At 32.3% G+C, this 72,089-nt stretch overlaps 3 protein-coding genes across 10 annotated transcripts in view; 1 reads left to right on the forward strand and 2 right to left on the reverse strand.

Moving 5' to 3' along the window:
* The window catches only part of LOC148597598 (uncharacterized), a 16,584-nt gene extending 6,112 nt beyond the window's left edge, over nucleotides 1-10,472 (reverse strand). Inside the window, exons 1-4 of the mRNA XM_088563227.1 lie at nucleotides 10,417-10,472; nucleotides 5,070-5,212; nucleotides 3,463-3,532; nucleotides 1,554-1,589 (exon numbers count right to left, since the gene is read on the reverse strand). Coding sequence (XP_088419353.1) covers nucleotides 1,554-1,589; nucleotides 3,463-3,508 — 82 coding nt within the window. The 5' untranslated portion in view covers nucleotides 3,509-3,532; nucleotides 5,070-5,212; nucleotides 10,417-10,472. The remainder of the gene's footprint in view (nucleotides 1-1,553; nucleotides 1,590-3,462; nucleotides 3,533-5,069; nucleotides 5,213-10,416) is intronic.
* Nucleotides 10,473-17,731: 7,259 nt separating this feature from the next.
* Nucleotides 17,732-57,352, reverse strand: LOC148597599 (uncharacterized). 8 transcript variants are annotated; one of them, XM_088563230.1, is made up of 10 exons: nucleotides 52,388-52,461; nucleotides 35,127-35,297; nucleotides 31,910-31,981; nucleotides 30,105-30,221; nucleotides 29,507-29,830; nucleotides 25,285-25,605; nucleotides 22,783-22,825; nucleotides 21,798-21,928; nucleotides 18,572-18,628; nucleotides 17,732-18,024 (listed from the first exon to the last, which is right to left on the reverse strand). In XM_088563230.1, exons 4-10 carry the CDS (start codon nucleotides 30,160-30,162, stop codon nucleotides 17,960-17,962), a joined length of 999 nt encoding a protein of 332 aa, XP_088419356.1. In that variant the 5' UTR covers nucleotides 30,163-30,221; nucleotides 31,910-31,981; nucleotides 35,127-35,297; nucleotides 52,388-52,461; the 3' UTR covers nucleotides 17,732-17,959. The 8 variants fall into 8 exon arrangements, 5 of the variants coding, with proteins under 5 accessions (XP_088419356.1, XP_088419355.1, XP_088419354.1 ...); XM_088563229.1 differs by lacking the exons at nucleotides 31,910-31,981; nucleotides 52,388-52,461 and adding an exon at nucleotides 57,200-57,352; XM_088563228.1 differs by lacking the exon at nucleotides 31,910-31,981.
* Nucleotides 57,353-64,932: 7,580 nt separating this feature from the next.
* LOC148597600 (uncharacterized) lies at nucleotides 64,933-70,501 on the forward strand. Its single transcript, XM_088563052.1, has 8 exons — nucleotides 64,933-64,997; nucleotides 65,949-66,070; nucleotides 66,653-66,770; nucleotides 67,658-67,682; nucleotides 68,785-69,027; nucleotides 69,229-69,306; nucleotides 69,772-69,848; nucleotides 70,376-70,501. Exons 1-7 carry the CDS (start codon nucleotides 64,933-64,935, stop codon nucleotides 69,778-69,780), a joined length of 660 nt encoding a protein of 219 aa, XP_088419178.1. The 3' UTR covers nucleotides 69,781-69,848; nucleotides 70,376-70,501.
* The last annotated feature ends 1,588 nt before the right edge of the window (nucleotides 70,502-72,089 follow it).

Raw genomic sequence — 72,089 nt, forward strand, 5'->3', positions numbered from 1 at the left:
TTGGTGTTAGTTGTCTGTCATAATTACTGTTGTTGGTGAAAGTTTTTGTCCGTCTTTAATACTGTTTTTGGTGTAAGTTGTTGTCCATCTTCAATAGTGCTGTTGGTGTTAGTTGTTGTCTGTCATAATTTACGTTGTTGGAAATTGCTGTCCGTCAAAGTAACTGTTGGTGATTTAATGTTTGTCTGTCATAATTACTGTTGCTGGCATTAGTTGTTGTCTGTCATAATAACTGTTGTTGGTGAAAGTTGTTGACTGTCAAAATTATTGATGTTGACTGTCAGAAAAAGAGTTGATGGTGTTGGTTGTTGCCTTTCATTATTACAGTTGCTGTCTGTCACAATTACAATTGTTGGTGTCAGTTGTTGTCTGTCATAACAACTACTGTTGTAAGTTTATGTCACAAAATCTGTTGATAGTGTTAGTTGTTGTCTGACATACATGTAATTACTTTTGAAAGTATTAGCTGTTATCTTTCCTTAATGTTGACAGTCATAATAGCTGTTGTTGGTGCAAGTCGTTTTCATTTATTTTTACTGTTGGAAGTGTTACTTGTTGTCAATTAAAATTACTTTTGACATGGTTAGTTGTTGTTTGGCATATTACTGTTGATGGTGCAAGTTGTTGTCTGCCATATTACTGTTGATGGTGTTAGTTGATGTCAGTCATTATTAGTTGTTGAACTTGGTTGATGTCAGTCATAATTACTGTGGATAGTTTAATTGTGTAAGTTGTTGACTGTCATATTTAATGTTAGTAACATTTGTCTTTAATGCTGTTGTTGGTGGTATTTGTCTGTCATAATTACTGTTGTCAGTGTAAGGTATTACATGTCATAAAAGTTGGCAGTGTTAGCTGTAGTATGCCATAATTACTGATGTTGTTAGTTTCTGTCACAATTACTGTTGATAGTGTTAGTTGTTGTCTGTCACAATTACTGTTGGTAGTGTATGTTGTCTGTCATAATGCCTGCTGTTGTAAGTTGTTGTCTGTCATAATATCTGTTGATAGAGCAAGTTGTTGTCTGTCATAATTACTGTTGTTGGTGGAAGTAGTTGTCTGTCATAATTGTTATCTTAAATATGTCTGTCATCTTTACTGTTGTTGATCTTTGGCACCAGCACTGTCTTTGTTATTTCTATTTTTATATTTGTCTTAATTATGTTGAATGAATTGTCTGATGTAGTTTTCTTTTTTGTATCTTTATTTTGTTGTTTTTGGTGTTTATCTTTTACAGTCCTTTTTTGTCAGTCATTTCCTCCGTTGTGAGTCCTGTTGTTTTTTTTTTATTTTGTTGTTTTTTCAGTTTATTCATGATTCTCCTTTTTTGTCATTTCCTCTGTTGTCTGTCAGTCTGTCATTATTTATGTTGTTTTCTTAGATATTTATCTATTCATATTTATTCTTTTTTGTCTGTCATTTCTTCTATTGTATGTCAGTCTGTGGTTGTTTATTTGGTTGTCTTTTGATTTTTAAATATGATTCTCCTTTGGTTTTGTCTGTCATTTCTTCTGTTGTATTATTGGATCGATAAAGCAATATTATTTACCTACCTCTCATATTCCAGTGTAAAATTTGTTCTTGTTCGTCTGGAAAGTAAATGATTCATTTAAGTAATAACATGTACATCTTCCCTATATCTTAGTAAAATTCATATACAAATATCATGTTTATCTGGAATTTTAAATTTCAAAAAGGTTTGCAATGTGTTTTTGTTTTTTTTTTAATTCCTTAAGCTCATACTTAAGGAACAATCATATCAACTTTCACTGACTTCCATTAAGTAATTTCGGAGGAGAAAATACTAGACAGGAATAGCATTAAGAAAAGTGAAAAATGTCGAAAAAGGTCAATAACTCCAAAAATGGCTAAACAGAATAACATAAATATTTGACCACAGATAGATCTCATCCTGCTGAACACTTTTGTCCTATGTCAGAATTTGGATAAACCTAACAGTATTGTAGATATATGGAAACAACTTTAGTCAAGGTGAGTCAATAATACAGTTTTTTTGTTTTTTTTTGCTATTCCCCTTTTTTCCTTTTGTATTGTTTGTTGGTTTGGAAAACGAGTCTAGTGAATATTTGAACAAAGATAACTGAAAACTTTACAAAATATTTTACTAGGATTTGTCATAGATTACATTTTGAACAGTTGGGCCAAGTACGACGGACACACCATTCAAATTTAACAGAGTGCAATCAAATGTTTACAAGGTTTTCATTAGAATGAAAGTGGTCATAGAACTTTAAAATGTACGGACCATACAGACATACGAAATAAGCAATTTATATTGAGCTGATAAGAATGTTGGATGTGCTATCAGGCCATAAAAAAAGCTAAACAGCTTTGGACTAGTAGTTAAAGGAAAGCACTGTAATAGTTAGAACACATTGAAATGGTCAACTGTAATTACAAATTAGCTTACAGATCACTTTAGTCCTAATATTTCAAATTTTCATTTTGACAGTTGGCAGAAATTTTAATAATACTTCATCATCAATTAAAAGAATGAATCGATTGACATGTACATTCTTAATATCACCAGATACAGATATCTATATCATTCCTCTTTCACTGGACCATCAACAATCAGCACAATGGGTGCCTTACAAGAAGCAGATCACCTAGGATTAATGCAATTCATGCTGTTTGTTTTGTCTGTATGTACTGTTTCAGTCACTCTGTATAGTACTATTAATTCTACATATTTTACCATTGTAGTGTTCTAGACAATGTGTTACCCTTATTTATACCGTGGGCATTGCTAATCTTCCTAAATATCTTTATTTATTAAAGTAAAACAATTTGGCCCCATGATACATGTATTACAGCCAATTATCTTACCTTGTCTTTTATATAATATCTCAATAGATTCTTCTGAACAAGTTAGTCCTATGATACATGTATTACAGCCTATTATCTTACCATATCTTTTATATAATATCTCAATAGATTCTTTTCAACAAGTTGGACCTATCATGCATGTATTACATCCTATTACAACAGGGTTATGTTGCTACAAGATTGAAGTCATCACTACAGAAGTTTTATGGTCGTCATCATGAACTCGTGGATCGTTATGGTGTATCCATCTGCACCATGAAAACTGATTTATTCAACGGGTCATAGTTTTCCTTTCCTCGTTTGTCTACCCCAGACTTGACTTTTTATGAACAACTCGGCTGGTGTTTCTAGAAAAGCAGAGGACGCTTACCCTAACGGTGCACCTGGTCCATGCTCCCAGTTTTTAGTGGAGTCGGAGTTGCTCATTTACTTTTGTTACTTTGTATGTATGATTTGAGTTACTTTATGTTCTTTATTGTGTATGTCTGTTTTCCATGTCTGGTCTTTGTCCCTGGATTACATTCTTTTGATTACTGCTATAACCTTGGTTCCCTTGATTACTCTTTGAACAAGTTGGTCCTATGATACATGTATTACAGCCTATCATCTTACCTTGTCTTTTATATAATATCTCAATAGATTCTTTTGCGTCTTTCATTTCTGCATTTACTTTTTGACAGAACTAAAAATACGAAATAAAGATCAAATAATTATGTTAATTTACTGACATTGTTCTGTCTACATACTACAGTCAAACTTTCATACCTAACATCCAGTCTATATTCTCAGTAAATCTTTTAACAAGTGTGTTATTGAGACTTCTGTAACAAAACCTTCCCACAACTTTATATGAAACGATCCTGAACCTTTCAAACAAATATGGACACGCCTTTCAAGCTTTAATGCAGCATTGAATTTTGACTGTAATAAGACACTCCGTTTTTGGATCTTCAAAATACTTGTTTTTAACAAGTATTTCTGAATTGGCTCAATTCAGTATTTGGCTGATTTTGGCCCATACTTCTTAATTGCAGCCAAAAAATCAATATCAGTGTTCTTTTTGTGGGAAGGCAAGGAGTCTCATTTAATTTCCCTCACGTTAGTTTTTGTTTAAACATCAGGAAAATAAAATGTTTTTTTCTAGCCCATAATTCCTAATAGTTTCAAGTCACAACCCTCGTGATTATTCACTGCCTTCTTTTGACGGTATGGCACCTTGTGATACAATTTCAGAGAGATCTAGTTATTGATAGTAAAATTACTGTCCAAAAATCTGGAAAATGACAGCTACTTGTCCCTTTTTCACCCCACATTCATGAACAGTTCAAATTCAAACTAAATAAAAGAACAGCGTTCCAATGTCCCCCGCGAAAAAAAAAGAGGACAACTTTAAATTCACTGAAATTTTTCAAGTCCAAGGGCCATAACTTCCATAAAAATTAATCAACCATAACCACAGTCGACTTAATCTGTCACTTTTCTTAGTAAAACTACATGCAAAATATGAAACCAATTGGTAAAAACATTACAAAAAAAGTGCGGAAAACTGTAAATTCACTGAAATTTTCTAAATCCAAGGGTCATAACTTCCATAAAAATCATTCAACCGTAACCAAAGTACAACAGTATCTGTAACTCTTCATAATAAGGCCATATACCAAAAATAAACTTATAAACTTTATTAAATAAAGCATAACAAAAAAAGTGCGGAAAACGCAGACGGACAGATGCCCGACATTTCCATGTCCGGTGCGACACGTCGTGGGGGACAAAAATGTTCCCAAGTATCCTTTTGCCATAAAGAATATTGTGAAAAAGTATTATAGAGATATATATGCATACACTGAAGTTATATTTTAAAAATCAATGGACCCCTAATTAAAATAAAAAGTTGGACCAAAATAAAACACCACATTTTGTTTTATGGTCTTGAACCTTATAACGATCAAGAAAACAAAGAGTCCACTGATAACACATACTATTGAATAAGACAAAACTTGATACAATAAAATCCTCATCTGTTGATTCCATTACTTTTGTGCAGGGACTAAGCTTTGACCCGTACAACCCTAATCTGTAGCCTCAGCTACATTTGTACAAGGATTGAGCTTGCATCAAAATCCTACTTGTTTTAACTAAACATGAATTAATTTGTAATGTGTTCTTATATTTTCCAACAGTACAATTCTCTCTGAATAATCTGTTAGTATCTTGTCTACCTCAGATAGTTCCTTTTGTATCTTTATAATAAATTCAGAAATCTCTGCCAGCAGTTTAGAATGATTATTAAGATCTTGTACTTGTTTCCTTCTTTCTGCTAAACATACAAATTCAGGAGCAGTTCCTTCGATAAACTTTTTACCTAGAAAAATACAAATTAATATGGTGAGTATCATGTAAATCTTGGTCTCCTTGGTTTCTCTTTTAAAAACATGAATATAATAACAACACTTGAAAAATCTGCAACATCATACAAACAAAATACATGAGTTATTACATGTAATTATTTCTATATGTAATTAGAACTGTGTGTAAGCCTACTGAGAAATACTCAAGCTGGTGTAAAACATTCAGTTTTATTATCTCCCTTTAAAATTGTCTTGCACATCTTCATTTGTTACCCAAACATTGTATAAAGATGGACACACAGACAAGGTGATTCCTATATATTCCATAAAACTTTGATTGCTTTATACTTAACACAAACCATGGCAACCAAATGCCTTGACATTGACCTGTTATCTTTAACAGCAGTACTGTATTTCATATTTAACGTGTGATTACAATATATCGAAGGCCAAAAATAAAATATTCTTTGTTTCGCAAATCCTGTCCGACCCGAAAAAATTGTCGCAACCCAATTAATTTTATTGCCGATTTTGAGTAGAAATTATTTTTGTAGTTGTTAAAATATCCATGCTGTGGTGCTCCTATGAAATGGAGGAGTCAAATACAATAGAAGGGGATGCTGCTCTTTAAAGCGTCTTTGTTATCGATATAGATGATACACTTTTTCAGGTCTTTACCATATCCCCTAGATTGTTAGTAAATTTAAATAAACGTATAGATACCATTCTGATTCTGTCGTTTTTTTGTTGTCGTTTATTCGGCTGGAAACTTTAAGAAACACTTGTTAACAATGGCGGAGATTTTCGAAGATGGAAATATTTGAACAAGACCATCCCATACTAGTCTCGTAAAGGCAGACAGCTCATACTTCTCCCCTGGTAGTGAGTGGTAAGGGTTTATTTTGTGTACTGTCCCGGGCATTTATTATCTCTCATGCATGATGAGTAGGACTGTTTAATTTTTCAAATCTTGATAAACTTGTATGGTTAGGGTCTAAAATGTGTAACCCGTACCCGTATCCGTACCAACTTAATTCCCGTACCCAAATATTGTTTCGCTAAAATATTCATTCTTACGCCACAGTATGTTTATAATTGAAAATGCCATGAGATGTGGAAAGTCTGTTTCAATGCATTTCTAATCAAGAACCTGATGTATATTTTTTTTATATTTCTTGTTTGATCGTTTTTGTTATGTCAAAAAGTGTAAAATGTGTAACTGGAAGTTACTGTAAGTTAACTGTACCCAACTATTTATTGACTATTACTCACTTTCCTATCCCAATTTTACGTTTTTTTCTAATAATATTAAAGTGGTTAAAACTGGTTTACACATTTTAGACCTTTTGAAAACAGAAAATCTATTTTTTTTCGAAAATATTTTAAAACTCATTAATTCAAGCCTATCCATCATGTCATTTTGTAAATGTGTACCAACTTTCAGCTAGAAATATCAAATAATAATGAAGAAATTGAAAGAAATTGGCAAAACAGTATTTGGTACATTGAAAAGTTGGTACGGGTAGGGGTTACACATTTTAGACCATACCATCGGTATGATAATTTTTTTTACAACATACTGATAAAACATGTTTCAGATCGCTTGACACTGAGGGCATGCTATGTCATTTGTACTAGGTTTATCATAGTCCATTTTTACACATACATTTTTTAATCATGCATGTGACTTTCAACTTCCCACAAACTAAGGAATTTTATTTGCTTTTATTTTCCATGAACCATGGAATGAATTATCATTCACTGTCCTTTAGTGCATGATACCCTCTTTAACAATCACTTGGTAGCATTTCAAAATAACTGCCATTTTTGGGCAGTATTTGAAAAATTATTTGGATTCCAATTAAATTTGGTACATGTAGGAAAACATATTATCCTGAGTTGAAAGGAGATTTTGAAAAATTGATTGGAGCAGCCATTTTCTGCTGTTATTTTTCTGCTATTTTTTATTTACATTTTGCTCGATTTTCAACAATATTTAGTTTTTGTAATAAACATGGTATCCTGAGTTGAATGATAATGGTGGATAGGTTAATTATAAACATGGTATCATGAGTTGAATGATAATGGTGGATAGGTTAATTATAAACATGGTATCCTGAGTTGAATGATAATGGTGGATAGGTTAATTATAAACATGGTATCCTGAGTTGAATGATAATGGTGGTGGATAGGTTAATTATAAACATGGTATCCTGAGTTGAATGATAATGGTGGTGGATAGGTTAATTATAAACATGGTATCCTGAGTTGAATGATAATGGTGGTGGATAGGTTAATTATAAACATGGTATCATGAGTTGAATGATAATGGTGGATAGGTTAATTATAAATATGGTATCATGAGTTGAATGATAATGGTGGATAGGTTAATTATAAACATGGTATCCTGAGTTGAATGATAATGGTGGTGGATAGGTTAATTATAAACATGGTATCCTGAGTTGAATGATAATGGTGGATAGGTTAATTATAAACATGGTATCCTGAGTTGAATGATAATGGTGGATAGGTTAATTATAAACATGGTGTCCTGAGTTGAATGATAATGGTGGTGGATAGGTTAATTATAAACATGGTATCCTGAGTTGAATGATAATGGTGGTGGATAGGTTAATTATAAACATGGTATCATGAGTTGAATGATAATGGTGGATAGGTTAATTATAAACATGGTATCCTGAGTTGAATGATAATGGCGGTGGATAGGTTAATTATAAACATGGTATCCTGAGTTGAATGATAATGGTGGATAGGTTAATTATAAACATGGTATCCTGAGTTGAATGATAATGGTGGATAGGTTAATTATAAACATGGTATCCTGAGTTGAATGATAATGGTGGTGGATAGGTTAATTATAAACATGGTATCCTGAGTTGAATGATAATGGTGGATAGGTTAATTATAAACAATGATAATGGTGGATAGGTTAATTATAAACAATGATAATGGTGGATAGGTTAATTATAAACAATGATAATGGTGGATAGGTTAATTATAAACAATGATAATGGTGGATAGGTTAATTATAAACAATGATAATGGTGGATAGGTTAATTATAAACAATGATAATGGTGGATAGGTTAATAATAAACAATGATAATGGTGGATAGGTTAATTATAAACAATGATAATGGTGGTGGTGGGTTAATAATAAACAATGATAATGGTGGTGGTGGGTTAATTATAAACAATGATAATGGTGGTGGATAGGTTAATTATAAACAATGATAATGGTGGTGGTGGGTTAATTATAAACAATGATAATGGTGGTGGATAGGTTAATTATAAACAATGATAATGGTGGTGGATAGGTTAATTATAAACAATGATAATGGTGGTGGATAGGTTAATTATAAACAATGATAATGGTGATAGGTTAATTATAAACAATGATAATGGTGGTGGTGGGTTAATAATAAACAATGATAATGGTGGTGGTGGGTTAATTATAAACAATGATAATGGTGGTGGATAGGTTAATTATAAACAATGATAATGGTGGTGGATAGGTTAATTATAAACAATGATAATGGTGGTGGTGGGTTAATTATAAACAATGATAATGGTGGTGGATAGGTTAATTATAAACAATGATAATGGTGGTGGATAGGTTAATTATAAACAATGATAATGGTGGTGGATAGGTTAATTATAAACAATGATAATGGTGGTGGATAGGTTAATTATAAACAATGATAATGGTGGTGGATAGGTTAATTATAAACAATGATAATGGTGGATAGGTTAATTATAAACAATGATAATGGTGGATAGGTTAATTATAAACAATGATAATGGTGGATAGGTTAATTATAAACAATGATAATGGTGGATAGGTTAATTATAAACAATGATAATGGTGGATAGGTTAATTATAAACAATGATAATGGTGGATAGGTTAATTATAAACAATGATAATGGTGGATAGGTTAATTATAAACAATGATAATGGTGGATAGGTTAATAATAAACAATGATAATGGTGGATAGGTTAATTATAAACAATGATAATGGTGGTGGTGGGTTAATAATAAACAATGATAATGGTGGTGGTGGGTTAATTATAAACAATGATAATGGTGGTGGATAGGTTAATTATAAACAATGATAATGGTGGTGGTGGGTTAATTATAAACAATGATAATGGTGGTGGATAGGTTAATTATAAACAATGATAATGGTGGTGGATAGGTTAATTATAAACAATGATAATGGTGGTGGATAGGTTAATTATAAACAATGATAATGGTGGTGGTGGGTTAATTATAAACAATGATAATGGTGGTGGATAGGTTAATTATAAACAATGATAATGGTGGTGGATAGGTTAATTATAAACAATGATAATGGTGGTGGATAGGTTAATTATAAACAATGATAATGGTGGTGGATAGGTTAATTATAAACAATGATAATGGTGGATAGGTTAATTATAAACAATGATAATGGTGGTGGTGGGTTAATTATAAACAATGATAATGGTGGTGGGTGGGTTAATTATAAACAATGATAATGGTGGTGGATAGGTTAATTATAAACAATGATAATGGTGGTGGTGGGTTAATTATAAACAATGATAATGGTGGTGGGTGGGTTAATTATAAACAATGATAATGGTGGTGGATAGGTTAATTATAAACAATGATAATGGTGGTGGATGGGTTAATAATAAACCTTGTTTTACTTCAGTAACTGGTTTTTTTTTAATATTTGTGTAATGCAAGGGGGCCCTTAAAACACATTGTATTGTGTTACCAGTGTGCAGAGACTGCATTATTATTGGAAAAATATCACCGTAGAGAAATCCAATAATATAAATGATTTCAAAATATACATAGAGTTTTATTTGGTAAATCTGACATGAGGAAAATGATAAATTGATACACCATAAAACTTAAAATACTGGCCTATAATACTGGTTTGTAATTTCCTATTTACAAGTACCAAGAAAAAAAAATTTCCAAAAAAATAAAATATTTTACCTACCTACCTACCTATACCTGACCTGTAATGGTCGGGTTTGGGGAAACAAACAATTATTTATTTTTGGCCTAAGTAACTTTTAGTTTTCTAAGTTTTTGGTTTCTCTGTGTCTCCATTGATTTTATTTTACCACTTCAACCTGACCTTGTTTTTTTTTATATATATCCTGTTTAAAGCAAAGGGAAGTAAGTCATACTGTAAAGTCTAACCATTGTGATTCCATTCATTCAGCTCGGAAATGACTCGGTTTTCCTCTAGTCTCGTGAGACCCAAACTCTTGATAAGTTCCTCAATAAGTTTAACACAGTCTTGGTATTTAGTGTCATCCCATTTTGAAAAATCACAGTGTGCCCAGGAGTTCCTTACCTCTGATCTGACCTACAATGTGTAAAATGAGGTTCCCTGTCAAATGCAGTTTAGAATTGACAATTTAACTATACATACAACATTTACAAAGTTCTCTGATGACAACTGAATCGATTGGTGCCAGTCACATCGCAAGTTGAAAAAATCTAGAAAGCATCATATTGAGGCTGCTGTCAATCAAGTTACAAATATTGATGATCACCATAGAACAGTGACAATATTAACAAAGGAATAATATACACTTATCTTTGTATCTTAATATATCCTTGTACTAACAAAAGTTGGTTTACAAATCTCAGTCTCAACATTAACAGATCATCAGTCTTTTAACTTCTATAAAATTTGTTGATTTCAAAATAAGTAGTTTATTTCCTGACTTTCTAAAACTTTTCTTATAAACATTTAAGTAATAATGAAGGCACAAACCTTTTCCGCATATAATTTTCCATTTGTAGGACATACACCAGATTTGATGAGTATTCCTAAAAGAGCTGATGTATCACACCTATCATCAAACGCAGTATATTGAGATGTGTGAGAATCAAGGAACAATTTAGACAAGTCAATAACATTCTTTACACGATAGTCATATCGATCCTGTTGTCTCCCACATTGTATTTTATTGTCATTTATTGTTTCATAATTTAGCCAAATACCATTATGACTTGTTAATTGACTTCCATAAACCTGGTTTTCAATGTTTTTGGTACTTTTCAGTGTCTGCCAGAGCTTATTAAGTGTCGATTCTACATACTTCCTCAAGGCAGGGGAGATAATCATGTGTAAACTTATTCCTATAAGAAGCCACCTTTTCTTATTTTCATCTAAATCACACAGACTTCCTGCAATGACAATATATCAAATATTATTTTCAATACTCCATTGATTACAGCTGAATAAAACTAAAAGGTTTACAGAGAACAGTTAAGCGAAACTTATTTTTTTATGACAAAACATACTAAAGATTTCCAGAGCTGAAGCTCAAAACTAAATTGCAATTCAAACAAAAAATGATAAAATTGCAACCAAAGACAGACAAAAAATCACAAAACAAATGTTCAAATGAAGATATAATGTTAGAGTTAGAGAGGATGTGTGCCACAAAATTATCAAAATGATAATTCCTACGAATATGTTTACTTAATAATCAATGTTTTCAGTTTTTCAAGCACCTTCTTAATCTTGGCTTGTAATTTATAATCAGTTCAAATAGTAAATTAATTCCTGCTTCTTCGAATAATAATAACTAGACATCATTGAGATGGAAGCCATCTCTATGGGCCCTGCTGAGTTAAAACTCCTGTACATCAGACAATCTTAACACATTCAATTAATCATATAAAACTCATTACAATCGAGACACAAACAGTGGTGCAAAAATCAATAGTTAATGTGAAAATCACCAACAATTTTACATGATACATTGTCTTAAGGTTATCTTCCCACCACATGCCATTAATAAGGGTGGGGCCCTTATAAGTTATTATCAAGACATACGAAAGATACACGTTTCTGGCCCCTATTTTTTTCTTGATTTAGTTAAAAAAAATTCAAAAATAATTCCAAGCTTTGGTAATTTGTGTATTGACACCTTGAGGTACGATTTCAAAGGGATCCATTCACATTTACTCAAGTTATTATCTGGAAATTATTGCTTCTGGCCTGCCCCCCAATCGTAAATGGTACAAATTGCTCCAAATTCAATCCCTTCCTTTTGTGGTATGGCATATTGAGGTATAATTTAATAAGAAATAGAGGCAGACAACAATGACTACAACAATAACAGCATACATGTATATTTGTACATGTAATAACATAATACGACCATAATACAATAATTTTTTCAAGCTAACCAAGTTCAATTATCTCCAATTTCATTATGGTTTTCGTCTGTTGGGTAGGAAATGGCTGTAATAGGCCGTTGTTGGTTCCGATACGGAAAAGATGAACGCCATACACGCGTTGATAATATATGACTTGTGAAAAGGAACGGGAAATAACAAGTGTAGATCGTGCGATTTGCTTGACAAATTTGTAAAACGAGGATTTCTTTGGATGGATAAGTTTTCAAAACAATTCTTAATTACCATTGGTGGAAAATGTGGTGCTCTGATGCTATTTTGTGGTTTATAATTGGATCATGCATACTAATTTGATGGTACCTGTTTCTAGTTTCTTAGAAAGTAAAAATCATTATTGTAAGGTAGAACGTACATGTACTGTCCTATAGTTTCATTCTTGTTTTCAATCGTTGTTTGGCAATCTTATCTTAAATTCTTTCAGGATTAGAGTACAAACATGACAATAACTAATGAAGGATTCTTGCATACACACAAGATGACAAGCTACGATTTTGGAATAGGTTCTAAGCAAATTTTATGCTTATACGTATATGTTATATTTCAAAGCACATGACAATCAGAAAGCTAATTAAAATTTTTCGTCAGGTTTAGTTATAGGCACCATGTTTATAGGTAAGGAGGGGCAATATTGTAGGGTCTTTTTGAAAAAAAGGTGTTCCAAAATCTGTGATTTTTAACTCGTCCATTCATTGAATAAAACAATCATAATCTGACATCAAATCCAAGCCCCCACCCCCTATCCACAGGATAAAAACGGTTGTACTTTGTGTTCTGTAATAGAATTTTCATATCTATTATCTTGGTAGCAGTTATATGTGGTTATACTTGTACAAGTATGTATTCATGACAGGATTATACAGGCAAACTTAGGTAAATGTATGTCATGTGTACATTGGCAAGCCTTCGATGTCCGAATTTTACAGGATTCACATTGAATTGATACCACTTCGGGAGTAACAAGTGCTGTGTTGGGACTGCAGACCCTATATGACAGCTGTAAATATAGAAATTAAAAAGTTTTGAAAGCGGTTTGGTGGTACATTAGATCCAGCTATGTAATGTTGCCTGTATGGTTTCTTGTGGAGTTTAGGAATCTAGTACATAGACATAGACGGTAAATCACAGTCATCGTCCTTGGTAGAGACACTAAAAGGGCATAGCACAGATTTATGGGTTTCCACAATATCTTCTCTGGAGAGTGTGGTAGTAGTATAAGTCTGATCACTGCTATTATGTTCTACGTCTACCTCTTACAATAAAAAAATTCCCGAAATTAGGATTGTTTAAAGATAATACGTCATCTATATAACGAATCTTTAATGAATGAATAAATACGAGCTTTCAATTAATTCAATGTTTTTTTTTCGGCTATCGCTGGATCTAACGATGAAATAAGTTGCAAAAGAGTGAAAAAATGCTATTCTTTCCCGAATGGCCTTCGTTTGTCAATATTTATTTTTGAAATTACAAACTAAATGCATAAAATTAAAAATTGCAATATAAATTAAATTATAATTGAGTTTATTGTTGGAATTCATGATATGTTTAGTAGGCAGGATAAGGCCTTATGGGCCCTGCTTCTTCCAATTTTATTTTAAATATTTTCTATGTTGATGGCTTAAATAAGTGTTGGTTATGACATTTTAACCGCATGAAATAAAGGAAGGAGTGTGTGTTATTTTGAAATGCGTTTTAAAATCTAGTACTCAAATATTGTTAAACCTTTCACCCTTGAGGGAAATATTGATATTTAGAAAAAATACTGACGTTGCAGATGCTTTGTATGTATATTTCTGAACCTCTTGGTGTGTATTTGCGATTCTATTAAACTCAAAACCCATTATTCATGTATCTTTTATAAAACTATGTTTTTCTCTATTTAATTAGGATGAGAAAGTTTCATAGTATATCTTATATTGCAAATTTAGGGACTAATTGCTGAACCAATAGATGTGCCAACGATTAACTGTCAAATTTAAAACCATTGTTTTCGAAAATACACCGAAGAGGTGATATTCGACAGGTTCCTTTTATAAAATAAATCGGATCAAATTTGAGATCGCTGTATCCATATTTTTGTTCCGTTTTCTCTCCTAGTATTTTTCCTACGAAGTACTGGAACGTTGGATTCATAACTCATTTAATAAATCACTTATCTTGGCTTAACTGACGGAAATTGCATTCAATGTTCATTCTGCAAATGACGTCAATGTTTACATTGTGGTTATAATAAATTCAACGGATAAAAACAAGGAAAACAGACACACAAAAGAACTTGTCATAACCAAAATAACATGTACAAAGGAACATAAGAAGATGATAAACCTGGACTCCACTTAAAATGGTAGCATTAACTTAGCCGGTAGCGAAAGTGTACTCTCTTTTTTTAATAGAAATACACTACGAGTTGCTCATAGAATATCGGCGAATCGTTCCGACTGAGTACTAACAACTGATGACCCCTGAAGCCGTAAAATATGTTCATGAATGAATGGTAAAGTCATCGGTGTACCTAATATACGATTCAATTATCAAAAGGATAATTCATACAAATCGATATGGTCCAAAGGTTCTGTGGATTTGGGTTATAAGCATCAACTGTACTTAATGCTACGTCTTTCTTTTATATAGGGAGCGCCCAAAAATTACAACTTTCTACAGATGAATTTAAGATTGCGTAGTTAAATCATAATTAAAAGTACTCGTGACTGACAGAATTTGCATTTTAATTCTTGCTTTTATTTCAGTGCTAATCCCAACATATATAAAGTTCTCAGATTTTGAAGCACGGTTTCACTTTCATGTAACCAGTTTAAAATCCGTGAAATTTTTTTCACAAAATAAAACAAAAATGCACAACATCAACAACTTCGATATAACTGACATGGTGACGCGCACTAATCCTTGATATAGTATAGACTAAATTAAATTATAGATGATAAAGATGACTATATCTACACAACCCCTTAAATGTTGTTATAATCAGATAAAAACGAAGTAAGAATATAATTAACATGATAAAATTATCCTTTTTGTACATTTTTCTAAACTGTCACTGTTGTGGTCCGTGAAAAAAATAAATTTTATTGGATTCTGTTACAGCAAAGTAAACAGTACAATGTTGTAGGTGCATAGTCTCTATAGTACAATGTATATAGCAACACACTCTTTAACCGAATCACACATTCACACCCTACCGGTGCATCTGGTCTATGCTCCCAGTTTTTTTAGTGGAGTCCGAGTTGATCATTAGCTTTTGTTACTTTGTATGTATGATTTTAGTTACTTTATGTTCTTTGTTGTGTATGTCTGTTTTCCATGTCTGGTCTTTGTCCCTGGATTACATTCTTTTGATTACGGCTTTAACCTTGGTTCCCTTGATTACTCTTTCAATAGATAGAAGATACTGTACACATACATTTCTCATACACTGATCTAACTGGATCAACTTTGATCGCAAGATTTCTCATGATTGAATATGATTTTTCTCAGTATAGGATTTTTAATAATCTACTTTGTAAATGACATCTGTAAAATAATGAATACTCTTTTTTAATTTACATTTGTACATGTATTACGGCCATGTTAAACAAACTTAAAGGGATGACTGTTATAACAATAGGTAGAATTCAATTCTAACATACAGTTCATTTGTGCAAATCCAGGACCATGGTTATGTAAATCACAGTTATATACACTATAGTCTAATGTGTTATTCAGTAGTTGTTTTGATAATACAAATGTATTTGACAGAAAAAAAAAACAAGTGTAACAGCTCATTGTTAATTTTTATCCAAAGGTTGACTTCCTGTACATATAACCCATTATAAAAGTATGGAGATTTGTTTTTATTCAGGAATTCATACAAAAATTCCATGCACTTGGATTCAGTTTAAAAGGGGGTAAATTACTCAAAATGTGCAGGCCAACATGTCCTACGACTCTTTATTATGCTCCTGTGTTGAAAAGTTAGGGCATATTAATTTTTTCTTGTCTGTCAGTTTGTCTATCCAAAGTTTCTCAGTTTGGAAATCACTTATATCCTTCAGTATTTAAGCTAGACCTTTTATGTATTTATGTTGTTAAAACATACAAATAATAAGTGCAGGACAACAGAATTTAAATTGTCCGCTAATATTATTGAAATTGGACTTAGTAAGAAAGGAGTACCTTAATGGGGCATAGTTAGTATCTTATAGAGACACACTTACATTTGTATTGCTACTTACTCTAAAGAGTGGGATTTATGGGGTCATTGACCCCTGTTCTTTTATTATTCAAACTGTATGTGCTTATTTCACAGATTTGCATGAAAACATAGACATTGCAGAGTATGATAATGCTACACAAGTAAGTGAAATATTTTCATGGAGTACAGGAATTGAAAGTAAATGTTAAACAATGCATTTAAAATCTTTTTCTGGTAGTATTATCATTTTTGTCCAAGTAATATTATCATTTTCCACATACGTGTACATGCAATAAGGTTAACATTCGAGATGCACAGTCCCCATGCATTTCCACACTAGATTTATGATAACTTCATACCTAGCTAAACATTAGCCACTGTATGTAACAAAATCATGTAAACATGCAAGTAGTCTGTCAGCATCCAGATAAAATTAGATCATCATGGCCTGTAATTCACAGTTCAGTGACTTGGTTGAGATTTACTCAAACTTAGCCATTTCTAAGCAACACACATACTAAAGTAATGTAAACGTGTCCCATGCAGGTGAATCAAAGGTTTTCTGTCAACATCCAAGTAAAATTATTTTTAAAATGTACTTAAAATGTTTTGAAAGAAATAGCATTAAAATAGATGAAAACGTCCAAAAGGGACATTAACTCCAGCATGACTTAATTCAATAGAACAAACATAGATAGATCTCATCATGCTGAACACATTTATTTATACAAGAACTCTGCTAAGTCATATGGTTTTGGAGATAAATGCGAAACCCTTCTGCCTGAACCCTATGTTCGATTTTGAGTATCAGTATCAGTGGGCATGCTTTCTGTCGGATGCAAAATCTCCACATCAGTTTTATGCAGACGCAAGAAACATTCATACCCCATTTTGGTTCTAATTGTCTGGTATTTTCATAGCAGAAGAGCTTTGATTACGGGATTGTTTAAGAGAACGACGACGATGACGGACGCCAAGTGATGACAATATATCACCTTGCCAGGTGACCTTTTATGATCCTTAACGGTAATGACAAAATTCCCGACACTCTAAACAAGTATAAATCGGATAGGAAGATATTAAATGTCACAAAAAGCCAATGGTGGTTGAACTGGAAAATTAAAATTAACAACTATGTATCTGTTTTGGTATATCCAGTTTAAAGTGAAATTGTTAATTAAAACAGATTTTGTGGCTAGTCAAACCTCCAGCTACGATCATGACAATAATAATTACAGTGTTACTTTGTCTTCAGCACACAAGCCATTATAATTTCTTTGCATATCTTTGAATAATTTTAAATAGAGATGTTGAATCATGTCTTTATAATATACTTTATATACCTGACTGTGACATGAAGCTTTCGTTTATTTCTGTAAGATCTATTTCTGTGTCATTTTCTGAAATATCGTATTCTTTGTTAGCTTTCTTAGTCCAATGATTTTAAAAAACAGACTCCACGCAAACATGAAAAAAAATGTCTTTATTGTTACTGATATCATAAAATTCGTTCTTATTTAAAACAAAATTACCGAACTTGAATTAATAGATCCGATATGAAGATTTCAAATGGCATAACAAAGTTAAAATGAAATAATTTTAAATAGGGGCGTTGAATCATGACTTTATAATATATTTTATATAACTGACTGTGACAGTAAGCTTTCTTTTACTTTTGTGAGATCTATTGCTGGGTAATTTTCTGAAATATCATATTCTTTGTTACCTTTCTTAGTTCAAAGTGTTAAAAAAACAGACTCCACGCAAACATGAAAAAAATGTCTTTATTGTTACTGATATCATAAAATTCGTTCTTATTTAAAACAAAATTACCGACCTTATATTAATAGATCCGATATGAAGATTTCAAATGGCATAACAAAGCTAAAATGAAATGATTTTAAATAGAGATGTTGAATCATGATTTTATAATATATTTATATATACCTGACTGTGACAGTAAGCTTTCTTTTACTTCTGTGAGATCTATTGCTGAGTTATTTTCTGAAATATCATATTCGTTGTTAGCTTTCTTAGTTCAATGATTTTAAAAAAACAGACTCCACGCAAACATGAAAGAAATGTTCTTTATTTTTACTGTTATCTTAAAATTCGTTTTATTTAAAACAAAATTACCGACCTTATATTAATAGATCCGATATGAAGATTTCAAATGGCATAACAAAGCTAAAATGAAATGATTTTAAATAGAGATGTTGAATCATGACTTTATAATATATTTTATATACCTGAGTGTGACAGTAAGCTTTTTTTTTCTGTGAGATCTATTGATGGGTTATTTTATGAAATAGCATATTCTTTGTTAGCTTTCTTAGTCCAATAATTTAAAAATACAGACTCCACGCAAACATGAAAAAAATGTCTTTATTGTTCTGATATAATAAAATTCGTTCTTATTTAAAACAAAATTACCGAACTTGAATTAAAACATCGACATTTCAAATGGTTCAACAAAGTTAAAATGAAAATCAATACATGTAACCAAATATTTTTCATTTTCAGACTTGAGACTATTGACTAAACTTTACGACAAACCTGATGACTTTTCATTCAGAATTGTCAACTTTCCTTTCATCTGTGGCAACATTCCTTCGGCTCCTGCGTATGGAGTGTTCATATCACAACTCATACGTTATGCCTCAGCTTGCCGAAACTACGCAGACTCTTTTTTACCGAGCTAGAACTCTAACAATAGGATTATGGAACAGGGTGATAATGCTACAAAATTGAAGTCATCAGTACGGAAGTTTTATGGTCGTCATCATGAACTCGTGGATCGTTATGGTGTATCTATCAGCACTATGAAAACTGATTTATTCAACGGGTCATAGTTTTCCTTTCCTTGTTTGTCTACCCAGGACTTGACTTTTTATGAGGAACTCGGTGGGTGTTTCTAGAAAAGCAGAGGACGCTTACCCTACCGGTGCACCTGGTCTATGCTCCCAGGTTTTAGTGGAGTTCGAGTTGCTCATTTACTTTTGTTACTTTGTATGTATGATTTTAGTTACTTTATGATCTTTGTTGTGTATGTCTGTTTTCCATATCTGGTCTTTGTCCCTGGATTACATTCTTTTGATTACCACTATAACCTTGATTCCCTTGATTACTCTGCTCTAGCATGTCAAATCGAGTGCGAGATAGAAATAGGACAACCTGATACATGTGTATTGGTGCACCAATAAGGACAATTATAAATTTGGACATTGAAATCGTCTTTCTTTTTCAATAATATATTACTGAGGTGACCACTTGTAATAAACCCGAGAGTTATGACTTAAATTGAGAAAAAGAAACCTTTTTGTAGTCTTTTGATTCCTAGCATGTAGGATATATAAACGGGATCCATTGCTGGTTAAAACACCGTCAATATATCTGCATGTAAATTTAAAATACCTACTCTCACGACTTTTTAGTCTTTTGTAAGACTGAAAAATTGTAGTTAATAAGAATTGCTCAATTAATCTGCAAGGAGAGAGCGCTATTTGTGTAGAGTGCATAGGCATAGTTGAATCATAAAAATTCTTTTCTATGCATTCAAATTATTACTGATACCAGCTAACGGTAAAGAGCTCATGCTCTTGCCCTTTCAAAAGCCTCAAATACATTTCAAATACAGATTATTAAGGACGGAATTCTCACAGCAGTTTTAAAACAAATTTACGATATAAACAAGGAGACCATTAATATTTTTTATCAGTCAGACAGGATGTTTCATCATGCAGAACTCTCGAATACACATATCTCGATTTAGTGCAGCCAAATTGACCGATAAATTCAAAGTGAGACAACAGAGTAAGGTAGCTTTATTTTTGTTCTGTAATTTGGAAAGAGTTTGTATTGTCCTTAATATTGATTGATTGATAGTTGGGGTTTAACGCCCGAGGAACATAATGTCAGCTATATTCAGGCGATAAACATGAAATGGGTGAAAATGAATTTGAAAATGAATAATATGATGGACAAAAGGATAATAAGGTCGACAATTTCGATTTCCACTGAAATAGGGAGAATTGGATAGGGTCAGACAACGTATCCTCCTGTGGCGGAGCCCAATGGTACGCACTCCGATAGAGTATCACAGTGGGTTTTGTAACGTGCGAAGAATGTGGTATCTTTCCCAACAGGTTGCACCACTATGGTTTGCGGTTAGGTTTTCCGTATAATGGCCTGACGACCTAAGCATGTAACATACCAGGGATACCCCATTCCACCACCTGGGGCACGCAACCCAGTTGCTCTGTGGACAGAGCGCCCTGGCCGCCGGCTAGGGTTCTGAGCACTATTTAGTCGTCTTTTACGACAAGCTCAGTGCTGTTGCTGGTCTATTCTTTTGAAACCCGGATCCGCACAGGGTCATTGTCCTTAATAAAAACTTGAATTCAGATACTTTTTTGTTTCCAATTTGGTTTAAGTTATGTAACAACTTGGCCCGTATCCAAGGTCAACTTCGATTGATTTTTTAGTATAAATCGAATTCGTCTTCTTACTGGTTATATCTGCCTGGTATAAATAGATAAACAACTTCGAGTAAGGGACATTTACTTTTTTTCATAACTGAATTTGGAAACTGTAATTCAAAACTGCATTTAATTTGATATACACAGCTTCTTACGAACTTAGTTATTATAAGAAATTGTTCCCGTTTGGTTAATCTAATGTTTTATCTTTCATACTGACAGTTGTTGAACAAAAAAACTTACATTTTATGATCTTTCAGACAATGGGTGACACATGACACATTTAGTTTTAAAACAATGTTCATCCATTTCGTTATTATGATTAATACCACAAATGTCATCTTACACAGAGCTGAATGTTTATTTTTTATTAAATACAACAGTGAAAGTTGGAAATGGGAGATAACTTTTTTTTTGCAAAATTTATTCAGAAACTTTAAAACTACAATCTGAGCATTCGATAGTCGACTAAAAAAATTTTGACATACAAACCTTTTGTAAGAAATAACCATTGGAACCAAACTTTCAGTGAGGAAAAAATGTGCCACCCATTTTATAGGATTTGTCTGATTTTTGCATCGACACCTCTTATTTGTTCGTTTCTCCAAATAAGATATGCAATGAAGGTAGCATAACTATCAAATATGAATAACCTTGAAATTAAGTGGAAACGTACGATATCAGCACATTCTTACCTTTTTCTAATTTACGCAATCGTTTAAAGCAACACAAGTGCTGGGAAAACATATGATGATGGCGTCTTCTTATTACAACGATGATCAGTGAGATAAAAAAAAGGGCCAAAATCCCAATAATTATCCCAATTCTGAAAATAATAAATTGCCATCAAGTGTTTCTTTTTATTATTTAATGACATTACTTTGTTTTAATATACAGAATACATATGGTCAAGATGATTTTGGTACCTCAAAATCGTTTGAAAGACACAAAGTAAAATGATCTTGATTGAAATAACAAATAAAAATAATAAAGAATTAATATCGTCTAAATAACCCTTTATAATAAGTATAAAATCAGTATTTCCAGCGAATTTAGCATCGCCTGTAGATTATTTCATAACAGACACGACATACAGTCCCTGTACCAGACATCATAAGAAGACGTAGAGAGAAACAGTTTCAAATGAGAGTATATTCATCAACTCAGAACACCAAAAATATGTCAAAAAATAAAAAAGCACATAGAAACATTAACAATTCATTGCGTAATTACATAGGGCCAAATCGATAATCACCTTGGTCGTTTGTAATATTCGAAACGTGCACTCAATATAGGTAAATAATTTAATGGTGACGACCGCTTAAATTTCAGAATAACGACTTTTATCTATTTTTAACATAGCCTTGAACCATTTTTTTCTGAATTCGTCAGGCACTATCCGGTTATAGTCACCATTTCTGGTAACACGCCTAAGCAAAACAACATCCAAAGGCTGAAACAGCTTTTTTGTTTGCAAAATATATTGGACAAAGGCAATTCAATTAAAGCTTCATAAAGTTAAGATTGAAAGTTTTCTCTATACTAAATTCTATAAGAGGTTTATAAGAAAACTTCACTCCAGGTGGAAGAGAGAAAAAGAGTTTTATTTGCCCAGGTATCTGATAGATAGATAGATCAGATAGAATTAAATGTTTGAAAAATATTAAACACTTTACTCACATTTCATCACTTGTTAGTCCCTCCTTTAAGAAAGTCGCATAATCTGAAAATAGTAATCAATGGAACCAAGGTTATAGCGGTAATCAAAAGAATGTAATCCAGGGACAAAGACCATCCATGGAAAACAGACATACACAACAAAAAACACAAAGTAAATAAAATCATACATACAAAGTAACAAAAGCAAATGAGCAACTCCGACTCCACTAAAAACTGGGAGCATGGACCAGGTGCACCGGTAGGGTAAGCGTCCTCTGCTTTCAAGAAACACAAAAAGTCAAGTCCTGGGTAGACAAACGAGGAAAAGAAAACATTGACCCGTTGAATAAATCAGTTTTCAAGGTGCAGATGGATATACCATAACGATCCAAGAGTTCATGATGACGACCATAAAACTTCTGTAGTGATGATTCCAATCTAGTAGCAGCATAACCCTGTTCCAGAAGCCTATTTGTTAGAATTCTAGCGCGATACAAAAAGTCTGCGTAGTTTCGTCAAGCTCTGACATAACGTATGAGTTCGGATATGAATACTCCATATGCAGGTGCTGAAGGGTTGTTGCCACAGATGAAAGGAAGTTGACAATGCTGAATGAAAAGTCGTCACGTTTGTCGTCAAGTTTGGGCAATAGGTTCCCTTTACCATCGATTTTTAAGTATAGGTCAATATATGAGGCTGTCTTCACAGTGTTTATAGTATCCTTTATCTTGAGTTCTTTGGGGTAGATGCGATGTATCAAATCCAAAAATTAGGATTATTTAAAGATAATACGTCTTCTATATACCGGAAACTGAGATTAAATGATCTAGCTAAACGTTATTCTTTATTTTGGATCAGATCAGCTATAAAGTCAGCCTCATAAGAGTGAAGGAATAGGTCAGCAAGTAAAGGAGCACAATTTGCCCCCATTTTAATGCCGACCATTTGTTGTTAAACACGTCAACCACACTGAACAAATATGTTGTCGATTAAATACTCCAGCATTTTGTAAACATCTTCCTCTGTATATTTGGAAGATGATTTGGAATTATTTCTTAAAAAGTATGAGGAATCTCTACCAACAAATATATAATTGAATCTTGGTGTACCATCTTTTTTGGAAAAACAATGACGTATAACGTTTTTAAGTCCAGATTTTAAATGAGTATGGGGAATATAAGTATATAGTGTTGAAAAATAGGTTTTAATGCTATTATATTCAGATAATAGTCTTGAACTGTTTGTCTCCAAAGATCTTTCGAATTTTTCAGGATCCGCATTGAATTAATACCACTACAGAATAACAAGTGTTGTGGTAGGACTGCAGACCCTCTTTGACTGTTGTGAGTATAGAAGTTTAAAAGCTTCGAAAGAGGTTTGGTGGTACATTTTGCAGATCCAGCCATAAAACATTGTTTGTGTGGATTCTTGTGGAGTTTAGGAAGCCAGTAGATAGACGGGAAATCACAATTATCGTCCTTGGTAGACCAAAAAGAGATGGCACAGATTTATGGTTTTCCACACTCTCTTCTTTGGAGAGTGTGGTATCAGTATAGGTTTTATCACTGCTATTATTTTCTACGTCTACCTCTGATAATAAACATTTGATGTAAAACGTTTTGCAGGCAAGAAAGAATGTTGTTTAGACTTCATCTGCTGGTACGACAACATATTTGTCATGTGTAGTAGACAATGTTTTTGCTACATCGGGGTTTTGAAAACTGATGTAGCCTTGGCACTCATTGACCTACTTAAACAATTCATTGGTTTCAAAATTAAAGAGCGCACGGACTTGAACCACTCTGAGAGAGAATCAATGTCTTCTTGTTCTCATTTTATCCATTTTCTTGCATAGTCCTCCATGGCATCCATAAGAACTTTAAAGTTATAATTCCAATTTATAGAGCGTGGTTCACTGTACTTGGGACCTTAAGAAAGGATATTACGCAAAGATTCGTTTTCGATGATGGTTAAGTCTCCCGTGACGACATGACCAGAAGGACCATATTTGAATGGAGAGTTTTTGCAAGAACAATCAGGCGGTTTAGCCTTGAAATCCTGAACCTCGAGGTTCTGCAACAGCCCTTTATAATTGAAAAATTGTGATGCAATGGGTGAAGTATAGGAATATGAAATACTTGGTATGGATTTGTCTTTGAAATATGGGGGAATTTTGGTGGTAACGTTTTTGTGATGGATGATGTTAGCCAAATTAATTGCATGTTGACAAACGGTTGTGGAAAAATGAACGTTTTTCTCCATCTTGACTTTTCTCCCAAACTGTTTTAAAGAGTCTGTGGAAACCAATATCCAAAATAATGGCAACAAGTCTGTATAATGAAGAGGTAAGGCCAGAAACAGAAGTATCAAGACTTGTTTTGTAAAGGGAGTGTAGTAGAGTGAGGGGTATAGAAAAAGTTTGGTTCTAACGTGATGAAGTCCAAGACGTTTTTGTATGAAAGGCAGGAGATCATCTATGGAGTCAGCTTTAAAATCTTTGTAGGTTACATAGTATAAACTAACCTTTTAAACTATTGCGCTTTGTAAGCTCTAGTGAGATACTGTTGTTAAATGGTAAATGACATTTATAGCTGAAATCCATGTCTTTGCTGGAAAAATTTCGTATTTCCAATGTGAATCCATTGTAAACTAATTTGACAAAATATTTGTCGATCGATTCTTGATTGTTCACATCAATATATTCAAACAATGACTCATTATCTTGTTTACTCCAGGCATATTTCCAAGGACAGCTGTTGAGATTACATGATTTTGTTTCACATAACAGTTTCAACGTATTTCCGTATGATTTAATCTTTTGTAGGAGGACAACATTCAGATTTCCTACAATTAAAATCATCTGTAATATATCAAAATTCTAACCTTTTTTTATTACTTTTCATTAATTTATAACAATAGTACTAGGATAGGTATTCTTAGCATGTCAAGGAGACAATCCAACTGGGATGAAAATGTCAGTCCAAAGCCATCCATTGGCCACAGCTCTTTCGTTGCTTGGTCCTCGTTGAGCATACAAGGTCATTTTATATAACCTGGCTTGGTACCTTGACGTCATGGACGTCGATGTTTTCGGTTTCATAACGGGTTATACTCAATAACCTGGTGTGTGTCAGTAAAGACTTCATTGTAAGTGTAAACTGCCGCAAACCAGGTTATGTTGTATAACCTGATAAAACTAACATTCCTGAAATATATTTATAAACAATTACTGAAATTACTTAACGTCTAAGAAAATATATACATGGTACTTTAAATTTCGCGATTTCAGTCATTTCCATTCCTACATGCTTATATGTGAGATATATTTACAAGACGACTACCTAAGGAGGCGCGAGAATATCAATTCCAAATTACAGATTTTGTATGGAGTAGAAACTTAACTAAACGATTAAAGAGTCACCGATAACGATAACTGGCTATCCGCCAAGAAAGAATATGTTACTTTTCACACAAATCTTACCTAACAAATTTATGGAAATTCTTATTTTCACTATCATACACGATAAAAAAAGACAAATTAATTACAGATCTCTATCAAACTCTAAAATTTGAATGGATAATAGGTTAGATTGGACAAATAGTGAAAACATGTATACGTCATCGTGCTTGTAAAAAAAGATTAACAACAAAACGTGTCCTGTTTTAATTAAAATCTCTAAGTTTTGCTGAATGATACAGTTGATTACAATGTTTTCTGCATGTTGCTACTACCTCTCATTATCTTGATTGAGTTATTTAATATAACTCACTGTTAATGTTTGGGGGAATATCTTGAAAATTTAGTCCTGTTTAGGTGAAACTTGTGTAAATAAGGATTGGTTTCAAAAATGATTTGCATTTAGCTTGTTATCAGTATTATCTTGTAGAAGTTGTTGATGAACATATTTTAGTTAAGAATTCTTTTTGGATCAATGGTAAACAATCTTTTTTTGGTAGAAAAATCATAGATTTGGAGAATTAAGTCAAGTTGACCTGATAACTTTAGTATTGGATAGACTTTGTTAAAAATAGTTTGCATGTAGCTTCTTATCATTATTATTTTGAAACCTTCTTGATGTAAATAGTTGTTTAAAAAATTACATAATTTAAGTCTTAGAATGTTCTTAAATTCCAAGATAACGCTAATAAATCTCTTTGAAATTGATAACGTCACAAACAGTTAAGTATTTTATCGTTCTTAAGTAATTTTTCGTGTCTTGTGGTGATTAGGTCGAACCTAAAGTAAATATAAGTGCTGGTGTAGGTGGATATGTCACACATCGATGAACTAGGCATTTCCTTAATTGTATTCCTTTGGTCAAAGAGTAATCAAAGGAACCAAGGTTATACCGGTAATCAAACGAATGTAATCCAGGGACAAGGACCAGGCATGGAAAACAGAAATACGCAACAAAGAACATAAAGTAACTAAAATCATACATACAAAGTAAAAAAAGTAAATGAGCAACTCGGACTCCACTAAAAACTGGGAGCATGGACCAAGTGCACCGGTAGGGTAAGCGTCCTCTGCTTTTCTAGAAACACCCGCCGAGTTCCTCATAAAAAGTCAAGTCCGGGGTAGACAAACGAGGAAAGGCAAACTATGACCCGTTGAATAAATCAGTTTTCATGGTGCTGATGGATACATCATAACGATCCACAAGTTCATGATGACTTCAATCTTGTAGCAACATAACCCTGTTCCAGAAGCCTATTTGCCAGAGTTCCAGCGCAATAAAAAAGTCGTAGTTTCGACAAGCTATGGCATAACGTATGAGTTGTGATATGAACACTCCATACGCAGGAGCTGAAGGGATGTTGCCACAGATGAAAGGAAAGTTGACAATTCTACATGAAAAGTCATCACGTTTGTCGTAAAGTTTGGTCAATAGTTTTCCTTTACCATCGATTTCTAAGTGTAGGTCATGATATGAGGCTGACTTCACAGTGTCTGTAGTATCCTTTATCTCAAGTTCTTTTGGGTAGATGCGATTTATCAAAGCCCCGAAATCAGGAAACTGAGATTGAAGGATCTAGCCAAACAGTATTCTTTCTTTCTGATCAAATCAGCTATAAAGTCAGCCTCAAAATAGTGAAGAAATAGGTCAGCAAGTAAAGGAGCACAATTTGTTCCAATTGGAATGTCGACCGTTTGTTGAAAAACACGTCCACCACACTGGACAAATATGTTGTCGATTAAAAATTCCAGCATTTTGTAAACATCTTCCAAGCTCATAATTACATAATACATTTACAAGCAAAATCTGTATTGAGTGATTTTGTGTGATTCTTATATAACAAAACTTAACATAAAATGTGTATTGTGTGGTTTTATCTGCGGATTTTATGATAAAATTACATGTATAACCTATGAGGAATAAGTTATATCTACACGTGAAATATGCGTGGAGATATTTTATATAAAGATTACTTAATAATACAATTGACTGTAGAATGCAGATCAAGTATTTGTACGTAAGTACTTCATTATAAAATTTAAAGAGTGTATATAAGGATTAATGAATAGGATGGTATGTAGAATATGTGTGAAGTGATTGTTTATCGGTAATTTGTAACATTTTCTTTGATGTACACAGATCGGTTACATTTATCAAAGAGTACTGGTCCTGATACAAAAAATAACAGATCAGTTTTTAACCATGCATGCGTGAATAATCGGAACAAAATAGTGGAGTTTAATGACATTGAATCATCCCAACATAAAAAAGTTAATTGTAAGTTTTCTTTTTCCAGGTCTCAATTTTAATTTTTGTATATTTTATTTTATATTAAAAAAAAACGAAATTATATGCTACATATGAATTACTTACCTATAGACAGAATATTAGACGACTTGGTTTTTGATACTGGCATTCTCAAGGGAATCTCAGGTTCGCCCCAACAGGCTAGACCTGAAAAACCCGTGATAAACCTGCTATCAAAACCCAAATTGCCTAATATTCTGTATAAAGTGAAAAGTTAGCTATAGAAACTACTAGGAAAATATGAGTGGAAGGTTTGATTTGGAATAGATATAAAAAGCAGTGCTTCCTTATTTTAGATTAGGACTTCTTCGTTAAATTATGATAGAGTGATCTAAACAAATAATAAACAATATTAAGGCCTATTATATTGAAAATGCATGTAGAGAATCATTTCTAGTGCATGAACCTGTACAGTGTTCCGTTTTGCCTAAGATAAACAACACCAATGCCTCCACGACTTGACATGAATTACACTTTGAATTACTAAGACAGTATGTTTTGTCGGGTTTGTTAAAAGAGATATTTATCAAAATATCATACATATAAATGAATGGAAAACATGTTTCAGCTTCTTTTCCTTCGAAACATCTAGACATTGAGCATAAACGAGTTTGAGTAGCCGGTTTAGGATGCGCAAAAATGTATGCAAATAACCATTATTTTTATAACAGAGGTTATATAATTGTCGCATAAAATGTAAGTCATGAAGAATAATTTTAGTTAATTTTCTCGCCTTGCCGTTGATGATTTCTAATATTGTAAATGTTTAGACATAAATATGTCACCGAATGTGCATGGTACATGTCTGATTTATTTTAAGTGAATCGTATTTTAGTAACTTATTATTCTTGGTTCATTTTTACACGTTTTGTGTTGGCACATAGTTTTGGACATCATTTTTACCAAATTGTCTTACATAAAATACTATAAAGTTAAAACCTACAGAGTGACATCAGCATTTCTTAAAAACATTTTCTAACCTGTAAAAACATCCTTTTCAGATAACACTTTAGATTCGCTTCTGTTTGATTTCGTTGTACACTCATAAGTGACGTTTAAGTCTCTCTTTGAAACATTTCGGATTTCTAGAGTGAAACCTCCTTCTACAAATTCACCGCCATATTTGTAATGACTAGGTCTACTTTTATTTTTTACAGCAACAAAGATAAGTCTAGAATATGGTCTATCTTCGTATTTGTCCCAGTATCCAACATTAGACTGGATGTCATCTCCAATTTCACAGATCAATGTAACGGTTTGTCCATAATCAGTGGCTTTTTTCAAAACGTCCCAGTAAAAATGTCCTAGAATTTGAGATATCATACAAACACAAATTAAAATCCGAATACATTTCTAAAATAACTAAAGTTTATAATTTCATCGTTTACTTTTGGACTATATCTTTTTAGAGTAAAGTTAATTCAGACGACCATTTATACAGAACATAATCGATTGTGTCTGCATATCTTGAATATTAAGTTGGAACTTCATTATAATATTGCAGAACTTAAAAACAAAACAGTGTATCCGAGTATATAAAAAGTACATGTTTGATAACAAATAATCTTGATATAATACCCTTGACAATGGTCCAGCTTTGAAGTAAAATAAACAAGGTTAAAATCCCATTCATCATGCAGTGTTACAAATAAAGACATCCACCAAGTCACACCTCGCCCTAGTGATCAACAGTTTCTGCAATAAAAACAAACGATTTAATGAAACAAAATTAATTTCATAGACGAATTATTGGTACCATACTTTGAACATTTGATTGCATTTTTTTCTAAAGTAATTAATATAAGCAAATACCCTTAAATTCAATGTACTAAAATTGTATACATTGCGTACTAAATATGGCATAAATTTCAGACACAAATCTTTAAAATATTGTGTATTGAAAATTTTGCTAAATTGGACAATGCAAACAGTATTGTTTTTTGTTTCACTGAAAATTAAGTAAGGAAGACCTGATTCCAAACAATAGCTGAACTATTATAATACCAGATATCACAAACTTATAATATTCAATAAAAATAGAAATTATTGAGTTATTAGAGTTACATACAAAGTTTTAAACCTTATTCAAGTCATTTATTTACTGTCTTAAGTGTTAATGTCATGCATTTGAAGTTAATAAAAAAACCTAGCATTGGGTCTATATACAATTGTTTTATTGTGAAGTCAGGTAAAACAGCATTGATGTCTTCAATAGTTTAAAAGTTTTTTTTTTGTTTATTGTTTATATTTTTATGTTCTTTTTGTGTGTGCCTGTTTTCCCTGTCTTCTTGTCCCTTTTTTGCGTTGTTTTGATTTTGGCTAGAATATTAATTACAGTGAAAACTCTCCTTCTATATTTATGTTTTAGTCCTTTAAAAAAAGATCTGCAGAATGCATGTACGAATAATAACAAATACGTTCTAAATAATACGATAACAGTATAACAGTGTATTTGAGAATGTATAACATTATCATAGATCAAACATTGGAAAAAAATATTTATAAATTACCAACCCGCCATCTTTTAATATCAAAATTTTATTCCGAATATTGTAGTCTTAAATTTCACGACCAAAGCATTAATTTATATTTTACAGAGGCGTCAAACAAAGTAATATTTGAAAACCTAACAAAACAATCTGCGAATTTTAACTGATTGTATGTTCTAAATAATTATGGTATTCTTTTTTGTTTGTCGTATTAAACGTCCTTAGAAAATTAATCTATAAAATAATAAAGTTATAAATAGCAATCCCCCTGTGTGTACCTAGATGTGAAAAGAATAAGCCCACTGCAGCACTTATCTTGCTGTAATCATAGGCGACTAAATTGAGCTCAGAAAATTGGCCGGAAAAGAGGGCTCTGCCCACAGAACAACTGGGTTGTGTGCCCTAGGTGATGGAATGGGATGCCCTGGCATAATACATCACGTCATAATATGAATAAAATGATCTCAGACCAAAGTGATGCACCGTGTTGTGAAAAATATCACGTTTCTCACACGTAAGAACCCTATTGTGGTATTCAACAGTTGAAGGAGCCTCAGCTTTGCTTCAGGAGGCTAACTTACCCTACCCCATCCACTCTACCAATTTCCAATGACCCCATTATCCTTGTGTCTCATTCCATTTATGTTTGGTGATTTCTCTTATTTAAACCGTGTTAACGATCTGTAGTCTGATTGAATGACATTAATTTTTACGATGTTGATGATTTGACACTATTTTACTAGAACCTCGTAGAACACTAAACGATTTTACTTCTAGTATCTAAGGAATTAAATGAGTAAACCACATAATAGCGAAACTACTTTATATTTTGTGAATGAATTGAAATTCTTTGTTATAGTCATGCATTTAAACACTTGAATATTTAAAACTCACCATTACGCCATGTTTAAATTCCCAATCGTTAATCTGTATGTGTATGCGAGTGTCTCCGACTATCTTAAATATCTAAAAAAATGTGTAGCTGTGACCTGAATATAAGCGTCGTTTACAACATCAAATAATTGTAGAAAACAACATTTGTGTTATAAATATCATTTTTTAATTAATAAACAATATCACGTTTTGCCGATTAAAAGGACACTTATTATTGTTTAAATGTAGTTTATAATTGAGTTTCAATAATAAATATGTTAAATAGATTGTCAATTTGAGGACTGCATTATCAAGAAAAAATATACCCGGGGGAATTTATTACAACGTGTTTTGTGAAAAAAAATGTGTGCTACATGTCTATTTTCACTACTATTCAAAATCCTCTTAAAATTGGTACACCCTGGCATTAGGAAGTGGATAAGAAAAACACAATTCATTTCCTGAATGAAAGTGAAAGTATGATAGATATCAAATTATATATACTGTGGGCAATCAACATTCTAAAGAAGAGGACAATGTACTGTTCATGATATGATAATGTTTTGGGATTTTTACGCGGAAACGTCACAAATGTCGTTTGTAAAGCAATTTGAAAGACAAATTCAAATTAGTAAAAAGAAAAAAAAATGTACTCAATATCAGTTAAAGCCCAATTTAGATTGAGTCATTATTTTCATTAAGCGTTTCTATTATTGATGCAGAGTTGCCCTACTTTTTATTAGTTATTCGTTATCGCAGTTTATAAAACCAAATATCAGTTTTGACGATTGATATGCCTAATTAAAAATAATTTTTCCTAACGAGAAATATTATTGTTATTCCGCCACTTGTTTTGCTAAGTGCCGATTGATGAAAAAAAAATGATAGTTGTTTTTTTTTATTATTATTATTATTATTATTTATTTCTGTGTTGACAAAAAATATTATCGCAAATGACAACAGTAAGGGTTTAAACATATGATTTAAGATATTATTTAAAGTATTAAAATTGTCTTATTGTATGATTTTAGACACTTTATGTTCTTTGTTGTGTATGCCTGTTTTCCATGTCTGGTCGTTGTCCCTGCATTACATTCTTTTGATTACCGCTATAACTTTGGTTCCCTTGATTACTCTTACAGTTCATCTGCTCGTTTCAGGCACAATAACACAACTGATAATTTTTTAAAATTGATAAAATTTAACTGGTAATCCTGGTTTTACAGGAAATCACTGTTAGATCGGTACTTGCATGTACTTGCCATTTGGTTTTATTTTGCATTAAAAGTGTTGGACGTCAAGGAGTTATTAATTCAAACAGAAAGAAAATATATACAAAATAAAAACGAAAAAAATTAACGTTTCAAACAACATCAATACGTAAGCCATGCGAACAGAAAGGTAATGCATTAACGACTAAAGAACCAAACAAACAAACAAACAACAAAAACAAACAAAAACAAAACGTTACAACCAATTAAAATGAAGTCGCATCAAAGCATTTTTAATTTAGTCAGGCTGAATTGATGGGATGATATCGAACTAAACGAAACCTTATATTCAGCAAAATTTTACCGGCAAAAGGAAGATGATGCGAGACTAAGCCAAATAATTCAATATTTGGGATGTAAACGAATGCTTACTTTTATAAACGATATTTTGCAGTCCAAAATTAATTTATTTATCGTCAGCTCTTACAAACAACTTCAGATTTCATATTTCTGTTATCATTAAAAAGTCTTTGATCCAAAGACATATTTTACTTATTTGCAAGATGGTGATGTGATCGGCATAAATGAGTGTTCATGTTTTCTGACGTGTGTATGTGTATTTTAACTTTCATTTTTGTCCATTGAATGAACTGTTTAAATCTGAAAATGTTCCCTTAAACTGGCTTTCTGTTAAATAACAATAAAAATGATATCATATGTAATTTTTAAATCAAAAGCATCTTCTCGTTCAAAATTCAATATATGCAGTCAAGATACTTTAGATAACAATAAAAAGCGTTTTGTTTTAAAGTTATTGATGAATGTGCAAATCAACCGTGCATAAACGGAGCAACATGTATCGACAAATGCCGTGGTTACAAGCGCCAGTGTCAAGAGAGTGAAGCTGCAAACAATTGTGAGATAGGTATCTAATAAGGATTCCTTTTACACTTTAAGAATCACTAACACTAAGATTTAACGACAGCTATTTTATTTCATTCATGATCAAAAGAAATCGAAAAAACGTAAATATATAACGAGTGCGCACGAATTACATCTTCAAATAAACTTGGTTTGTTTGTTTTGTTTGTTTGTTTGTTGGGGTTTAACGTCCGAGCAGCAATATTTCAGCTATATTCAGACGACGAACATGAAATTGATGATAAAATGAACATGAAATGATGATGAAATAAAAAAAAGGGATGAGACACAAGGACAATGGGGTCAACAAATTTGGATTGCCACTGCAAATATGGAGAGGTGGATAGAGTCGGGCAATTTAGCCTCCTGTGGCGGAGCCCTATGGTTCCTACTCCGGGAGAATACCACAGTAGGGTTCTTTAACGTGCGAGGAACGTGGCATCTTTCCCAACACGGTGCATCACTATGGTTTGCGGTCAGGTTTTCCGTATTATAGCCTGACAAACCCAGCATATAACACGCCAGGGGTACCCCATTCCACCACCTGGGGCACACATCCCAGTTGCTCTGTGGGCAGAGCGCCCTAGCCGGCTAGGGTTCTGAGCACTATTTAGTCGCCTTTTACGATAAGCTTAGCGCTGCTACAGGCATCAAATAAACTTGGCACGAGATATTTCATTATAAAATACTTCATATAAAAATCACAAATTATGATTTGATAAGCATTATGTGATATTTTGCTCTATTCCTTTCTACCTCCGTCCCCTATAAATGGTTGGTAGTTATTACACCGATATATCACCCTCATCACGATATATCTTACTCTCGACCGGAATGGCCTTTCCTTGGTCTGTATGTGCATTATTTTCATTTTCATTTGATAAGATGACTTTAATTATTAGAAAAATGAATAGTGGAAGTGTTGTAAATCAATTTGGCATTTTGCAATAGTCATCGTTCTGGGTGGATGCAACATAATAAATATGTTTACAGGCAGATTACAATTTCGTCATTTACGAAATCCTTTCTAAAACGGCGAAAATGACGAGCGCTAGCTAAATCACTGTTATATTACATTCCAAAAGAAAAAAAGTTTCTATAATTACCTGTTGTCTTGGCAACTTTAGCTTGAATTTCATCAAATTCATCTGTTGATGGTCTCTTTGTACCAGATGTGCCTGCCATACTACTGATATTTTTGGTGTTATCAAACCTCAATTATTTCCCTATAAACTCCATGTACAAGAAACATCAGTGACTTAATTTTACAGCTACATCTAAAAATATAAAAAAGTTATTAATTGTATATTTCATCCATGTACTTGACATGTGTACATACATGAACATCTAATTACTCTTTATACATCTCACAAGTATCAAAGGATATCAAATAAATACATAAAAAACTAGACATTGCCCCTTAACAGAATTATTAACCCTTGAGCCTGTTGAAGTCTGTACATTTAGAGACCAAATTTGGACAGAATTTTTATGGGGATAAACTAAGCACTTTTTGACACACAATTTTTATGGGGATCAACTAAGCACTTTTAACACACAATCTTTATGGGGATAGACTAACCACTTTTGACACACAGTTTTTTATGGGGATAGACTAACCACTTTTGACACACAATTTTTTATGGAGATAGACTAAGCACGTTTGACACACTATTTTGCTGCCATTTCTATAACACCAAACTCCAAACAGAAATTAAAACTATTTTGTGGTTGTTGTTGACAACACAATACCAGAATATGACTGCAAATTTACTTTAAACATAAATTCCTTATATCTAGTTTCATAACAATTCTGCAAGGTGGCCTACAGCAAAACAGGAGTCATTTTCAGAATAAAGGGGGCCAATACAGCAATATGGTAAGGGGTTATTTTTAGATACCTCAGGTTTGCATACACTTTATAGTTTCTTTTTAGGTGAGAGGTAACAGAGGTACACTCCAAATGAATAAAAAGAAATACTATTATATGTTGTGTTTTTTATTATGGAATTGTGTTGAATAAAATTGTAATTCAATTTGATGTTGCAGCTCCACTTAAAATCTCTCTGTTCTTACTGAGAATGTATCCAAACTGGCCCAGGCACACGGACAATTAACAGTTTCCTTTTCACTTGAAAATCTCTAGGTTCGCCCACAGGGGCTAGCTCCCACTATCAAATATGTAGCTCAATTGTATATAACCTACACAAGGGTGATCCCACATTTGGGAGTGCCTTGCTTTAACTCAATTTTTTTTCAAATGAAATCAAATATATCACTATTTACTGCACGTCAATCAGATGACGAATGATGAATCTAATGAATAAACACAGGCATCACAATCAAATACTTCTAATTAAATAAACACAATGATTTGAACATTGAAGCTCAATATTTCTTTAAACACTTGGACCGAAAGTGAAACTACTATGCTATGTCCATTTGTTTTCATTCAGTTTGCTCATCTGAAATTTACTTGTTCCTGTCAATAAAATCAGGGGAAATGATTGTGTCCCCTGCACACCCCCTGCTTCTAAATGACAAATACGTGTCCAGACACACAACCAAAAAAATCCAGAAATTCAGAGACTGACCTACCAAATATTGTGTGACCGCTGTGCCCACATGCCGCCATGCATAAAACATTCCCGCCAATGGCACAAGGGTGCGGTCTGGAATGAACACTGCAAGATATTGGCAGAAAATTGCAAAAAACATCATTTTTCTTAACTTAAAAAACATAACAGTTTGGGAGATATATGGGAAAAACTTCTGTCTGACTGTATGATCTATTTTTAGTAATGAGAGTCGTGTTCTTCGACAAATAAAAAATCCCCATATCAGTTCTATGTAGAAAACCCTATTAGGAGCATTCATACTTGTACCAAGTTATGTTCTAATTGGTCTAGCATCATCACAGAAAGAGTTTTGAAAAATTGGAAATGATGAAAAGGGATGACGATGGCAGACAATGTCAACGGATATCAAGTGATGGCAATAGTACCAGGTGAGGCAACAGGACCTAGTGATATTGTTACCCTTCTACTGCAGCCAAATATCAGCTGTTTCCCCTAGATACTTTTAACAAAATGTTGAAAAATATTTTTCCCACTGAGAGAGAATTCTCAGCTGTCAGGCACAATTATTTTTTGAAAGCAAGGTAAAGAAGCCAGTGAAATGTTCCTCACGACACAATTTATTGGCTCAGTACTTTGTTCACTTTTGGAGAATGTTACGGCAAGTCATAACCTTATGAAGGTTAGGAGTACGCATTAAAATATAATTTGTCAGTTCACTATTGGTTTTCAGTTCCAGATCGGCATATGACATGTTTCTGTTCTCCATACCGTATTTTTCATTTGACACTGTTGAAAGGACAACAAAAATGTTCCCCAAAATAACGGGTTGGGGCAGCTTTAAAACCACTGAGTTGGGAGTGTGGCCACTTTGACCTCTTATAAACAGTGATATCTGAAATCCGCATGAAAACTGGAGGCAGCGATTTTCATATGATATGATATTGAATCTAATAACCAAAAAAATTCAAAATTGAACCAAAAATAAACAAGATATATTGTCTGGACATCAGGAAAATGCATATTCCAATACCTCCTTTTTGGCCCCTTATTTCTGAAATGTCCAAGGGTTTAGCCCATAAAAAATTCCAAGTCTGACCATTGTGGTATAGATTATTGTGAAACAATTTCGTATACTTCTATGCTTTTGGGACTAGGACTTGGATGCATTTGAGCCCTTACCACTGCATCAGTCGTTGAGAGAATACACTGTATCATGGACTGTCATACAATATTTTGACCACTGAAATATACTGATCTACAGGTTGCAATAATAAACCCTGCAATATATTGACCTCTAGATCACATTGAATTGAACATGGTAGCTAAAGTTTTTTTTTCAGAAAAGGATCTGTAGAGCAATTAGGGGCCAAAAAGGGGGTTAAAACAAGCTTTTCATAGGATTCAAAGTCTATAAAACTCTAATAAAAACATGGACTCATTCAGAGTTGCAAAAAAACAAGGTGACAGAACAATTATACATGCATACACTACAGCTAACGACTATTCCACTCGCCCACAGTGGACAGACGTCCACGTGCCCCTCGTGACAGTATATGTCCACACCCACGGCCTCCGGTGGATGCGTGATAACCTGTTGATTGGATTTAATCCATGATCGGGAATTTTATTACAGAGTTCAAACGGATGACAAATAAAAGAAGAATGTGTCAATTATTACCTTGACCGTGAGAATCAATTTTCTTTCAGGTATAATTGGCCTAAAGCCAAAATTGTGAGGCAAACAAGTGTTTATTTAGGAATTAGGATAATTAGGTTTTCATACGAAATAAAAGTTTTGATATATTTTTTTGAAAGAAATTCATAAGGCCTTAATTTAATCATTTCCAGTTGCTACATGTATCATGTAATAATATTGTACATCTGACCAGAATGTTACAAATAGTAATATTACGATTTTCAAGACAATTGTGTATTTGTGATTTCCTTATTTCAGTGACTACCTATTTAACGCAGTTGTATTTCCTAATGAAAGAACGAGTTTGCAACTTTAACTTACGGTCTACAATTAATCAATTTCAGTATCATGTCATTTCAAGAAAATTTGAAAGTGAGAGGATAATATATGATCCAGAAATATTGAACAGCATAGTTTATGAGTTTTCAAATGGCAACGGATTTAACCACATATTATCCAAGCTTACGTTAGCCGAATATAGTGATGGGTGAAAACGCGCAGTTAGTTCTTTAAGATTTAGCGCACAAAAGACAGTTTGTAATATCACAAATTAAACCAGCAAGAGGAACATTTCACCAGTAATTCACTGACAACCTACAGGGAGCCAGTGTGAAAATCTGGTTTCCCTTATAATGAAACGGTACATCTCATATTAAAAAAAGCCAAATGTTAAAACTCTATTACATTGTACAACATTAGAACAAATAATTAGTCCTCAGTCCCATGTACATGTACAGGCAGTTTGTGCATGCATCACGTCAGTACCTTAGCTTTCAATTACTGTTATATGAGCTGCTTGAGTTCCCTACGGCAAGCCAAAATGAACAAAAAGCGCGAATTTTTTTTTAATATTAAAAAAAGGATCTTCTAATATTAAAAAAAAATTATAACATTAAGAATACATTTTAATATTAAAGAATAAATTTTAATATTATTAATTCATTTTTTTAATATTAGAAATTCAATTTTTAATATGAAAAAGTAAAAGAATGATTTTTTTAATATAAGAAAATGATTTTTTAATATTAAATAATCAATTTTGGTATAAATAGTATTTTATTAGAAAATATGAACATGACAGATACAAATGAAATACAATATAGGGATTGGAGAACAAGTGTTCAATACTTTGATAAATTCCTCCCCTATAAAAAGACATTTTCAGAGATGATAATTAGCATATATCAATTAGATATCAGGAAATGGTGATGATGATAATTATGACCAACAGGGTTCGACGTTAACTTTTATATTCAGTTGTCCAGTCGGGCAAGTGACATATGTGATTCACTTGCCCGAAATATTGAAATACTTGCCCGGAACTTTGTGTCACTATATAGTGTTTAACAATAACTATCTTCAATAGAATTTTATTTCTCTTTTTCTCTCATATTTTCGAAGTTTTCGATACAGATTTCTTACAGTTTTCCAAAGTAAGAAATTCCATAAATAAATCGCGATGTTCAATTGGATAACGAAAATAGATGTACAATTGGACGCATCCGATTGGTCGACATTAATATCATACGATCTATTTTTGGCAAAGGGAAAATCAGAAAACTATCAATGATAATCTAGGTCAGCAAGGTCGGGAAGAACGGCGAACTATACAGAAGTAATTTTCGATGTTTTAGAGCTGCGATGATCAGAAATAATGTAATTTGGGCACATATTTTTTTCACTTGCCCAGTCGGGCAACTTTGATGTCGTTTTTACTTGCCCAGACCGGCGATTTACTTGCCCCGGGCAATCGGGCAACCGTTAATGTCGAACCCTGACCAATTTATACACAATACACAAATTATTTGAAGCCAACTGTTATAAGCAATATGATCAAATCAAAGGATACCACACATTTTAATCAGTACATATATGAAACAAGAGATTATCGATAGTCTAGACCATAGATCTAGCAAGAAAATCTTTTCCTAGATAAAATAAATTCTTGAATCACCATGAAATTATCGGAATTCTCACGATCAGAGAGGTTACTGCCACCAAAGATGATCTCATTGATCGTAATAGAGTCATATGATAATTTAGCAATCATGTTACGTCTGTGATCGTCGAATCTGCTGAAGAATAGAAAAAAGTGTTCAGAATTTCAACTTGGTTACAGTATGAACAAAAAGGATTTTCAACTGTTTTTCATGAACAATTGTGCATTGAGTCCACTACTCCGGGTCCTAATTCTGACATGAAAAATTTGCCCCATCCTCTTACCCGCATAATAAAAAAATGGTACAGGGTGAGTTTTTCTTGAATATTTTTTAAAACAAGATAACAATGAATTTCTTTTAGCAGCTGGTTGTTGAGTTCACAGTCTAGTGGAGGAAGGAAAAAAACTGTTATAATAGCAGCTCATTCTTGATGGAATATTTACAAGATTGCTGGCATTACAGGTTCCATATGTATGAGTATTGCCAAAGGACGCTGGGACTATATTAGAAAGATATGCTGGGGCAGTACTGTGGACCATCTGGTGAAATAATAAAAGCTTGTGATTTGTTCGTCTTTCTCTTAACGCCTGTCTCTCTCAGAAGAACATTTATACTGGTCAATTTTGAAGCATCAGTTACAATAAGTGCTGCTTCATAATTAATCTGTCCAATCTGTCCTTCATATATTCATGACAATTATCCCAAATGACATCGGCATATTCAAGAATGGGACGAATAAAAGAAAAATACATAGTCTCGAGTGACTTTCGGTCTACAAAAATTTTAATCGACGAAGTAGATTCAGGCGTATAGATGCCTTTTTGATGACCTCATTGATGTGTTCGTTCCAAGAATTGTCACTAGAAAATATAAGACCTAGATGCTTATATGAGACTGAACTGTCTTAATGACATTGTCATCCATAAGTAAGCGATGGTGATAGTCGGGGTCAACCTTTCTAGATATTATCATAGATTCATTGAAATTTAACACATTCTTCCTTGAGGAGCTGTATGTTGTATGGTGGGATCTATTTTGAAAAAAATCAACAATAACTTACTGCTAACCAAGGACTTTGTTTATTTTCCTTATATCCTGATTAAAACCGGGAGTATCACTAGAGTGCCATTACTCACAGATTTTTTTTTTAAATATATTTTTGTTGAGGGGTGAGAATCAAATTTTGGGAGAGACTTAAATTCTTTCTATAGAGAGTTAATATTTTTGTGAAGAAAATCTTTCAGTTCATTCCAAAAATACAGTGAAAAATGGCACTTGAAACAGAAAGTTGACAGTACCCAAAATCACTTACACAAGTTACAATGTATGTTCTATCTATACAAAGCAGATATGGCAACAAGAACACAGTCCTTACATGTAGTTGACATTTAAAAGAAAAACTTAAATCTTTTGAGAGTAGGGAAACATGAATATTTTGAGATACCCTTGATCTACAGAATCATAGGTCAACTCTTGCTTTAGGCACAGTATTATTGAAGAACTTTTTTTTAAAGTAGTGAAATTCTTATCTTGTTTTGTTCTTACCATATACATAGCAGGCAGCTACATGTATTTCAAGGTTATGTTATAAAGGAAACTCAATATGCAATATATGTTGTGACATGAATACACATGACAGGAACTCAATTGGATTTGGAAAAGTTGGAATATTTATTATACTGGCTCATTAGAAAGCTACGACACTTTATCACTGTATTTCAATACTAGTATTCAAAAGCTTGTTTTAGGGAGAGTATTTGAATAAAATTGCCAAATGCCGGTGAAATGGAAGAGAAAATATGATATTTCGAAAAATCCTCCTTTTTATGACCAACTCATTATTGTCATATTGAAACTGAATAATAATCACCTGAAATGAGCAGATATGTTGGATATATTGGTAATTAAAACAAAAGTTCCAACATGTCTATTGAACACCATTTATATGCTAAAAAATTAAAATTTTAGTTCATGTTGAGGTTTTTTTCCATTTGACGGGATGGCAATTTTTCACCAAACATGACTTGGAAAAGTTAAAATATTTATTACTTGGGCTCATGAGAAAGCTAAGACCACTATAAATGCACTGTTTCGCCCACAAGTTTGTCTGAAAGAGTAATCAAGGGAACCAAGGTTATAGCAGTAATCAAAAGAATGTAATCCAAGGACAAAGACCTGATATGGAAAATAGACATACACAACAAAGAACATAAAGTAACTAAAATCATACATACAAAGTAACAAAAGCAAATGAGAGTATGATATTCTGAAACAAATGACAATAACTGGTGATGTACATGTAGAAGAAATTCTGAAAATTCCTATTTTTTCATTTTTTTTTAGTAATTGTCTCCCCAAAAGGAAATCTAAGTGCCAGAATCGATCAGATATATTGGATACATGATTATCAAAACTATGAATGTCTAAAATATGAGTTTTACTGTGTAGGTATGCTGTGTATGATTAAATTCTGTTTGATACTGAGAAGTTTTCTGAGGGTAGGCTAAGGGGTAACATTTTTAACATTTTTCGAAAATTCTTTTTTGAAAATTAGTTTTTCTTGGTTTATTTCTGTGGAAAATTCAATTATCTATCAAATGATACCAAAATGAGACATTTATATTTGAACAGTTAGTTGTTGAGTTAAATCTGTGTGACGTTTTACAGAAAAATAAAAAATCTCATTTTTTGCTTTTTTTAATGAATTTGGACTACGAGATCCGCCACAAATCATCAAAAGAACCCAAGAAATGTGGCAGAAATGTTAACATGGCTATATTCGATTCACACAAAACGTTTTAGGAAATATACGAGAAAAACATCTGTTTGATCCCTTGGTTCCATTTTAAGTTGGTTCCATTGATTACTCTAAGTAATGTTTGCCTACATATCAAAAATCTACACATCAGATCAAGACAGAATTCATATCAAATTTGGTTCTAATTTGTCCAGTAGTATGACAGTATCAAAGAAGAAACTTTGATGGACGATAATGACAGGCGTTAAAAGACATTAAGTGATTGCAATGGCTGAACTAGCTTAAATAGCTGAAAAAAATAATAAAATATAGCCCCCCCCCCTAATATAGCCTGGCAATGTAAAGCAGCCACATCTGATAAAATACCCCCCAATATAACAAGGCAACTTAAACCAGCCATATCTGAGAAAATAGCCCCCGCCCCCCAACTTAAATTTAAAACCAGCTGTCACACCTAATTACTAAGGATTAAGTAGCAAAAACAAAAAGAAGGTGAAGCAGACACAACTGAAAAATAAATATTAACCCCCCCCCCCCAAAAAAAAAAAAAAATAAATAAATAAATAAATAAATAAAATGAAAAAATAATAGAATTGTTGAAGCACATCATGAAAACTTAAAAAAAAACACAAATGAAATAGAGACCCCTTGCTATAGCAAAGAGACCTATCTAATAAAACCCAAGAAAAACAGACCGGGAAATTCAGAGAGGTGGCGGGACCCAAACGAGTGAATAATTGTTTCCTTTGATTTCGTTTTTTTGTATTTGCATTGCTCAAATTTCTTACTTTACAAATTGATTTTTAATTCAAAACAATAGATTATCGTAAGAGTTTTTATTTCGTTTTATAAGTTAGGTTTCTTTGGGTACCCATGGCCATTGAAAACGAAAGTAAAATTCATTAACATTAAAATTTCTGGTAAATGACAGCTCTGTGTAATGAAAGCGAACGTAATCAAATAGAACAGATCAAAAAGATGTTGATAATTACATGACAAGTTTGGCCTTGCATGACGGTGTGATGATTGTTCCAATATTGTATTGGCATTCGCTTTACAATAGATCGCCAAGGTAAACGGAAGTAGACCATGCGTCAAAACTAATGAATATGCATGATTTTATGTGAAATTCCCGAGCCAGCACTCCACAGTTTAGTTTAGTGATTAAAAATGAAGAATCTATTGTTGATAAAACATTTTCTGAAAAAAGGGGACTTTTAAAAGTATTTTGCAATGTTTTATATATTTTCAATGTTGAAGGGGCTTTCTTTCAATGACAATTTGACTTCATTGTGAATGTGAAAGTAAGTCAATTTTTACCATGCTAAATTTAATAAGTGGATTACAGAGTGAAATAGCTCAAAATCTAACAGGCGATGCCCATATGAGGAAGGGGTTTTTGAAGGGAAAAGTTTGAACAGTTTCAGGGATTGAAATAAAAATTTCAGATATATTGCGGGAAATTTGATATTTTTAAACCTGATTTTATGAACTTTTTTGCAAATTTGCGCATACTTTTGCATGGTTTCTATGATAACCCTATATGCTGTGGGTAATTTTTTTTCCAGAAAATTGTTACTGCATCCTGAAGGCCTTGGCTTGAGCTATTTCTAGATATATAGATTTACAGATGCTTGACAATTTTTTAAAGTGATAAATGTTACAATGCATCAGATTACAAGACCAAAATTAGGCAGTTCTACAATACTGTGGAGTGCTGGCCGAAACTACGTCCTGCTTTCGTCGGTACGCCATGTTTAAGGTCTCAGTATCGTATTAATTTTCCCAAAGATTTCTATAGTGAAGTGCATATTTTTTGGATTTTTAAAAAAAATTGCAAATTGGTTCAATAAAACTTTTACTTATGTAGCATTTCTAAGGACATGTGAAAAAATAATTTCCCGCAAAGAAAATAGGGTGAGTCCACGAAGATCGGACAGAAAAGTAGTCTTGAACTATAAATAGCCATTTCCCCTACTTTCACTTTCGTTTAGCACTCACCAAACCAACCTTTTCAGTGGAACATGATATTATGTTAGATTTTCTTTTAAAAAAGTTCTTCATCTTACAGTGTGATGTTTGCTCTATTTTATAAGTCATTGTTCTTATCTTTTGACAAAACATTAGTTTGTAGAGAGGCAAAAAGAAAATGCACTATACTTTATAGCATCCATGTTTTGACTTACACCCGCTCAAGGATATGCAATACGATTCTGGTACCTATTACTAATAATCATTTCAATATAAACATAAAAGTTGTTGTTTTCTGCTAGAGTATTCATTTTCATACTGAAAATTCAGCATATCATTGCCCTGCTACAAACATGAGTTTTCTATTGAAATTTTTATATAGGTACCCTATTCCAGGCATGAGACTAATATCTCAATGTTAGCCAGAAAATATTACTTTTGATAAAAACCTGCTGCATTAGTCAAACTAAGCAAATTTGTGGTTTATTCTGACATGGTAGATGCATGAGCTGTACTATGAGTTCCAAATCATTATTTAATCCCCACTTGTGAGTTCCATATATGGAAATATTAATATCCGAACCTCCTTTTTTGTCTTTAACTCAAGGGAGCCTCTTGTTTAAAGTAAAGTATATGTACCGGTACAACCGTTTTAAACTATAGATATGGTCATTTCAATTATAATAAATCCAGAAAAAATTGTACCAATATCATAGTTTAAAAAAAATATAGCTATTCATATGCAGAAAATACAGATTTTAAGCCAATTTGGTACCCCAGACAGATACAAATGGACCTCAGTATGACAGGAAAAGGACTTTTTCTTTAAAACAGATAGCTATGATGCAAGACAAATAGTTTACTGGTATAAATATTATAATAACAATTGTCTGCTTTAAATACTTTTTGAAAGAATTCAGTTTTTATATGAAAAAACACCATTATTTTTCTTGCCGCATTAGAATCTGTCCATTTGAACCACTAAAAAGAGTCCACTAAAAATTGGCTGTTGACTTTTTTGACATTTCTGTGTTTAAATCGACCACACAGTTATATGGCAACTCATTTTAGCTATTTATTTGAAAGAAAAACAAAAAATAAAAAAAATATTCATTTTTTCATATATAAGAGGCAATGTATGGAAAATGACTACTTTCAAGTCCTAACCACATACTTAAAATGTGTTGTAACTTGAAAACTATCCTTTATGCAGGAGTATTACTTGCTTTAGGTTACCTGAATATAGATATGCTCCTCATAAATAGTCAAGATAATAATTTTATTGAACTGATATCCTACAAATTCATGAAAACAAAATGCATTTCCAAATTTGGTAAAAATTAACCATAAATGCAAAAAAACCAGAGCTACCATAAAAAATCAGGTTCAAAGATTGACTAATTCATCTTAAAAGTGTTACCTGCATTGGGGTACTACTTTTTCAGCTGGTAACGACCACTTGCTGAATATCCAACTTATCTTGAAAAACTGGCTTACTAGGTCTCAGTATCGTATTAATTTTCCCATAGACTTCTATAGTGAAGTGCATATTTTTAGGATTTAAAAAAAAATTGCAAATTGATTCAATAAAACTTTCACTTATGTAGCATTTCTAAGGACATGTGAAAAGAAAATAGGGTGAGTCCACGAAGATCGGACAGAAAAGTAGTCTTGAACTATAAATAGCCATTTTCCCTACTTTCACTTTTTTATGATATTATGTTAGATTTTCTTTTAAAATAAGTTCTTCATCTTACAGTGTGATGTTTGCTCTATTTTATGAGTCACTGTTCATATCTTTTGACAAAACATTAGTTTGTAGAGAGGCAAAAAGAAAATGCACTATATTTTTATAGCATCCATGTTTTGATATACACTCGCTCAGGGATATGCAATACGATACTGGTACCTTAACACCCTACTCACGCCTCTTCCAGATAATTGTGCCGAACTTGGTCCGCCCAACACTAGTGCCTTTTTATCGGATCCTCTTGGCCAATATTCCGAATAGGATAGTGGGAGTTTATAAATAGAAAAATAATAAAGGTGTCATACCACTATTTCTGGTCTCCATTACTTTCTATGTTAAATTCAGCTTTTTATAAGGCTCAAAATTTTTTTTCACATTAGTACTGATGGTGCTAGAGGGGTATCATATATTGGAGCTAATATGAATAAGTAATAACTGTATATGACTACAGTAGTACAGAAATATCTTTTTTTTTCTTGTTTATTATTAGTATAATTATATTTTATGCTTATATATAATATCAAATAGATATTGTTTGGTGCTTGGTGCATTTAGCTGGTGAAGCACAAGTTTATTATTTAGCTTTTATTGTATCCAGCAAAAGGTTGTACAAATATATGGTTATTTACATACACAAGGTACAAATCAAGGAACCTAGTATGCTTTTGTAGTAAGTCATTTCCATTCACAATATATTATTGGAGTAATACAGTGATATTACTAACTAAGTTAATAATTGAAATTATTTTTTTTTTGTAATTAAACCATTAGATATTAATATACAGATAATGTGATTAACAGAAAACAAAAAGCAGCACTTGTTAAGCTGCTTGTACTTCAACATATATTACAAAATGTTGTTCTTTCATTGAATGACAGAGTTATCTTTCTTTGAGTACAATTTATTTTATTTTATTCATTCATTTGACAAAATTCTATGGGTTGCCTTGATGTTTAATGATTATTTTATTACATGGTGTATTTACCATTGGGTATAATTGGTTGACATGTAAATTATGTTTGTGAAAAAGAAAAGTTTACATATTTCAAGTTGGAATATAAATGGACATAAGGTTAAGGGTTTCAATAAATACAGTGACAGTACATTCATTAGGGAAATTATGAATAAAGATATAATATGCGTACTTGAAGCTCATTGCACTCAGCAAGAATCACTTTATCTACCTAATTACAAAGGTATACATTTGAATAGACCAAAAAATAGAAAATGTAATAAAATATCTGGAGGTACATGTATATCAATTTTTGTAAAAACTGATATTAAAAAGGGAGTAAATTTTTTGGAGCACACCTGTAATGACTATATTTGGTTGCTCATTTTTTGGCACTGGAGAAGATATTTTCATCTGTTTTATGCATAATCCCCCAGCCAACTCATCATATTCCCAATCTTTAGAAGAAGATTTATTTGATATTATTGAAAAAGATATTGCTAGATACTCAAAAAAGGGGCAGATTATCTTAATGGCAGACCTGACTGCTCATACTGGAAATGAACCAGATTTAGTAATTGGAGATAACTATGATAATAACATACCACTTTTTGAAAACTATTCTCCAGATATTGAAATAATGAGCCGTTTTAGCCGTGACACCACAGTCTTGACCAGAGGCAGAGCTTTAAATGATGTATGTATTGAATCAGGTTTGCATGTATTAAATGGCCCTTGTACTAGTGATATCACTGGTCAATGCACCTGCCATAATTACAGAGGCAGTAGTACAGTAGATTATGGTATCACATCAGAGTCACTTCTGAAATATGTTAAATTTTTTCATGTGCATGATTTTAAACCAGATCTTTCAGATCACTATCAGATATCACTTTTATTAGAAGTTAAGTGTACACTTCAAAAGTATGATATGCATCTAAAACCTGCACCGTTACGTTTTAGGTGGAATGTAAACACTAATTTTATATATCAACAAACTTTAACTTCTAAAAATTACCAGGATAGAATTAATTTTATTACAACTAATGACTATAAGGAAGATACAGATTGTATGGTTAACGACCTAAATTATATCCTTTGTGATGCTGCAAGTGTAGCCGGTTGTAATTCCAACAAGAAAAAACATATACGTAGCTCACTACCTAAAAAGCCTAAATGGCAAGATACTTCACTGGTAATTATGAAGAGAAATTTAGATGATAAACTGAATTTAATGACAAAATATAAAGACCTAGTAATAAGGGGAAATTTTTTACAGTTCTTTGAAAATATACAGGAAAGTTAGAAAACAAAAAATAAGAGATCTTTATAGTTCTATTATTAACCAACTTGATAACCTTCGTGACAGTAAACCTAGAGAATATTGGTATTTGCTTGGAAAACTGTCACATGATAAAGATAACATTTCTGAAGTATCACCAGAAGACTCGTATAATTACTTTAAAGATTTAAATAATGTAAAGGCAAAACATGCCCTACACATATCTGAATTGCTTACAAATGAAGAAAAAAAGAAAATTGTTTCAGAACTTCTTGATAAAGAGATCATTGATCAAGAAATTATAGATGCTGTTAGCTCACTTAAAAATAATAAATCTAGTAGCTATGATTCAATACATAATGAAATGTTAAAAAACAGTATTAATTATATTATAAAACCACTTAACTTAATCTTCAACTTTATTTTAACTAAGGGTAAGTTCCCTAAAATTTGGGGTCAAGTTTTAAAAAAGGCACTAAAGATGACCCAGCTAACTACAGAGGTCTCACAATTGGCAGTAATATTTGTAAACTATTTACTAAAATATTAAATTCTAGACTTGATAAATTTTGTATTAGCAAAAATCTTATATGCCCTGAGCAAATAGATTTTTGCAAGGGTAAGCGAACCTCAGACCATATCTTCGTTTTGAAAACTTTGATTGATAAATATACGCAGCATGAAACAAATAAACTATATACCTGCTTTGTGGATTTCAGGCATGCATTTGACACTGTGAGACATGATGAACTATTTTACAAATTGAGGAAAAATGGTAATAGTGATTTATTTTATAAAGTTATAAAAAATATGTATTCAAATATTGATTAATGTGTGAAGATAGACCCCAGGAATACAAGTCTTAACTCATATTGGAGTTCAACAAGGGGACAATTTAAAACCTAACCTATTTAAGATATTTATAAATGATATACCAGTAATTTTTACAGCAGGATGCTCTCCTGTGTACCTTAAAGATACAAAAGTAAATTGTCTGATGTATGCAGACGATCTTGTCCTTTTGTCTAAATCACCTGAAGGTCTTCAACAAATGCTTGAATCAATTAGAAGACTACTGTAATACTTGGGGTCTACAGGTAAATATATGTAAAACAAAATCTGTTGTTTTTAATAAAACAGGAAGATTAACTCCTTTATCATTAAAAATAAACGGTGAGTTAATAGAAAATGTCAAGACCTATTCATATTTAGGTATAGTTTTTTTCTAATTCTGGCAGTTTTACAGTTGCCAAACAAACTTTACTAGACAAAGGTATGAAGGCATATTTCAAAATAAGAAAATGCTTCCAGCATCATAAACCAAAGGTTAAAACATTATTGCATATTTTCGATCATACTATAAAACCAGTTATTTTATATGGAAGTAAGATATGGGGCTCATTTCAACAGTTAAGTCCACTGGTCAAATTGACAATTTAATTCTTTGTGTAAAAATTTATATGCAGAAAAACTACATGTAAAATTCTGTAAATATGTTCTTGAGGTTGGAAAACGTTCCAAAAACATAGCAGTTCTAGGTGAAATTGGAAGATTTCCTTTTTCATTAAAAGTATTTCCTAATATGATTAAATATTGGGTACATATTACTAATTCTGAAACCACAGGCCTTTCAAGAGAGGCATACAAAACTGCAAAAATTTTACATGAAAATAATAAAACCAGTTGGTTCAGTAGTATCATTAATATTGTGAATTATTTTCATTTAGATAAAAATAATATATTTTCTCTTAAAACTTCACTTAGAAAATATTTGTATAATAAATTCTGTAGCAAATATACTAAAATCTGGAAATCTGATCTTTTTGATGATAGAAGAAATTTAGGCTATAGTGAAGTTACAGGCTTTTTAATTTGTATTTGAAGATTATTTGGAATGGGGCACCTATAAACAAAGAAAACTCCTTACTGCTTTCAGAATTAGTGCCCATCACTTAGAGATTGAGACAGGGCGGTATAAAAATATACCACCTGAACAGAGATTTTGTAATCTATGTAAAACAGCTGTTGAAGATGAAATCCACTTCCTTCTAGAATGCCCTATAACTATGTCAATAAGAAATAATATTTTAAATAATGTGTTTGATACATTTCCTAACCTAAAAAGTTTGAATAACAAGGAATTATTTATCTGGCTTATGTCTGCAGAACACACCTAAGTGCCAGAATTGATCAGATATGTTGGATACATCATTATCAAAACTATGAATGTCTAAAATATGAGTTTTACTGTGTAGGTATGCTGTGTATGATAATTCTGTTTGATACTGAGAAGTTTTCAAAGGGGTTGGCTAAGGGGTAATATTTTTAACATTTTTCGAAAATTCTTTTTTGAAAATTAGTTTTTCTTGGTTTATTTCTGTGGAAAATTCAATTATCTATCAAATGATACCAAAATGAGACATTTATATTTGAACAGTTAGTTGCAGATTAAATCTGTGTGACGTTTTACAGAAAAATAAAAAATCTCATTTTTTGCTTTTTTTTTTAATGAATTTGGACTACGAGATCCGCCACAAATCATCAAAAGAACCCAAGAAATGTGGCAGAAATGTTAACATGGCTATATTCGATTCACACAAAACGTTTTAGGAAATATACGAGAAAAACATCTGTTTGATCCCTTGGTTCCATTTTAAGTTGGTTCCATTGATTACTCTAAGTAATGTTTGCCTACATATCAAAAATCTGCACATCAGATCAAGACAGACTTCATATCAAATTTGGTTCTAATTTGTCCAGTAGTATGACAGTATCAAAGAAGAAACTTTGATGGACGACAATGACAGACGTTAAGTGATTGCAATGGCCCAACTAGCTTAAATAGCTGAGCCCCCCCCCCCCCCATTTGAATTTAAAACCAGCTGTCACACCTAAATAATAAGGATTAAGTAGCAAAAACAAAAAGAAGGTGAAACAGACACAACTGAAAAATAACTATTACACACCCCCCCCCCCCAAATAAAAAAAAATGAAAAAATAATAGTATTGTTGAAGCACATCATGAAAACTTAAAAAAACACACACAAATGAAATAGAGACCCCTTGCTATAGCAAAGAGACCTATCAAATAAAACCCAAGAAAAACTGACCAGAAATTCAGACAGCTGGCGGGACCCAAACAAGTGAATAATTTTTCCATTGATTTCGTTTTTTTTTGTATTTGCATTGCTCAAATTTCTTACTTTTCAACTTGATTTTTAATTCAAAACAATATGTTTATCGTAAGAGTTTTTTTTTTCTTTCGTTTTATAAGTTAAGTTCCTCAGGATACCCATGGCCATTGGCATTGAAAACGAAAGTAAAATTCAATTACATTAAAATTTCTGGTAAATGACAGCTCTGTGTAATGAAAGCGAACGTAATCAAATAGAACAGATCAAGAAGATGTTGATAATTACATGACAAGTTTTGCCTTACATGACGGTGTGTTGATAGTTCTAATATTCTTTCAACTGACTTGGCATTTCCTTTACTGTTACAATAGATCTCCAAGGGCAAGGTAAACGGAAGTAGACCCTGCGTCATGACAAATGATATGCATGATTTTATGTGAAATTCCCGAAACTACGTCCTGCTTTCGTCAATATAATTAAAAGTCGATCTCGCAACTCACGGTTTTCTGTAAAACTGAGAGATGCGAGATCGGCTTTTAATAGGATTCAGCTTGCGTATAATTAATTGAAAGTTGAATGCTAAATTCCACTTTCTATGTTTTTAGAGAAATCCTGAATAAGCATATGTTATTGCTTCGTAAGTTCTGTATATAGTGATAAATATTGTTCACAGTTAGTAGGTTACTAATTATATTTTTTCTTTTTTCCATTATTTAACGAAGGGACCCGGTGCTGTACGTACATTGGTAGGACAGCAGAGTCTAGACAATCGGTTGATAATAGCTAGCTTGGAGGGGAATATTACAAACCTATATATTTTATGTTGTTACACTGAAGACCAGCACATCAAGCCTTAACACATCAATTTGCAATATCACAAATTAAACCAGCAAGAGGAACATTTCACCAGTAATTCACTGAAAACCTACAGGGAGCCTGTGTGAAAATCTGATTTCCCTTATAATGAAACGGTACATCTCATATTAAAAAAAAGCCAAATGTTAAAACTGTATTACATTGCACAACATTAGAACAAATAATTAGTCCTCAGTCCCATGTACATGTATAGGCAGTTTGTGCATGCATCATGTCAGTACCTTAGCTTTCAATTACTGTTATATGAGCTGCTTGAGTTCCACACAGCAAGCCAAAGTGGACAAAAAGCGCCAATTTCTTTTAATATTAAAAAAAGGATCTTCTAATATTAAAAAAAAATTCTAATATTAAGAATACATTTTAATATTAAAGAATAAATTTTTATATTATTAATTCATTTTTTTAATATTAGAAATTCAATTTTTAATATGAAAAAAAGTAAAAGAACGATTTTTTTTAATATAAGAAAATGAATTTTTAATATTAAATAATCAATTTTGGTGTAAACAGTATTTTATTAGAAAATATGAACATGACAGATACAAATGAAATACAATATAGGGATTGGAGAACAAGTGTTCAATACTTTGATAAATTCCTCCCCTCTAAAAAGACATTATCAGAGATGGTAATAAGCATATATAAATTAGATATCAGGAAATGGTGATGATGATAATTATGACCAATTTATACACAATACACAAATTATTTGAAGCCAACTGTTATAAGCAATATGATCAAATCAAAGGATACCACACATTTTAATCAGTACATATATGAAACAAGAGATTATCGATAGTCTAGACCATAGACCTAGCAAAAAAATCTTTTTCTAGATAAAATAAATTCTTGAATCACCATAAAATTATCGGAATTCTCACAATCAGAGAGGTTACTGCCACCAAAGATGATCTTATTGACCGTAATAGAGTCATATGATAATTTATCAATCATGTTACCGCTGTGATCATCGAATCTGCTGAAGAATAGAAAAAAGTGTTCAGAATTTTCAACTTGGTTACAGTATGGACACAAAGGATTTTCAACTGTTTTTCATGAACAATTGTGCATTGAGTCCACTACTCCGGGTCCTAATTCTGACATGAAAAATTTGCCCCATCCTCTTACCCGCATAATAAAAAAATGGTACAGGGTGAGTTTTTCTTGAATATATTTTAAAACAAGATAACAATGAATTTCTTTTATCAGCTGGTTGTTGATTCCAGTCTAGTGGAGGAAGGAAAAAAACTGTTATAACAGTAGCTTGTTCTTGATGGAATATTTACAAGATTGCTGGCATTACAGGTTCCATATGTATGAGTATTGCCAAAGGACGCTGGGACTATATTAGAAAGATATGTTGGGGCAGTACTGTGGACCATCTGGTGAAATAATACAAGCTTGTGATTTGTCCGTCTTTCTCTTAACGCCTCCCACCCTGTCTCTCTCAGAAGAACATTTATACTGGTCAATTTCGAAGCATCAGTTACAATATGTGCTGCTTCATAATTAATCTGCTCCAATCTCCTTCATGTATTCATGACAATTATCCCAAATGACGTCGGCATATTCAAGAATGGGACGAATAAAAGAAAAATACATAGTCTCGAGCGACTTTCTGTCTACAAAAATTTTAATCGACGAAGTAGATTCAGGCGTATAGATGCCTTTTTGATGACTTCATTGACGTGTTCGTTCCAAGAATCGTCACTAGAAAATATAAGACCTAGATGCTTATATGAGACTGAACTGTCTTAATGAAATTGTCATCCATAAGTAAGCGATGGTGATAGTCGGGGTCAACCTTTCCAGATATAATCATAGATTCATTGAAATTTAACACATTCTTCCTTGAGGAGCTGTATGTTGTATGGTGGGATCTATTTTGAAAAAAATAACTTACTGCTAACCAAGGACTTTGTTTATTTTCCTTATATCCTGATTAAAACCGGGAGTATCACTAGAGTGCCATTAATCACAGATTTTTTTTAAATATATTTTTGTTGAGGGGTGAGAATCAAATTTTGGGAGAGACTTAAATTCTTTCTATAGAGAGTAGATATTTTTGTGAAGAAAATCTTTCAGTTCATTCCAAAAATACAGTGAAAAATGGCACTTGAAACAGAAAGTTGACAGTACCCAAAATCACTTACACAAGTTACAATGTATGTTCCATCTATACAAAGCAGATATGGCAACAAGAACACAGGCCTTACATGTAGTTGACATTTAAAAGAAAAACTTAAATCTTTTGAGAGTAGGGAAACATGAATATTTTGAGATACCCTTGATCTACAGAATCATGTGTCAACTCTTGCTTTAGGCACAGTATTATTGAAGAACTTTTTTTGTGAATGTAGTGAAATTCTTATCTTGTTTTGTTCTTACCATAAACATAGCAGACAGCTACATGTATTTCAAGGTTATGTTGTAAAGGAAACTCAATATGCAATATATGTTGTGACATGAATACACATGACTTGGAAAAGTTCAAAATATTTATTACTTAGGCTCATGAGAAAGCTAAGACCACAATAAATGCACTGTTTCGCCCACAAGTTTGTCTGAAAGAGTAATCAAGGGAACCAAGGTTATAGCAGTAATCAAAAGAATGTAATCCAAGGACAGAGACCTAATATGGAAAACAGACATACACAACAAAGAACACAAAGTAACTAAAATCAACATACAAAGTAACAAAAGCAAATGAGAGTACGATATTCTGAAACAAATGACAATAACTAGTGTTGTACATGTAGAAGAAATTCTGAAATTCTGAAAATTCCTATTTTTTTCATTGTCTTTTTAGTAATTGTCTCCCCAAAGGGAAATCTAAGTGCCAGAATCGATCAGATATGTTGGATACATCATTATCAAAACTATGAATGTCTAAAATATGCGTTTTACTGTGTAGGTATGCTGTGTATGATAATTCTGTTTGATACTGAGAAGTTTTCAAAGGGGTTGGCTAAGGGGTAATATTTTTAACATTTTTCGAAAATTCTTTTTTGAAAATTAGTTTTTCTTGGTTTATTTCTGTGGAAAATTCAATTATCTATCAAATGATACCAAAATGAGACATTAATATTTGAACAGTTAGTTGCAGAGTTAAATCTGTGCGACTTTTGACAAAAAAATAAAAAGTCTCATTTTTTGCTTTTTTTTAATGAATTTGGACTACGAGATACGCCACAAATCATCAAAATAACCCAAGAAATGTGGCAGAAATGTTAACATGGCTATATTCGATTCACACAAAACGTTTTAGGAAATATACGAGAAAAACATCTGTTTGATCCCTTGGTTCCATTTTAAGTTGGTTCCATTGATTACTCTAAGTAATGTTTGCCTACATATAAAAAATCTACAAATCAGATCAAGACAGACTTCATATCAAATTTGGTTCTAATTTGTCCAGTAGTATGACAGTGTCAAAGAAGAAACTTTGATGGACGACAATGACAGACGTCAAGTGATTGCAATGACTCAACTAGCTTAAATACCTGAAAAAAAAATATAGCCCCCCCCCCAATATAGCCTGGCAATGTAAAGCAGCCACATCTGATAAAATACCCCCCCAATATAACAAGGCAACTTAAACCAGCCACATCTGAGAAAATAGCCCCCCCACCCCCCGAACTTAAATCTAAAACCAGCTGTCACACCTAATTACTAAGGATTAAGTAGCAAAACCAAAAAGAAGGTGAAACAGACACAACTGAAAAATAACTATTACCCCCCCCCACCCCCACCCCACTCCCCACCCCCCCCCCCAAAAAAAAAATAAATAAATAAATAAAATGAAAAAATAATAGAATTGTTGAAGCACATCATGAAAACTTAAAAAAAAAAACACACAAATGGAATAGAGACCCCTTGCTATAGCAAAGAGACCTATCTAATAAAACCCAAGAAAAACAGACCGGGAAATTCAGACAGGTGGCGGGAACCCAAACAAGTGAATAATTTTTTCCATTGATTTCGTTTTTTGTATTTGCATTGCTCAAATTTCTTACATTACAAATTGATTTTTAATTCAAAACAATAGGTTTATCGTAAGAGTTTTTATTTCGTTTTATAAGTTAGGTTTCATTGGGTACCCATGGCCATTGAAAACGAAAGTAAAATTCAATAACATTAAAATTTCTGGTAAATGACAGCTCTGTGTAATGAAAGCGAACGTAATCAAATAGAACAGATCAAAAAGATGTTGATAATTACATGACAAGTTTGGCCTTACATGACGGTGTGTTGATTGTTCTAATATTCTATCTGTATTGGCATTCGCTTTACAATAGATCGCCAAGGTAAACGGAAGTAGACCCTGCGTCATAACTAATGAATATGCATGATTGTATGTGAAATTCCCGAAACTACGTCCTGCTTTCGGCTAAAAACCACTAATTCCACTTCCCATAGGCTTCTATGCTAATTTCACAATACTCAATGGCTTCTCTGGACTTTACCTTAACTTTAACCTGCAGAGGACTATATATCAGCATGATTCTACATATGTCAGCTCACAATCCTCAGAATGGCATGTGGGGTTAGCAGACTTGCAGTGCAGTACTGGTCACCGGAAGTGAAGGGTCTATAAATAGCATGGGAAATCCCAGTGTTTTCACAAGATAGGGGTATATTTAAAAATCATTATGGAGATTAGGCTTCACATCACAAGAAGCAAAATGCACCTATAAAATGTACAGAAATGTTTTTCCTTTCAGAAACTGTTTTGTAAATAAGAAGAGAACTTTTTTCACAGCACTATGAGGAACAGGGGTAATTTCTGCGTAGGACTATTTTTGCGTACGTTCCAAATGCTCATTGGTTGAATTGGTGGTCTGGAACCTAAATTTCGTCGGTACGCCATGTTTCAGGTCTCAGTATCGTATTAATTTTCCCATAAACTTCTATAGTGAAGTGCATATTTTTAGGATTTAAAAAAAAAATTTGCAAATTGGTTCAATAAAACTTTTACTTATGTAGCATTTCGAAGGACATGTGAAAAAATAATTTCCCGCAAAGAAAATAGGGTGAGTCCACGAAGATCGGACAGAAAAGTAGTCTTGAACTATAAATAGCCATTTCCCCTACTTTCACTTTCGTTTAGCACTCACCAAACCAACCTTTTCAGTGGAACATGATATTATGTTAGATTTTCTTTTAAAAAAGTTCTTCATCTTACAGTGTGATGTTTGCTCTATTTTATAAGTCATTGTTAGTTTGTAGAGAGGCAAAAAGAAAATGCACTATATTTGATAGCATCCATGTTTTGACATACACCCGCTCAAGGATATGCAATACGATACTGGTACCTATTACTAATAAACATTTCAATATAATCATAAAAGTTGTTGTATTCTGCTAGAGTATTCATTTTCATACTGAAAATTCAGCATATCATTGCCCTGCTACAAACACGAGTTTTCTATTACATTTTTTATATAGGTACCCTATTCCAGGCATGAGACTAATATCTCATTGTTAGCCAGAAAATATTACCTTTGATAAAAACCTGCTGCATTAGTCAAACTAAGCAACTTTGTGGTTTATTCTGACATGGTAGATACATGAGCTGTACTATGAGTTCCTCTTGTTTAAAGTAAAGTATATGTACCGGTACAACCGTTTTAAACTATAGATATGGTCATTTCAATTATAATAAATCCAGAAAAAATTATACCAATATCATAGTTTTAAAAAAATATAGCTTTTCATATGCAGAAAATACAGATTTTAAGCCAATTTGGTACCCCAGGCAGATACAAATGGACCTCAGTATGACAGGAAAAGGACTTTTTCTTTAAAACAGATAGCTATGATGCAAGAAAAATAGTTTACTGGTATAAATATTATAATAACAATTGTCTGCTTTAAATACTTTTTGAAAGAATTCAGTTTTTATATGAAAAAACACCATTATTTTTCTTGCCGCATTAGAATCTGTCCATTTGAACCACTAAAGAAAGTCCACTAAAAATTGGCTGTTGACTTTTGTGACATTTCTGTGTTTAAATCAACCACACAGTTATATGGCAACTCATTTTAGCTATTTATTTGAAAGAAAAACAAAAAATAAAAAAAATATTCATTTTTTCATATATAAGAGGCAATGTATTGAAAATGACTACTTTCAAGTCCTAACCACATACTTAAAATGTGTTGTAACTTGAAAACTATCCTTTATGCAGGAGTATTACTTGCTTTAGGTTACCTGAATATAGATATGCTCATCATAAATAGTCAAGATAATAATTTTATTGAAATGATATCCTACAAATTCATGAAAAGAAAATGCATTTCCAAATTTGGTAAAGATTAACCATAAATGCAAAAAAACCAGAGCTACCATAAAAAATCAGGTTCAAAGATTGGCTAATTTATCTTAAAAGTGTTACCTGCATTGGGGTACTACTTTTTCAGCTGGTAATGACCACTTGCTGAATATCCAACTTATCTTGAAAAACTGGCTTACTAGGTCTCAGTATCGTATTAATTTTCCCATAGACTTCTGTAGTGAAGTGCATATTTTTAGGATTTAAAAAAAAAATTGCAAATTGATTCAATAAAACTTTCACTTAAGTAGCATTTCTAAGGACATGTGAAAAAATAATTTCCCGCAAAGAAAATAGGGTGAGTCCACGAAGATCGGACAGAAAAATAGTCTTGAACTATAAATAACCATTTTCCCTACTTTCACTTTTTTTATGATATTATGTTAGATTTTCTTTTAAAAAAGTTCTTCATCTTACAGTGTGATGTTTGCTCTATTCTATAAGTCATTGTTTATATCTTTTGCCAAAACATTAGTTTGTAGAGAAGCAAAAAGAAAATGCACTATATTTTTATAGCATCCATGTTTTGACATACACCCCGCTCAGGGATATGCAATACGATACTGGTACCTTAACACCCTACTCACGCCTCTTCCAGATAATTTTTGCCGAACTAGGTCCGCCCAACACTAGTGCCTTTTTATCGGATCCTCTCGGCCAATATTCCGAATAGGATAGCGGGAGTTTATAAATAGAAAAATAATAAAGGTGTCATACCACTATTTCTGGTCTCCATTACTTTCTATGTTAAATTCAGCTTTTTATAAGGCTCAAATTTTGTTTCACATTAGTACTGATGGTGCTAGAGGGGTATCATATATTGGAGCTAATATGAATGAGTAATAACTGTATATGACTACAGTAGTACAGAAACATCTTTTTTTTTCTTGTTTATTATTAGTATAATTATATTTTATGCTTATATATGATATCAAATAGGTATTGTTTGGTGCTTGGTGCATTTAGCTGGTGAAGCACAAGTTTATTATTTAGCTTTTATTGTATCCAGCAAAAGGTTGTACATACACAAGGTACAAATCAAGGAACCTAGTATGCTTTTGTAGTAAGTCATTTCCATTCACAATATATTATTGGAGTAATACAGTGATATTACTAACTAAATTAATAATTGAAATTATTTTTTTTTTGTAATTAAACCATTAGATATTAATATACAGATAATGTGATTAACAGAAAACAAAAAGCAGCACTTGTTAAGCTGCTTGTACTTCAACATATATTACAAAATGTTGTTCTTTCATTGAATGACAGAGTTATCTTTCTTTGAGTACAATTTATTTTATTTTATTCATTCATTTGACAAAATTCTATGGGTTGCCTTGATGTTTAATGATTATTTTATTACATGGTGTATTTACCATTGGGTATGATAATTGGTTGACATGTAAATTATGTTTGTGAAAAAGAAAAGTTTACATATTTCAAGTTGGAATATAAATGGACATAAGGTTAAGGGTTTCAATAAATACATTGACAGTACATTCATTAGGGAAATTATGAATAAAGATATAATATGCGTACTTGAAACTCATTGCACTCAGCAAGAATCACTTTATCTACCTAATTAGAAAGGTATACATTTGAATATACCAAAAAATAGAAAATGTAATAAAATATCTGGAGGTATATCAATTTTTGTAAAAACTGATATTAAAAAGGGAGTAAAATTTTTGGAGCACACCTGTAATGACTATATTTGGTTGCTCATTTTTTGGCACTGGAGATGATATTTTCATCTGTTTTATGCATAATCCCCCAGCCAACTCATCATATTCCCAATCTTTAGAAGAAGATTTATTTGATATTATTGAAAAAGATATTGCTAGATATTCAAAAAAGGGGCAGATTATCTTAATGGCAGACCTGACTGCTCATACTGGAAATGAACCAGATTTAGTAATTGGAGATAACTATGATAATAACATACCACTTTTTGAAAACTATTCTCCAGATATTGAAATAATGAGCCGTTTTAGCCGTGACACCACAGTCTTGACCAGAGGCAGAACTTTAAATGATGTATGTATTGAATCAGGTTTGCATATATTAAATGGCCCTTGTACTGGTGATATCACTGGTCAATGCACCTGCCATAATTACAGAGGCAGTAGTACAGTAGATTATGGTATCACATCAGAGTCACTTCTGAAATATGTTAAATTTTTTCATGTACATGATTTTAAACCAGATCTTTCAGATCACTATCAGATATCACTTTTATTAGAAGTTAAGTGTACACTTCAAAAGTATGATATGCATCTAAAACCTGCACCGTTACGTTTTAGGTGGAATGTAAACACTAATTTTATATATCAACAAACTTTAACTTCTAAAAATTACCAGGATAGAATTAATTTTATTACAACTAATGACTATAAGGAAGATATAGATTGTATGGTTAACAACCTAAATTATATCCTTTGTGATGCTGCAAGTGTAGCCGGTTGTAATTCCAACAAGAAAAAACATATACGTAGCTCACTACCTAAAAAGCCCAAATGGCAAGATACTTCACTGGTAATTATGAAGAGAAATTTAGATGATAAACTGAATTTAATGAAAGAATATAATAAAGACCCAGTAATAAGGGGAAATTTTTTACAGTTCTTTGAAAATATACAGGAAAGTTAGAAAACAAAAAATAAAAGATTTTTATAGTTCTATTATTAACCAACTTGATAACCTTCGTGACAGTAAACCTAGAGAATATTGGTCTTTGCTTGGAAAACTGTCACATGATAAAGATAACATTTCTGAAGTATCACCAGAAGACTCGTATAATTACTTTAAAGATTTAAATAATGTAAAGGCAAAACATGCCCTAAACATATCTGAATTGCTTACAAATGAAGAAAAAAAGAAAATTGTTTTAGAACTTCTTGATAAAATTTGGGGTCAAGGAATTATTGTCCCAGTTTTTAAAAAAGGCACTAAAGATGACCCAACTAACTACAGAGGTCTCACAATTGGCAGTAATATTTGTAAACTATTTACTAAAATATTAAATTCTAGACTTGATAAATTTTGTATTAGCAAAAATCTGATATGCCCTGAGCATCTGGAAATCTGATCTTTTTGATGATAGAAGAAATTTAGGCTATAGTGAAGTTACAGGCTTTTTAATTTGTATTTGAAGATTATTTGGAATGGGGCACCTATAAACAAAGAAAACTCCTACCTGCTTTCAGAATTAGTGCCCATCACTTAGAGATTGAGACAGGGTGGTATAAAAATATACCACCTGAACAGAGATTTTGTAATCTATGTAAAACAGCTGTTGAAGATGAAATCCACTTCCTTCTAGAATGCCCTATAACTATGTCAATAAGAAATAATATATCAAATAATGTGTTTGATATATTTCCTAACCTAAAAAGTTTGAATAACAAGGAATTATTTATCTGGCTTATGTATGCAGAACACACCTATCTATAAATTGTCATACAACTTTGTTATCTAAAATTTCCATGTTTATCAAAAAACTGTCAGCTATATTGTAATTTAATGCATATATTTTTTGTAATTTTTGTATATCTGTCTACCTCGCCATTTTCATTAATTGTATTTGTATTTGCCTCATGTTACACATAACTTGTGTCTGAGTGAAATAACGAATCTTGAATCTTGAACACACCTATATATACCAGATGCTATATGATTTAATAAACAAATTGTATCTATCAAAAATGAAAAAGGTCGCTTTATATATTTATTTGAATAAATCATATTAATGATTAAAGTAACAGTTTATATTTATATATATTCTTCTTTCCAAATATTATCCACTGTGATTTGCTCTGCCTCTTGTCTCTCTTGAGTATGCCTGTATGGTCACTGTGTTTATTGAAAACATTATCAATGATATTTGTATCAATTTATAACTTTTGGCTATCTGTACATTAAATTTTACATTGTACAATTCACTGCCCTGTAGGGCGCTAAATTAGCAAATGAAGAATTGTTTGTTTGTTTGTTTATGATGGTCACCCTTGACCTTAACTCTCACAAAAATATCAACATACCTTATGTGCCTTCTAAGAAAGAACGGTAAAGTGAAAGTAGACAGGTGCAGAGATCACTACTTTTGTTTTGAAATTTAGCCATATCAAGGGCCTAGAGTTTTTGTTCAGAATTGTTTTACCCTACACTTAATACAGAAAATGAAGTTTTTAGAGTATTGCTGATTCATTCAGCTTTCAGGTGACACCAAGTTTGTATACCACAACTAAACAAGGGGAATGATAGGGTGCAATATTTGGACTACTTCGTGTCATTACGAACTACTTTCTTGTATGTTCAGGTGACTGGTTTCCGAAATAGTGGTATTACACCTGAACTTTAGGCTGAAGTGTTTGTCATTAATGACATTGACATCATTGAACATGTACAAAAGTAGAGATCTGACAATTTTGAAATGGATGAGTGGTAAGGTGAAGAATAAAGAGAAGACACACGCAACAGCGTGTACCTTTAATTTACGCTATCGTACATACGAAATTATTCGAAGTGTACTTATTTACTACGAGTTGCGCTTAAAAAATCACTGGCTTCTTAAGTTATATTCCTACTAATCCTAGGACCTGTGTTCAAAATATAAACGTTTTGATCCTCGGGCCAAAAAAAAAAAAATACCCAGTAGCATAGCCAGAAGGGGGGGGGGGGTAGGTTACTGTGCACGTGACCCCGCCCCCCCGGAGGTTAACAAGCATAGTGTTACCCTAGTTAAAAATAACCCTTTCAATAAGTTTGATGACTTTGTTTATACACAGAATTCGTCTCAGATTAATTAGCCATCTGTGATTATACAATCAACTTGCAATTATGACAATTTGTTAATTAGACCATAGACACGTCCTTAATTAGACCAATTTCTAACCTTATAATCTATTTGAAAACTTCCAATCAATTTTTTAAATTCATTTTATTTTGGGGAAAAATACATAAATTTATCCAATAGCTGCAGTATGCCTATAGAATAAATTTTGTAAACTGTAATAATATTCATATTTAATTGAGATTTTAAATTTCTATGCTAAATCTGTGTCTTTGGACCTATTCATAATTTTCGTGAAAAAATAGCTTTTTACATTTTTACTTGCACCAGGCACAAAAAAAACATGGTGCTTCCTTTCTAATGAGAAATCAAGATTAAAATAGTTTACTTAGATTCCTTCCTTCACAAAAAAATCTTGATTATATAGTAGTGACAACTGTGACAAGCACGGAGGTTCATGTGCATTTCACATGTTGTATATAGGTTAGTGAACCCCTATCAGTCATCATTGTTATACTGTTTTCTGCTTTTTCAGTATCAATTTAAAATAAAGATGGATAATAAGTAAAAGATGTGTTAGTCTTCCAAAGAAGAGAAGTTTCGTCTGCATAACATAGGAGTAGTTGAGGATTAAAGAATATACCCCTCCCCCTTTCTTCGGAAAACAAATTTTATGGCAAATCTGCAACAGAACAGGTTACCTGAAAACACAACAAATGAAGCAAAACAGTTTGCTCTATGTTTAGTTGCTTATGGCACATAATGAAGAGAGACACGTGCATTTGACAAATACCAAATTTCCTCTCCAGTAGAAAAACTTGTGTTTGTCTTCTTTTAAACTGTATGAAAGCCTACTCACACAAGAACGCAACAGAGGGAATAGCAAAAAAACTTGCATCATCATTATGGTAGGTGTTGTCGTCATCATCACCATTATCATCATCATCGTCACGGTGACACCTCCTTGAAAATTTTCTGGATCCGCCCCTGATACCTGTGTCTCCACTAACATGATGAAAAAAATTAGTGTGGTGGGCATGTATAGTGGCAATAATTTTTTTTTGTTAACATTTGACTGGTTTCTACTAGAGATTCAGCCTGACTTTAATAATGCTTGATTAAAAATGACAGAAAAATCTTTAGGACAGACACTAAAAATTAGGGTCTAGTCAGTTGGGTTAGGGGAAACACAGGTATTTATTTAGCCTCATAATGGACAGTACTGAAATTTCATACCTACGATTGGCAGACAGTTTTTTTCTCTTTTTTTTGTTTACTACACCTGTCCTTAATATTACCAAATTAATGACATTTCATCATATCTTTAGAATTATTTTAAACAAAAAGTCAGCATTGTGCAATTGTAATTTTTTTTTTAAGATAATTATCTTAAGTTAAAACTAATTTGTGTGAGGTCAAATTTCACAATTTTGTGTCTGCTTTATGCATTTTTATGTGTTTGGAGGTGTTCAGTTGTGTTTGGTGGTATAAAGACCAATCCTTATATGACAGATAAATGACAGGATAATTTTTACCATGTCCCACTTGTAATAAGAATAATAATTGTCTTTATTTAATGAGGGTAAACTCAATTAATTAGAAAAACTAGTCTCCCTGGAGGTCCTCAACACACAATTACACACTCACACAATACTACTAAAGAATATGCAGATTATACAAATGATATACAATATAGAACAATTATAGATTAAACATGTACATATTAAAAGACATATACATTTGTATATGTGACCGTCATACAAATCCTGGATTATTAAGCAAATATTTAAAAATTCATCATTACAAAAGACTTGTCTGCAGTCTTTTTTATTCTTCTATTTTCCCTTTGTTTTCCACAGGAATAAGAATGGAGGTTTTGTGACATCCTCAAAGGCTGTGCTAGATACAGTAGCTGACTTTGAATACACTACTAATTCCAAGTTCAGTGTATTCAAACAGGAAAATCTGTATGGAAAGAAGAACATTTAGGTATGTATTTTCATGGAATATCAAACTGAACATGACATGATGCTTTGTTATGATCTCATTACACAATTCCAAAGGCTCTGAAGACAGTTAGGGCATGGTTGATTAAACCTGTTTTGCTAGCATGCACTAAAATTATGGTCAATAAGTAGGCAAATTTCCAAAAGTTTTTGATTGGTTTGTATTGGAGACGCATTCAGATATTAATACAATGTCCAAAATGGGCTAAAAAATTTCAAAAGTAGGCACTAACAGTCAGGGTCACTTGAAACACAGTTAATTCTAGATATTCTGCGACAGGAAAATTATACTTTTATAACCTGCCGCAGAAAGTAAGATCACAGCTAGAAGGGAGTGTTTGATAAGTTTTGATATGGGACTTTATGTTTTTTGGAAATACTCGCCACATATTGCTCTTTCTCATTTCTGGAATTCTCATTTAGTCAATACACACAATAAGAACACCTATGCAAAATTATCAGGTCAGGATATAGTACAATATGAAGTTACAGGTGAAAATGAAGTTCTCAGAGCAGGAACAAAGTCATATCTTGCCCTCACATTTATATTCATTTTTATCTTTTAGATTTACAAAAGATATCGCATTTCGAGGTGCGTTGGGTTGACTGCCAGAACAATGCCAAACCAGCATCTATCTTGATAATATTGATCTCAAAGTTGAAGGATGTACTTAAGTGAGACTGGGTAAAATTTAAAATTATCAGGGACTAAAATTATGTTCAATAAATCAAAAGAGAATTAGTACATAAATAAAATAAAATAAAATATTGATAGGTAATGGAACTCATGTTCGATACATTTGATTGAAACATAGGTTTTCAGTTTTCTGTGCCTTTTACTTTATAATTGCCTTATGGTTTTGTGGGTCTAGAATGATTAGAAAAAAATCAAAGAGAGGATAACAATTTGTGAAATGGCTTTGAATGAGCTATTGAAGTGTTTAACATGGAGAAAAATAATGCTTTATGGGGCAAAACATTTATAACCCTGTATCAAAGGGAAAATCCGAAGAAGTTCGAACTTCAACAAAACCATCAACTAAGCACATCCTTTAAGCTAACTGGTTATCTTAAATTTGCAGCTTTTTAGTTGATACATAATAAATAACTTCGGGTCATGTAACATATGGTAAAAAATGATATACCTGAATGAAGACCAAATAAATTCAATATTTAGCAAATTTAGTTATTGTCATATACTTATATCATGTATATATAGAATAAAGGACTTTTTGTTTCTGATACTGACTCTATCACAGAAAATATCTGGTGAGCCCGGATGGCGAGCCTGGATGGCGAGCCTGATATTTTACTGTGATAAAGACAGTAACAGAAACAAAAAGTCCTTTATTCTTTTTATCAGTAATTTCAAAAAATCTAAGAATCACACAAAGAATAACCATAAAAATAGTGAACTATTTGTCACGTCGGTGAATGACAGCGGACTACACTTTATGTCATGAATTGTATGATGTCACTCTAATTTTCTGTCAGTACAGTAAACATGGCGTGTTGTCTTTTCTGTGTGGAATTGCAGGGAAACGGAAGAATTCTTGAAACAGATTTATAGACATTGCCAAAATACAGGTAGGTTTTTTGTTAAATCGTTCGATTCGCTCGCATATTTTTACCTCTATAGTTGTCCCTTTCCACGATCACGAACCATGCATTGTTGCACTGTTTTGGATATATAATATTATGAGAATCTCTTATTAGGCCTTCTCTCAATGATTCTAAACTTTCATAGCTTGTCTGTTCTTTTTTCAAGGAAAATCTTTAACAGAGCGTTGTTTTAGGTGGGGTCCCCCTTGTTTTCTTTTTGGTGTTTTATAATTGGAAGTTATTTTTTATTTGTATTTTAGTATAAGTATGTTATATTTCAAAAGAAATATTTTATTATTTTTATCCCTAGTTTCATTCCAGTGTTTTCGTGTTGACCTTTCTGGTTACTGTCTGTGTGTAACGTTTAAATTCAGACTGTTACACCCTACAGTTATTGGGCAGGTTTAATAAAAACATCAGTGGAAAATTGCGAAGATTTATAGAAAATAAGACTCGACAGCGAGACGTTAAACGGAGATATTTTTGAGTATTTGAAAAAATTCAGAAATTTCAAGTGCGTATTATTGGAATTAAGGCTCGTGCAATTTCCTAAATGAAATGAAAGGCGAATTTTTGCGCGATGCGCTGACCCATGTGTGTTACTGTACTGACCTGATAATTTTTTGTATAAGGTCAGTCCACTGATACTGACAATATCAGTCAGTAAACATCAAAGGAAAATTGCTTAAATTACCGATAAATGGAATATAACTAGTATCTGAGTAGACCATTTTTTATAAATCACTTTGGTTTTATTTACTGAGACCGAAAAAAAAATTAAAAATCAATTAACAAAATGCATTGGATGAACAATTTCCTTAAAATCTTATGACTGCAATGGCAATTGTAAAATGAACTAGATAACATAATGTATTGTAAGATGATTTGAATATGATATACATTGTTGTAATTGCCGAAGTAATATATATATCAACATTTTAAATCTTGGGATCTGGTCTCCCACCATTCATTGAAGATCCACAGGTCGCCTTAGGCTGTTGATTTTCCATTCCTGGTCGAGTGGTTGTCTCTTTGACATATTCCACATTTCCATTCTTTTTTATATAGCTTATATTACATATTCTAGGCTGGCTGTTTAATACAACAAGTGGAGGAAGGAGTTAAGAAATATATTCACACCACTGTCTTCGAGCAGAATGTCACAAGCACCAAAGAAATGAGACTACTAGTAGAAATGTACATCAGAAATAGCTTTCTTGGTGGAAACATTCCTCCAAAAACCAACAAGAGGTTCTGGCCGTCCATCAAAGATTTGCAAAACCACATTGTGTTTGCTTTGAAGAAGCAAAGAAATAGTACTCTTGATCAGGTACGGGTACATTTTTATTGCATGTTGACAAAATGACTTTTGATGTACAGAGTAATATGTTTTGTTTTATAATCGTGTACTTGGAACATGGTTGATTAGATTGAAAATATAGTATGGAAATGGAAAGATGATTGCATACATTAGTCACTCCATATGGAAAGATTCCCACTATTGTATTTAATTTTGCTTTTTTACTTGTAGATGTGGAATGAATTAGAAAGCACTCAAAAGGACAACAATAGACTGTTTGCCACAGAATTTTGTAATTCATATGAAAAGGTAAAAAATATTTTATCATTCTTTCACAAATTAAGAAAAAACAGATTTGTATATGGGATTGAACTATCAAGGCCATTGGTACCCTGTTGCAGTACTTTTCATACAACTGCAAATATTTTAATGTCTTTTAACATTTTCGAGTTACATGGGGTCAAAGTTTTCTGTGTTTTGAAAGGCTATATATATTTTTTGGTGTCTGATTGTATTGAATTTTTTTTTTGCAATACGATCCTCTTTACATAGACCTGATGAAATTTGCCAACACCTTTTCTCTATATAAAGATATGGAATTCAACAAATGCAACTGCATGATACCGTAGATAATGAAAATGAAAATCAGTGGTTACTACCAAACCTTTAGTTAGAGTGAACACACACTTCTTAAGCTATGATATATCAAAATAAAAAGAGATAATATTCGTATTCATTGTATACATATTATATAGTTTTATTCATATAATTCAGATTCAATGAGGCCAGGAGGAAGATAACAAAAAAATAGCACCTTCTTTCCAAATGAATCCGAAGGCATTTCACCCCAGGTAAGGTATGATGTGTAGTAAACAGCATGACATTTGAGTCTGTCTTAGCTTCAGGCCTATTATATCCCTTTTGAGAAAAAGTTATTTTGAAATTGTCCTATCAATTCAGATTAGTAGGTTATGAAAATGTAACACTTTCTTGTTGTGGGTGTATCACACAAATTTTACTACTTATTTTACTAATTGTTATTAATGGTGACACTTTTTTTGCCCTTTAAAAGTAAGTGTATTTTTTTGTCCCTACCAAGTATCACATTGTATGTCTGTCTGTCTGTTCATCAGCAATATCATTGTCATATGATTACTCAAGTTTGCCCAGACTAATGTCACAACATTAAATACTGCTAGGGCAAGCTCCCTTTCGATTTTCGTGCAATTTCTACTTTTTGTTTTTTGAGATAATAGACGGACCAGCAGGGTCCTTCATGACAGTGTCATATTTTTAGTTTTAAATACTTGTGTTAGCTGTCTATTTTCCAAATATTATATTTATCAATACATATATGTGTTAATCTTCTCCCTCCCAGGATATAGAAGATGAGGTTCAGCTTTTTGGAGTTGTTGTCCATTATGGAAGGGGAATCACAAGGGGTCATTATTATTCCTACGTGAAGTTTGGACAACACTGGTTCAGTATAGATGACATGAAGTTATTTCATTTTTCTTACTCATTTAAATCATTTATTGTGTGTTTTTTTTTTAATTATTTTTCCATTTTATAGCATAAAGTTTTCTAATATGACACGTAAAGATGGTTTTTGCAAACCAAACACTATAGATAACAGCAAATATATAGTAAATCAGAAAGTATAAGAGATGTGTATATTGAAGTTTGTATTTTATTTCCTTGGTAGATTCAAGCAGCTTCCAAAAATATCAGTGTCCAACATTCATATCATTTCAAAAACAAATGTGTAGGTCAGTATCTAGGACAAACTAATTCCACTTTATTGCACAGTTTTTGCAAGTTATCAGTGCAACATTTGATATTCCTATATTAGAACTTTTTAGATTAAACATTATATCATGCTCTTATTTCATCTTAAAATATTCCAAAATGAAATATTCACTGGCAAACAATGTACATGTGCAAAAGATAGTTGTTGTAATTAGACAACGGCATTATTCATATAGCTATTCACAAGATGTCATATTTATATAATGTTTAATGAAAATTAAAAAAAAAATATTCTACTTGTCCTCTTTACAATTACAGTCAGCATTAACGATGTTTTTTTTCTTTTTTTTTTAATTACAGATAAGCAGTGTTGAGGAGGATGATGTCAAAATAGGATCAGAAGAGTCCTACATTTTATTTTATAAAACATTGTAAATAGTTATTATTGTAACAAAGTTGCTGAGGGTATATAGGTTTTTACCCATCAGTGTGTCATAGCATGTTGTTGCCTGGATAGTGCTTTCATTTCATGTCATATTTCCTTCAAACTTTGGCAAGTAGTTTGTAATAAGAAAAGCTTGGATGCGATTGTTTTTTGTCTAGCCTGAGACTTTTGTATCATAAGAGTAGGACTAGGGTATTACAATGGTGTGACTAGGGTGGTAGAGTGAAAAGAAGGTCTTACATGTATAGTGAAGCCATATTTAATGATTATTTTATTGTTTTACTGTAGATATGTACTCCTTTGTATCATACAAGTAGGACTAGGGTGTTATTATAGTGTGACTAGGATGCTAGAGTAAAGAGGAGTTTTTACATGTATAATGAAGCCATAATTTATGATTATGTTATTGTTATAATGTAGATATATACTATATAACAATATCAATTTTTTGATAATTTTAAGCAATGAATATATTTAAAGGACTGGAATTATTGTAGTATTTTTCATCTCTATGTACATTGTAATGTTAATCCTTGATCCTGAACTTTATTTATTATTATGGATAGAAGGATTTCTATGATTATTGAAGTATTCATTTCTCTTCTATTTGGATATATGTATTACTTAATGAAATAAATGAGATAGTAAAGATTTTTTGACTTCCATATCTTTTTATATTAACTATAGATCATCTAATACATCGTGTGTCAAAAGTGCTACGTAAATCCACCATTCTGAGCATGTGTCAAACATGAATTAAAAGTCCACATTGGTCCACAATAAATTTCCTAACAAGTGTAATGTACTCAATGTGTATTCAAGAGGGAAAGTCTACGAAAACAAACAAAGCCGAAAAAAAAGCTCCACCATAACAAATTAGTAGAAAAACTGGAAGATA

The sequence above is a fragment of the Perna viridis genome, chromosome 15 (assembly GCF_037379345.1).
Source record: "Perna viridis isolate PV_CMFRI_1.1 ecotype Kerala chromosome 15, ASM3737934v1, whole genome shotgun sequence".
Taxonomy (NCBI): Eukaryota; Metazoa; Mollusca; class Bivalvia; order Mytilida; family Mytilidae; genus Perna; species Perna viridis.

Coding starts and splice junctions, on each gene's coding strand:
- LOC148597599 (XM_088563229.1), bottom strand. CDS start 30,162: ATGATGAATGGGATTTTAACCTTGTTTATTTTACTTCAAAGCTGGACC. Junction 29,831..30,104: donor AAGCTGGACCATTGTCAAGG/GTATTATATCAA, acceptor CTCAAATTCTAG/GACATTTTTACTGGGACGTT. Junction 18,629..21,797: donor ATTGCGTAAATTAGAAAAAG/GTAAGAATGTGC, acceptor ATGATATTTCAG/AAAATAACTCAGCAATAGAT.
- LOC148597600 (XM_088563052.1), top strand. CDS start 64,933: ATGAAAGCCTACTCACACAAGAACGCAACAGAGGGAATAGCAAAAAAA. Junction 66,771..67,657: donor AAGTTGAAGGATGTACTTAA/GTGAGACTGGGT, acceptor TTCTTGAAACAG/ATTTATAGACATTGCCAAAA. Junction 69,028..69,228: donor GAAATAGTACTCTTGATCAG/GTACGGGTACAT, acceptor TTTTACTTGTAG/ATGTGGAATGAATTAGAAAG.